The 64915-nt window shown below is 43.7% G+C and overlaps 5 protein-coding genes across 8 annotated transcripts; 2 read left to right on the forward strand and 3 right to left on the reverse strand.

Annotated features, from left to right (window-relative positions):
* The first annotated feature begins 1045 nt into the window (after positions 1 to 1045).
* Positions 1046 to 5109, forward strand: LOC308332750 (membrane-spanning 4-domains subfamily A member 4D-like). Of its 2 annotated transcripts, XM_080788799.1 has the most exons (6): positions 1046 to 1178; positions 1408 to 1518; positions 2069 to 2125; positions 2299 to 2439; positions 3318 to 3437; positions 4621 to 5103. In XM_080788799.1, the coding sequence occupies exons 1-6, from the start codon at positions 1056 to 1058 to the stop codon at positions 4672 to 4674; spliced, it is 606 nt and encodes a 201-aa protein (XP_080644925.1). In that variant the 5' UTR covers positions 1046 to 1055; the 3' UTR covers positions 4675 to 5103. The 2 variants fall into 2 exon arrangements, with proteins under 2 accessions (XP_080644925.1, XP_080644926.1); XM_080788800.1 differs by lacking the exon at positions 2299 to 2439 and having other exon boundaries at positions 4621 to 5109.
* Positions 5110 to 6536: 1427 nt separating this feature from the next.
* Positions 6537 to 7268, reverse strand: LOC308333667 (CD81 antigen-like; the record flags this gene model as incomplete). The annotated part of the gene is made up of 1 exon (XM_080790123.1): positions 6537 to 7268. The coding sequence occupies one exon, from the start codon at positions 7266 to 7268 to the stop codon at positions 6537 to 6539; it is 732 nt and encodes a 243-aa protein (XP_080646249.1).
* Positions 7269 to 7615: 347 nt separating this feature from the next.
* Positions 7616 to 10538, reverse strand: LOC308332751 (uncharacterized protein). The gene is made up of 4 exons (XM_080788801.1): positions 10027 to 10538; positions 9034 to 9248; positions 8768 to 8876; positions 7616 to 8628 (listed from the first exon to the last, which is right to left on the reverse strand). Exons 1-4 carry the CDS (start codon positions 10534 to 10536, stop codon positions 8464 to 8466), a joined length of 999 nt encoding a protein of 332 aa, XP_080644927.1. The 5' UTR covers positions 10537 to 10538; the 3' UTR covers positions 7616 to 8463.
* A 9308-nt stretch (positions 10539 to 19846) lies between these two features.
* cUnh10orf88 (chromosome Un C10orf88 homolog) lies at positions 19847 to 35890 on the reverse strand. Of its 3 annotated transcripts, none has more exons than XM_080788797.1 (8): positions 35802 to 35890; positions 35062 to 35205; positions 32729 to 32905; positions 31639 to 31711; positions 29911 to 30132; positions 28063 to 28273; positions 26578 to 26758; positions 19847 to 21106 (listed from the first exon to the last, which is right to left on the reverse strand). In XM_080788797.1, exons 2-8 carry the CDS (start codon positions 35190 to 35192, stop codon positions 20902 to 20904), a joined length of 1200 nt encoding a protein of 399 aa, XP_080644923.1. In that variant the 5' UTR covers positions 35193 to 35205; positions 35802 to 35890; the 3' UTR covers positions 19847 to 20901. The 3 variants fall into 3 exon arrangements, with proteins under 3 accessions (XP_080644923.1, XP_080644922.1, XP_080644924.1); XM_080788796.1 differs by having other exon boundaries at positions 35784 to 35886; XM_080788798.1 differs by having other exon boundaries at positions 35789 to 35853.
* Positions 35891 to 36809: 919 nt separating this feature from the next.
* Positions 36810 to 38801, forward strand: LOC308333668 (HBS1-like protein; the record flags this gene model as incomplete). Its single annotated transcript, XM_080790124.1, has 1 exon — positions 36810 to 38801. The coding sequence occupies one exon, from the start codon at positions 36810 to 36812 to the stop codon at positions 38799 to 38801; it is 1992 nt and encodes a 663-aa protein (XP_080646250.1).
* Positions 38802 to 64915: the final 26114 nt, after the last annotated feature.

Raw genomic sequence — 64915 nt, forward strand, 5'->3', positions numbered from 1 at the left:
CAATCAATCAATCAACCAAATACCAATCAATCAATCAATCAATCAATCAATCAAATCAATAAGCACTCAGACAGGCCATCCAGTGACCTTCACCTTTCCTGTCAATGGACTATCGGACCACGGAACCTGAAAATCACTCAGTACTCCATGGGTATTTAGTAACAGCGTCTCGTCTCTGCCATATATGACGGCTGCCAAATAGCAGAGACGGTACAATACTTTGCCAACCTTCTTTCCTTCTGTTTGGGCATCCCAAGTGGTTGAAACAATTAACCAGCCTGTGGGTATAACATCTAGGCTGCCAAATATAAAAACAAATAATCTGCACCTATAACCTAGCACATTCAGAACATACAGTCACACAGTAGATGAAAGCGAGCTATGATTCTGAGACAAGGCCTCGCTGTGATCTTTGGCGCTCCCCCAAGGGAGGCCCGCGGACCCGGGTTTGGGAACCACTAAGCCACACAGCTGACACTTCATCATAATGAGAACCAGACTTCCTGTCCTCGGCTGTCAGCATGCGTTTCTCAGTTGTCATTTCAAAGTGAACATTCCAAACTTGAGCCTACATGTGATATTGCAGAAGCAAGTTTGTGAACTAACATGTTAGCAAACTTAACGTGTTGTTGTTTTGCGATGGGTTCAATATTCATCACACAAACAAAGTATACTTGCCCAGTTGCCCCTCCTTTTTATGGAGGGAAAAAAAGGAAGAAAATCTCAAATTTCCTTTCCCTCTCCCTCTCCCACACCCACACAAGTCCCCTGCTCTCCCACTCACACAATTGCTCTTTTCTCTACGCAGTCCTCCTGACCACTACATGAAAAGGGTGGGTCTCTTCATGTTTTCTCTAGAACAGCTTTATTTTGCAAACACATTTAAACTATTTTCTCCTGCATGAAATGTTACGCCACAAATGCTCGGTTTCCTTAAACTGCCAGAGATTCATATTTTCTTTTACATACAGTATATGCTGTGGTTGATGCATTCTTTCTTGTCTACTTCTCAGGACTAAAACCACTGACCAGTGGCCTTTTTTGGTTTTTTTACAATGGAGAATACCGAGACCCCAACAAGAGTGAGCAGAGAGAATCATAAGACAGACCCCAACATGGTCATTGGTAGCATTAAGCCTTTACATCGATTCATCAGAGGAGAGCCTCGGTCTCTCGGGGTAAGACTTTGACTTGTCAGAGGAGATCAAAGACCAATCTAACCTTCTGTGTATGTATGTATGCATGCATGTACATTACTGTTGTGGTGAAAATACTGTATATACGATATTCTATCTCCCAAATAAGATTTTTCTTCATAGAGAAATGGTGTACAGTACAGCACATTATCCTGTTTACTTCAGTCCCATGCAGTCGGACCGCCCTCAACCCTCCATGTCTCCTCCCCAGATTGTTGTCATGATCTGTGGCTTTGCAGAGGTCTTGATGGGGTTTCAGTTGGCGAGAGACCCTTCCGAAAACTCTACCAGCCTCTACATTCCCTTCTGGCAGGGGGCTCTGGTAATAAACGTTTACTATAGCTTTGCCTATTTATTGTTTATCGTCCCTATACGTATCTTTAAAGTGATGTACTCTCAAACATTTCTGAAGATAATTGATTGATTGAATATACTTTATCAGTCAGAAATGTAAACAGCACAAGGTACAGTCAGACACACAGTCAGTGTTGCCATTGTGGTCCCATGTAATTCAATTCAATAAACACGTAAAACTTGGAAAGTTCAATGTCAAGTTCAATGAGTTGACGTAGTTGGAGGACAATGTTTTGTGATTGTATGAAACTAAAAAAACAACGTGTGGCATGTGAATCGTGCAACAAAGCATAAAATAACGCTTAAGTATAGTTTATCAAATTGTTGAAACATAGTATCAGTATAGTCTACATGTTTTCTTACATTAAAACGAGGTGTTGTTTAGCACTGCAGTTTTAAAATCCAATAGTAAAACGGTTTCCACCGAACAACAATAACAACAACAACTCTATGCTGTGTAGGCTATTTGTTCAGTGTCAGTGAGTGATGTCAAATAAACTGGTGTGTCTTCTTTCAAGTTTCTAGTCTGTGGAAACCTCTCTCTCTACACGGGAGCTCATCCCTCCAAGAAAATGGTGGGTCAAATACTTCTGTTTTTATATCAATAATAATGATGTGACCCCTGTGCTTTATCACTTTATCATTCAACACTCTGAACACCACATTTCTGTTATTATTAGAATTATTATGTTATTATATATATATATATATATATATATATATATATATATCTTTTTATCTTTGCCAGGTCACGGTGTGCTTCGCCATGTATCTGGTATCACTCTTGGGAATCATCGTGTCTCTGAGCAACAGAATTGTCTACATGCACGAGTTTGGCAACTTATTCCATTATTCGTTTCATGAGCAAGAGTGGGCCGTCTTCAGGATTGTGAGATATTTGATTTATTTGATTTGTACAACAGTTATAATATAATTAGTCATATGAGCATATATAATGCAGTGGTTCTCAAAGTGAGGAGGGGTCCTTGAGGGAGGCCAATGAATTAATCAGCTAAAATAATTAATATAGCATCACAATCAGTTTGACCATTTTAACCCTATTTTAGCGCCTATTCAAAGAAATAGAATAGAAGAAAAATAAAACGTTTCAGACAAGGGTTTAGAGGCCAAATCCATATGAATTCGGGGTCCTTGACATGCAAACTTTTGAGAATCACTGATAATATATCTCTTAACTCCACAATGTTGAAATTTTCAGGAAATGAAGAAAACCTTATCTATTTTGAAAACAAAGCAATACTGCCTCATCGAAGTTGATGTTGTGACTTTATATATTGTCAATTACTTCCGTGAGAGCGGGAGAGGTGGTGGAGTTGGTTGTTTTAGCAGACATTTTGAGGGTCCAATGGAGTTAAGACTAGGTTTTGTCCCAAGCGCCTTTTACTACTTTTCATTGGTTCAATATTTTCGAAACAACACACAGACGTAAAGTGTGTTCAATAGCACCGATTCATGCAAAAGAAAGTCAAAAACCTCGTCGCGGCGGAGGGTTCTAGTTCTTAGCTAGCCCGTCAGCCTTTGCCGCATGTCTTCCTCCCCCATCCTACCCCCCCTCCTTTCCTGTCCAAACATTACTGTACCCTATCAATAAAGGCAAAAAAAAATATCTTAAAAATAATAATGAAAAACCTCAAAAATGGAGTTAGAGTTAGGTGGTTTCCTCCCGACAGCAACGATAATGATAAGCATTTTCAAGTAATTAGAGAACAACAACAATGAAGGTCCGTCTCTCCGTCTCTTTTCCAGGCACAACTCTTGAGCGTTGAGCTCATATTGACCATCTCTTCTTTGTTCGTGTCAGCGCTTCTTATCTTCCTGTCTGTGATGGCGCGTTTAGCGCTGAAGTCCACAAACACTCACACACAGGTAAAGTACATCACCAAGCCAGTGGTGGAAAGCAGCCTATAACAGGCTCATTCATAGTCTGGATCTTCGGTGGCGAGGTGACCACCAATAGATATTCCACTGTTCTTAGCTTACGTATGATTAATGATTGATAAACAAATGCCATCTGGGACAAGGAATAGGAGATACAGGCGATTGAAAGAAACGGATAGAATGGATTATTATGGCGAGGACGATCTAAGATGGGCGACACATTGTCATGACAACCCAATGCTAACGCAAGAAGCATTATGGCTTGATCGATCGAAAGGGCTATATAAAAGCGCAATTGCCATTGATCTACGCCAATGGCGGTAAGCGTAGTATTAAATAATAGGCTTCAATTGACCTAGATCTATGCCAATGGTGTGAAGGTTGTTAAGTACTTAAAGGACAACTTCATCACTTTTCAACCTATCTTCATATAATAGGTCCTCACTAATAATCATGATAAAGTGTCACGATTTTTCTCTACTCAGTCTGTGTCTCATATAGGAGGGCTGTGGGCAGTTTAGAAACAGTCCTCCAGTGTCATCATCATTAGGCAGACATATTTTTACAAAAATGTTTAGATTTTTATTATCGTGAGAACGATATGGCTTCCATTTTTGCATTGCAACTTTTCAGGACTAGAAAGCCCATGCAGTTTCTATTAGCTTGTATTCCCCATCGATGATGTCACTGGAGCGGTGGCCGAGTGGATTGCGGAGCGGTCTAGATACCGGAAGGTCGCCAGTTCGAATCAGCGATCCGACACGTTAAAATTACCACCGTTGAAGTGCCCTTGGACAAGGCATTGAACCTCTACCATGAAATGCTCCATGTGGGCCTGGCTGTAAACAAGTATCTGATGCTTAGTCCAGTTACCCTTGGTAAACTTGATTTACCAGAACGCATTTCTTCTTCTTCTTCTTCTGGAGGACGGTTTCTGAACTGCCCACAGCCCTCCTATGAGACACAAAAAAAAATTGCGCCATTGTTTTCATGACTATTACTTAGTGAGGACCTATTATATGAAGATAGGTGGAAAAGTGGTGAAGTGGTCCTTTAATGCTAGAACTGGAGGTCTAGAACTTGGGGTCAAAAACTGTCAGCATTTAGAAGACTCATGGACCTCAGTCCTAAATGGTTTCATGTCCTCCACGGTCTCCATTGTCTTCAACAGGTGGTCATCCAGCAGGTCCTGTCATCACTGAGTGGACCCACGTCGTCAACCTGATGAGCTGCACCTGATCGTCTCCATGGCCATTCTTCTGCCCAAGACTCTTTCCATTAGCCCAATAATGGAAGATGCATGTTATTTCTTTCATCATTTGTGTTGTTTCTTTTAATATATCACAACAAATCAATGCAAAACATATAATTCTAATACATCTTTTTTTTTTTATATAATCGACTATGAATGAGTATGATTAATAATAATAACCACTTAAGCCCTGTTATACTTTGTTGCACAAAAATAGCTGACAACGTGAGCTTGTCGATCAGATATTTTCTGTATTTTAAAAGAAACTGAAGGGGGGGGGGTGAAATTTCAATTTGTCAAAGCAAATCATTGTGATTAAAATGGATTATTGATTACGTTTTAACCGTCTCTAAATCGCTTAGTTTGATTAACTGAATCAATTAAGCATTCATGCAGACCAGCCCACACCAACATGGGAACTCCTGGATCGCCTGCACCCTCCACTCCCTCTTATATGCTCTCTGATTGATCGAGTGGTCGATTGATTGAATATATATTGAATATTGAAGTAGATTACATTTGACCTTACTTTCGTCTGAGATATTTGGCAATGTCTGTTTTGGACAAATTTGACCCATCATAGGCACTAGGACATGGCATCTCACAATAGAGATAGCAACTGTAATAGTGGAATAGTGAAATACAATAAGTCTAATTTTGTAATAGTGTAATATTAGTAATAGTGATTGATGGCAGAAACACAAAGCATTTTTTTCTTTCATCATTAGAAATTAATTCCGTCCATAAGGGGTTAAGACAGTGTTTGTGTTTACAAAACCCTGAAAGCTGGACATAGGAGGGCCGGGCTAGCGCCCCTCAAACAACGCACATTCATTCGTTTCTTGGTCTTGAGCGAAACCTTAAAACAGAATCACTGGTGGGGGCTCACTGTCACACTTCACTTTTGAATGCTCCAAAAAAATTGTTTTGCGACAAACAGAAGATATAGTACACGACCCTTCTGTCTTTTCATGTTTATACTTGAAAAGGCTGCATACACCCGGTAGGTAATTTGGAGCAGGTGCGATGATGACGAGGCATACAATATAGAAAGGGACACCCGCACACCGCCACTTGCTATAGGTTCAGAGCATTTATTATTAAGAAGCAACGTTTCGGTCTTGCGACCTTCCTCAGGCTTGTTTATACTTGAAAAAGTATACAATTGAAACCTCATGCCGAGCGTCACCTATATGGTAACCACAGTGACAGACCTACTGGACCAGTAGGATACCACTGTACATATAGTACAATACAGTAAAAAAAGAAAGAAAATCATGCTTTTAATTTTAAATCACTGTCTTAAGTCATTTGCCATTGACTTGGAAAATGAGGGAATTATTCCGTAGAAAGCCACGACTTAGGCACCCACCTAAGTCATTTACTATTGACTTGGCCTTGAAGGTTTGTATACGGAATACATTATTCCGTAAAAAAAGTCCATAGACTTGCGCGTGAGGCGGCTTGATGTACAAGTACACCCCCTGGACATGACGCTAGTATGTCACAGGGACATACAGTACCCCCAATCCAACCCTGATGCTGAGCGTCAAGCAGGGAGGCACTGGGTCCCAGTTTTCAGAGTCTTTGCCAAAGACTCTTTGGTATGACTCAGCCGTGGATCGAACCTCGACCTCCCAGTCTCAGGGGGACACTGGTTGGAGGGGCTATATAGTGCACAGTGACACGTATACAACACTATAGTAAGTTAGGCCATTACTGTCACTGTCATACATCACCCCAGACAACATACCTAATTTTAACCCTTTTGTCCAATCTAAAGGACCCCAGAACAGATTATAACCGTCAGTTTTCCGAACCAATCGGTGGAACTTTCAAACGTTAGCCGCGGTGGTGGGCCTGGGCCCGGGCCCGGGAACATCCCCACGTTGTCTGAGCCGTGGCTGCACCTCCTTCGCGTACAACACGCACAGGCCCATCGCGCAGCTCATCGCAAAGGCCGTGACGCCGAGCACGACCGAGAAACGGGACGCGAAATAAATTGGACGGCGGACGAGGTCTTTGACGCGCTCGTGGCAGCTCGTCACGACGACGTGCTGGCTCTCCGTCCGAGGGCAGACGTCGTCGCGGCGGGTCCGATTATTGGCGGCCGGAGTCGTCGTGCCGCCGCAGCAGTCCAGCGTCCCGTGGAAAACCCGGAGCACGCCGGAGGCGACCGAGCTCCGGCCCTCTGCCAGGTCGTCGTACAGAGAGTCGTAGAAGGCCTTCATCTCCTTGGTCAGGGTCGGTCCGTTGTGACAGACCCAACCGCTGGCGGACAGCTCGCACGTGAACAGGACGAGCAGGCAGGCGATGTAAGCCAGCAGTAGACCTTCCGACTCGCAGACGGAGCCGAAACACCCCAGGCCCCCCACGAACACCATCGCCCCGCCGACGGCCGTCAGAACGACGAGGACCGAGCCGGGACCGCTCACTATGCCCAGGTGGCCCTCGAGAGCGAGCAAACCCATGACTGAAGCCAGGATAAGTCCCGACACACACAGGAGTAAGTTGAAGGAAGAAACTGTGTGCTTGAGGAGTTTGGGGCCAACGCCGTTGAGGGCCATGATGGCTCAAATATTTCAGGTCTCCGGGTGTACCCTTCCTCTCTTTCTCTCACTTCTTTATCTTTCTTCCTTTTGCTCTCTGTCTGTCTCTCTCTCCCTCTCTCTCTGTCTTCCAATTCTTAGCTTCTCGTCAATGTGTGAGAGCATATTATACCGGTGAACTTACAAATAGACTCTGTTTGTGATGTAACGTGATGACGACATCAGCCAATGGCGTGTGAGCCCCTGGCTTAGGCTGGTGTCAACTAGACTTGGGAGCACACGTTCTAGCATAATAATAAATAAATAAAAATCTAAATGACAGTAATGGCGGTTTATTTTAATTTAATTTAATTGTATGTCACTTATAGTGGAAAAATAATATATATTGTTTTGGCATGTATATGAACAGTTGAACACAAGTAGAGTAATACATGTTGAGTAATACATTCGTTGACGAAATGTTGCCTACATAAAGATCAAAAGAGACTATTAAAATGGTTAAAATGGTTACTGTTCTTTCAATATTTGAAGTGCTTTGTAGAACAAACATTCCAGACCTAGTACAAACATATAATTTTACATGAGATTCCTAATAATTGAGGATTTGACTATAGCCTACTAGCTGAGGGAAAAGCTTGTGAAAGCTATGGTTACTCTCATAGCTTGTGAGGTTGTAGTAGATTTGGCTATTTACTTAATATCCTATTAAAGTACAAAATAGGGTTAAAATTATTAAAGACACTGCTGTTAATAGTATTTGTAGTTTTCATGGAAGATTTGGCCATAGTTGAAGAGCACAATGTGTAATACAATGTAAATATGTCACGCTTGAGTAGTGGACAGCTCAACATTTCATGAATATATAATAAATATAATGATCATACGAAAGGTGCGTTAAAAATCTACCAAAACAATCATATATGTAATATTATATATCAAATTTTAAGAAAGTATTGCATAGATGTGAAGTAATAGTATAAAAGCAATTGAGGAGTCAGTTGCCCTTAAGGCAAAGTGCAGAGAAAAACAATTTTTTGGTTATGTGTGTATCCTAAAGGTCAAATTTGCCTTCGTGATTTTGGGGTCGGATAAACAATTACCTCAAGAACAGATATACAATTAGTGTAATATCACTTATATGCCAATATCTCATTTGGCTGACCAGTTGAAATACTTTTAAACCCACATTTATGAGCTAAATAGAAATCTTTGATTACTGCTGCACATTGGAGAATGGTCCGTGGTTAGGCCAGCATTCCTCAACCAGCTTCTTAGCCTCTTCAAAATCATGAAATTCTTCGTCCTTTGAGACTCTGGGAAATCCAGGATCACAGAATTTCAAGTTGCATCTCATACGATCTGTGTTAATCTTCAGCGTCTAATACACAAAAGAACAAAATATGGGATGAAATAGGATAGGTCAAAACAGAGTTTTCCAGCTGTTACTACAGCAAATAAAATCGCTATATACCATGTGTGTGTGTGTGTGTGTGTGTGTGTGTGTGTGTGTGTCATACCTGTGCTTCTGGCAAGTGGAAGGCTAAAGCCACATGGTCCCATACATAGTACTCCCAACAACAACTTTCAGCCACCAATTGCTTCTCTGGCGTACGAACCAGCCTGAAACTGTTTGAGACAATAGTGAGAGAGGAACGTGTAACATTCATCTTTTATGTATCTTTTGTTTCTCTCACGCTGACTCTCAAACACACAGACGGTTCACAATTTCTATACAAGTATATCAAGTTGTAACAACACACTATAATCCACACCCATACAGTACCTGTGTGTCCCACACATAGCCTCAGGTCTCCAGATGATTTGGCCATCCACGTAGGCACACACTGCATCTGGGCTGTCATCCAATAGTGGGTACTCCTTAAAGACATCATTGTATTTTTCGCTATGGACCAACACAGAGTACAGCACCTCCTGACTGTAGATGACAGTTTTGTAGACACGCAGAACTGGTTCTGAGCCCTCACCACCCTCACACACCTGGGAAGGAAAATGTTAAAAGAAATTAATCACTTAATCAGCTGAGACACACACCGATCTACAGTATGTGCATGTGTCTGACAAAGCATCAATATGACACCAATGTCTTTCTTTTAAGCCAATGGTTAACATAGGACCTGATCAGATACTGTAGTAAAGAAAAGATTGTTTGCATAGTATGCTGTATATTTTGTGGCCACTAGCCTGTACACTACTACTACGTCATTAAATGATTCGATTAATTGAATATGAAGGACCCCAATGGAAACAAGCCATAGCCTGGTTTCTTGCGTTTTAAATTCTCTTCACAGACCGCATTATATTTTATATGTACACTCATCTACTTTTTTATTCAATCAATTTGCAGTCAATCAAAAGGGTTACTGATCTCTCAAACACTATCAGACACATCAGAATGTAGTGCTTTAACCTTTTAACAAAACAAACGTTTTGTTTTAAATTAAATATCACGTTAGGTCTACCCTGCCTTTAACCCATTCTGACCTGAGATCAGATTCATACGAGGTTTCCACTGGACACACACTGGTCTGATTAACCCATTCTGACCCGAGATCAGATTCTAAAAATGTCAGTCGTTCTTCGATTTTTCAAAAAATAGCAGACCTACAAGGTCTCGTAGCGCGCCACTCGGTGGCGCGCTATGAGCTTGTAGATCTGCTGTTTTTCAATAGCTAAAGCATAACATGATGCTGACACCAAAAGGGGTTCCCGTTCAGAATGGGTTAACTTTGATAAGAGGCAGCTGTGCGTTGCTTACCTGCTTTCTGTACTCCCCCAGCAGCTCCTGCAGGGGTAGAGTTAAGCGAAAAGAGCCGTATCTCGATGTGTCCAGGAAAGCAGGCGAGGTGGCAAACTGCTGCAGGAGGGGCTCCTGTCCGGCAGCCTGTTCATCCGTCCTGTCTGGAAAGGTGCGATCCAGAAAACCCTTCTCAGCCGATTGCATGTCCTCTGGTTGCACAGAGAGGCTCCACCAGAGGAGGTCGAGGTCCTCTTCAGGATCCCGTTCTCCAGCGCGGAATCCTCCTTTGTCAATTTGCACTATAGCATTAGTGTCATGGATCAGATGAGAGACATGGAACTCCGGCCGGGGGTAAGGTGGGACGGTGTAACCGCCCCGCCTTATTCCGGGTTCAAGCATGTTTTCTTTAGTTATGTACCTGTTGCCTGTGCCTATGAGAGAGAGCTCCTCTTTCAGCTCTGTCAACTTTAAATGTTTGCCTCTGATGAAGACCTCCCTATGTCCTCTGTTGTTCCAACGTCTTTCCATGTCTGAAGCTTGACAGAGAAAGACACCGGACAAGACATTAGCTTCAGTTTCACTTCCACTTCCAGAAAATCTAGGTTTCGAAATGTGAAGAATCGAAACAAAGAATGTTCTGGAACCTGACCTCTTTAGTTTAGACTCTATGCACCACCTTGTGGTTGGTTTGTGTTCTTTCTTCCTCTTGTGTGAATGGTACTGTATGTTCCAGGTGATGGTATAGTCCAGTTTAGGTTTGTCAGGGGAAATTGAAGCAATTTAGTTCATTCCCTCATGGCATATGAGAAGCAAGCATGCTGCAGAGTGTTCTCCACAGCTCTCCAACATTTGTGTTTTGGTGTAGATATGTCTGTAAGTAAAACTGAATGCAACTGTTAAAGAAAATGTTTGAGTTGAGAGAATATTTGTTGTAGCTTAAACTGTTATTAGTGTAGTAGCTCATTTGTTTGTATCTCATGTTTTCAAAAGCACAGAGCATACCCCGCAAAGTCCCACACCTACTCTCTCTATCCGCCAGAGACTGATGACCTAGCAAAACACATGATACGTAGAGAGGTTGTTAGTTCTGGGTTACTGACATTTGATGATTGTCCTGAGAATTACTGGGCGTGGAAGTTCTCTTTCCAAAGTGTTATGAGTGATCTTAATTTATCAGACAGAGAAGAGCTAGATCTGCTCACAAAGTGGCTCGGCCCAGAGTCATCTCAGCTGGCCAAGAGACTCAGGTCAGTGCACATTAACAATCCAGCCGCAGGGGTCAAGATGATTTGGAAGAGATTAGAGGAAAGTTATGGTTGCCCAGAGGTGATAGAGAATGCCCTGTTGAAAAAAACTAGATGACTTCCCTAGAATCTCAGACACGGACAACAGCTAGGTATAAGTAATGTATCAGTTAAAAGGACTGAAGTGTCAGCTACAACAGCAGACTCTCAGGAACCAGACATTCAGTGTCCAATCCACAACAAGCCACATCCACTGTCCAAGTGCCGGGAGTTCAGAAGTAAAGCACATAGATGAGCGTAAGGCTTACCTGAAAGAAAAGTGGATTTGCTTTAAATGTTGTGCATCCACTAAGCACATTGCAAAATACTGTGATGTCAATGTCAAATGCAAAGAATGCAACAGTGATAGGCACACCTCAGCTCTGCATCCTGGTCCAGCTCCCTGGATGGAAGGGGAACCTACAACTGTGAGGGAGCAAGGCGGGGAGTCAGAGGAGACTGCCTCATCTGCTTCAGTCACATCGATGTGCACAGAGATATGTGAAATAGCATCAAAACCCAGATCATGCTCCAAAATCTGTTTAGTGTCTGTTTTTCCCTCTGGCTGTCCTGACAAAGCAAAGAAAATGTATGCAGTGTTGGATGACCAAAGTAATCGGTCATTAGTGAAATCTGAATTCTTTGATCTTTTTGGCTTTAGCGGTGACTCAACCCCTTACACTCTGAGAACATGCTCAGGCATTATGGAGACAACAGGGAGGAGTATCCAATTTCACTGTCCAGTCCATTGATGGGAAAACGCAGGTAAAACTTCCCACTCTAATTGAATGCGACATGATGCCGGATGACAAATCAGAAATTCCTACACCTGACATTGCCCAATATTTCCCCCACCTGAAACAAGCAGCAAACCAGATCCCAGCACTAGACCCTAGTGCTGAAATCATCCTTCTCTTAGGCAGAGATATTTTAAGTGTACACAAGGTACGTGACCAGTTTAATGGGCCTCACAACACACCTTATGCACAACGGCTAGATTTGGGTTGGGTTATAGTAGGAGAAGTATGCTTGGGTGGAGCTCACACACCAGCAGATGTAAGCATCTTCAAAACAAATGTGCTACATGACAGACGCACATCTTTGCTCAGTCCTTGCAAGAACAGAATTCAAGTAAAGGAGAGATTCAGTCCCGACACACCACAGCCGCACAAAACGTCCCAGTGCTGTCTAGAGACTGTCACCCCTAACACAGACAGCTTGGGAGATGGTGTGTTTGTTAGGACTCCAGATGAAGAGGAACCCGCTCTGTCCATGGAGGATAGCATGTTCCTGGATATGGACAGAGAAGTGCACATGGATGATGGACATGCCTCTGTATCTATGGAAGCTGAAGCAGTCAGCCTGTTGCAGAGAACCGAACAGATGTTATCAGCCAGCAATCTCAAGCTACACAAGTTTGCATCCAACAGTAGCTCAGTCATGGAAGCTCATCTACAGCAGACTAACTGGTTCTCAGGCCCAACATGTCTGCACCTGGAGGATATAGGGGAAAATATAGAGACAAAATCCTTCGACCCGGGTCCAGACTGTTATGGCAAACCCAACATTCAGGAGTTTGTCCTTCTGAAAGACTGTCAGGTATAGCAAAATGAGTGGCCAGTAGAGGGCTCATTAGGCCAGTAATGACAAGAGTGTTTACAAGGTTCATGTTAAAATAGTTAAACAAGCGAAGTGTACCTTCAACCTGTGTCCGAAATGATTGTTCTGTTGTCAGGTGAAAAGTAATGTTACTTACTCTGTTTAGTCTGTTAAAGTAATAGTGGTATACAAATTATTATACCAGGCGGGGAGTGTTCTGGAACCTGACCTCTTTAGTTTAGACTCTATGCACCACCTTGTGGTTGGTTTGTGTTATTTCTTCCTCTTGTGTGAATGGTACTGCATGTTCCAGGTGATGGTATAGTCCAGTTTAGGTTTGTCAGGGGAAATTGAAGCAATTTAGTTCATTCCCTCATGGCATATGAGAAGCAAGCATGCTGCAGAGTGTTCTCCACAGCTCTCCAATGTTTGTGTTTTGGTGTAGATATGTCTGTAAGTAAAACTGAATGCAAAACTGTTAAAGAAAATGTTTGAGTTGAGAGAATATTTGTTGTAGCTTAAACTGTTATTAGTGTAGTAGCTCATTTGTTTGTATCTCATGTTTTCATTTGAGTGTGTTTCTGAAATCCTTGTATTTGTGTGTTTGTTTTACAAAAATCTACAGTAAAAATGACTCTTTCCAAGAAACATCCTTATTATTGGAGTTGTACACTATCTGTCTAGCCCTGCACAGACACGCAAGTGTGAGGACAGAATAAAGAATGAATGAGTGGTAGAGGGCGCGGCCATTTGAATTCTAGTTTCAACTGGACAAATACGGTACAAGGTTCAAAACTTGAACCTTGAACATACAGTAAATTAGAATAATCTGCTGTTATTATAGGTTTGTTGTCATTATGGCTTGTTAACAGTGGGTGAAACACCTGCTGGTGGATCAGATGCGTGTGTGCGTGCGTGCGTGCAACTTTATTTGTCCTTTCGGAAATTTGTATTGTGCACAGCAGTCATCAGGTCCTGATGACTGCTGTGCACAAAACAACACAAACACAGATCGTACATTGACAATAAAGAAACAATGCCAACAGAAGGCTACCTGCAGTCATAGTTCCAAGAGGAACGTCACACTTTATGCACGGAACTGAGACGGGCCTGCTTGTTCATAAGTCCTATACTTATAGAACTGAGACGGGCCTGCTTGTTCATAAGTCCTATACTTATAGAACTGAGACGGGCCTGCTTGTTCATAAGTCCTATACTTATAGAACTGAGACGGGCCTGCTTGTTCATAAGTCCTATACAGTGTTGATTTTGTCGACTAAGACTACAGACTAAGTCGACTAAGGTTTTTGAATGTGTTTTTATTTTAGTTATAGAGGGCATTGGGGGCAAGTATAATGTTTTAACCCATTCTGACCGGGCACCCATTTTGGTGTTGGCATCATGTTATGCTTTAGCTATTGAAAAATAGCAGATCTACAAGCTCATATCGCGCCACCGAGTGGCGCGATACGAGCTTGTAGGTCTGCTATTTTTGAAAAATTCGAAGAACGACTGACATTTTTAGAATCTGATCTCAGGTCAGAATGGGTTAATCAGACCAGTGTGTGTCCCGTGGAAACCTCGTATGAATCTGATCTCAGGTCAGAATGGGTTAAAGCATATTTGTCTTATTAGCCAGGGTTCCTTTTAACAAAAAGAGTGACAACATATACTGTAAACTAAAAGCCGCATCAATCCTAATTATTGTGGGGAAAAGCCAGATAAAACGATGGAGAGTACAATTTTCATTCAGCTGAGATTTCGATTGACTTCCAAACACATTTTGAGCAAGGAATTCATAACCTTTTGATATGGCTTTGTGACGACAATAATCGGTGGACATCTTTTATGGATGCCATTTAAACATATTCCTGCAATTTCTCTTACTTATAGAGGCAATTCAGGTGCGATGGTACCAAGGCATACAACAAAGGAGAAAGAGGAAGGTCGCAAGACCCAAACGTTGCTCTCTGCCCTTTAAAAATAAATGCTCTTGAACCTGGCAAGTGGCGATGTGCGGGTGTCCCTTCTTTCTCATATGCAGCTTTCTTACTAACATTGGAAATAACCTGAATACTCACTTGCTCACAGCTAGAATGTCCTGGGTTCGATTCCCACTGGGGACACTTATGTGGGCGCTGGGGGGCGTGTTCTCTCCTCCGTGTCATCAGTCAGTGCCCATAGGTGGTGTTGGCAAAGCAGCCTTTGTTTGGAGTTCTCCCCGTGACCCTAGGGTAGCTATAGCCTCACAAAAAACATGCCTGATGGAGGGGAAAGGAACTGGTTGGAATAACGTGTTCCTTCCACACGCTATGTACGACCAGGGAATCTCCCCCCCCCCCCCCCGTCAGGTAAAAAGGAGATGCAAGCAAACGGTTACATTACAACATCAAACATTCTTCCTTGTTGTCATGTCAGAGTTCGGATGAATTTGAAAAGGATTGCACTCAACAGCAGTGTGACGCCAATCTTTCCGTTTTCTCAAGTGGAGACTTTATAAAGAGCTATTATATGCTTGAGTGTATAGTTTGGTACCAGGTTTTTTTACAGCATACTTTTCGGGAATAGGTATCAATTAATGCCCGTCAGCCCTACTTAATTTGGTGACACAGCCGGAAGTAATTATTTTGAGGCCTAAAAAAGGACTTCCTAGACATATCCGCACAAGAAAGTTAATGAATATAAAACACACATTTATAATTATGAACTAATTGACACAAGTTTAGTACAGTATTATAAATATATTTTATTGTCAGACTTTGTTAAACAGTGCAGGTGTTAAAAACATCTAATTTACACACCACAGGAGGAGGAAGAAAAGTCCAACAAAACAGTAGGTAGAGATTATTTTAAAACATTAATGTAAACAGCTTTAACCCATTTAGACCCTTTACAATAACGTACGCTGTTATAGCTTCAAGCTGGGAACGCCTGTGTCATTTTAGTCTTTGTTTACTAATAAATGGCTGTTGTCAGGTCTTGTCGATCTGCTGTTTTTGACCTATGAGGTTTCCACCCGACAGACGATAGCAAGTAGCAACATAATATTTTTCATAAGGATTTAGAAGGCATTTCTTTTCTCTCTTTTTAAAGGTAGAGTAAGTGATTTCACTCAAAAAACCTTAGGTTTCGTTTTTGGCTGTGGGACCTAAGCCTTCGTCCAATCAGGATAGAGAGTCAAAAACGAAACCTAAGGTTTTTTGACCCCCAGGGGTTATCTGGGGACAGGGAGGAACTCCTTATATGGTCAGCACACTCTATAGTAGAGAGGATTATCACAACAAAAATAAGTGATATTTGAATTAAGTGAAATCACTTACTCTACCTTTAAATCGGCCGCAGGTCTAAATGGGTTAACCGCTCAACTGAACTCATGCTATAACACATTTCATACACGGTCTCAGCCATACAGTATAAACATACTGTATATAAATTATGCAATTGTATATTTGTATAGCATTGTTCTCGTCTTAGGCTGAATCCAAGGTTTAGCTATAGTTCCTTGGTTGGGGACACACCCCATCTTGGTCAGTATAAGCATCTAGTCCACTGGTTCTCAAAGTGGGGTCCGGGGGAACCCCAAGGATTCCAGGGGGGTCCCCACCCCAGCAAAAATCAGTTTTAACCACTTATATACAGTACTTTAAAAAAAAAAAAGGGGGGGGGGGGGGTAATTTACAAACTCACAACGGTACGCATTTGTAAGTTTAAAGAGCTGCTATTTTTTTGGAGTGGTGCAACCACTCCAAGGAACAGCAATGTCCGTGTTCACCTATACCAACCTATGTGTTCACCTATGTGACATTAACCTATACTATGTGACTATATGAGCAGCAGTATGACTATGAGCACCAGTAGGGGGCGCTGTTGTAACAGAAACAGAGAGAGAGAGAGATAGTGCTGCAATGTTGCCTGCTAATATGAGAGAGAGAGAGAGAGAGAAGAGGAGCGGGGGGGAGAGAGATGGGAGTTGCACCAACTCAGTTCACACGGGTGTGATTTTTACATTGTTTAGACATGTTCTCTAATGGTGGTCCCTGGCACCACGTCTTTTCAGTTTGGGGTCCCTACAGCCAAATACAGTAACAATGAGTACACATAATCAATTGGGGGTCCTTGACATGAAATGTCTCTCCAACCGACACTGAGGATTATACAGTGTAGATAGGGGGTCCCAGAGATGGGGGGGGGGGGGGGTCCTAGAGATGGCATCAAATTCCTTGGGGGTCGGGACCCCCAAAAGATTTGTCTCACTCAACAGTATACAAACCAACATACAGTATAATATAATATATATATATATATAAGGGCGTCTACACTTTTCTAAAGTGACAATCTTTCTAATGCTGCATGGGGTAAAATAAAAAAGTCCAATTACGGTGTCAAAAGAAATCTACTCACTGTAATATATATATATATATATATATTATTTTTTTTGCAAATGGTGACTGGTCAAACACTGGCCAAAATTGTAAAACAATTATGAAACGCCTCGCATCACGAGGTGATGGGAGACTGTAGATCAGCTATTTTCATAATTGGTGTAGACAGTAGACACCATGGGCCTGATTCACAACGGCGTTTACGGTGATAACATGACGTGAAGCTAGCGGAAAGGCATTTACGTGGATTTCCCACATTAATTTGGAATTCATGGAAATGGCCGTGAACTTGACGCTCACGTACGTTGGTCGGAAACTCCGTCAATTCCCACGGGACGTCTTTAGGTGGCGGAGACGGCCCAGACGGGAGACATTTGCGGAAGCATACACGTGAGATTTATTCAGAAGGCTTTAGTCTTCATGCTGAATCAATAAATTGTTCCCAAATCTCAGATAAAATATGTAGGCATGTGACATATAGACATATTGGTCGATCAGCACAAAATAAATGATAGCCTATATAATAAAAGCTGAGTGCACTTGTATGCCTAAATGCATGCATTTCCCCATACAGAAACTGCCCCTGCAAGCCCGACACCTTTTTATTTATTCATTAGGATATTACTATAGCATGCGCGATTGCGCTTCTCACTTGACAGCTTTCTACTCGCAGTGCAACGGTTGTGAGCTTGTAGATCGGCTCTCGTGCATGTTAAAAAACAAACTCACAATTATAATAAGAACACATAGGCTTATCTGCATTCTGCACTACGAATCCAACATTGTTTAGTGTAGTAATGCCTGCAGTAGGCGGCAGGCCTATTGAAATTGTTTTGTTACGGAGCTCCTTGAGTCAGTTGACTGTCGGTCGGTGTGTGTGTGTGTGTGTGTGTGTGTGTGTGTGTGTGTGTGTGTGTGTGTGTGTGGGGTGGGCAGAGAGCAGCGTGCTGCCGATCCGATTCACATTGGAAAATGAATGGGCTATATAGCCCTGTATAAAAAATAGAAGACCACATTAGCCTGGGAGGCGGCCTTTTTTCCGACAGCATTCTAGCCGACGGGGCAACGGTCCGCTCCGCAGCTCCACATGCGCTGCTCCCGTGCTTGCAAATATGAAGGACAGACTTTATAATCATGTATTGATATTGATCACATGCATGGATGCCACACACAGAATAGTTTAACTCACTGGCTAAACTCACTGGATTATAATTTCCTAAATTCTTCAGACAAGAGGATCCCAATTATTCACTTATGAATGTATAGGTTTGTAGCCTACTGTTCTTTATCGCGCAAGCCATGCCCCCCTCCCTCTCTCCTCTCTCTCTCTCTCTCTCTCTCTCTCTCTCTCTCTCAAAAGACGACTTTTGCATTGACATATATCCGATATTTTAAATATCGGATAGGATAGCCTATGTTTTACCTCTGACTGCAAAGTGCAAAGGTATGAGTGCAGCACCCGCCTTGGTCCCGAACTTAATTAAATAAATTATAATTATATTGTTTCAGCAGCGGAGCACGCACCGTTGTGGACATATTAATAGAGTGCGGGCTATATTCATGCATTGACCGCGGCTGTGAAGCCGCTGCGGCTGCAAAGCCTTTTTTCTTTTTTTGACAGACCAAACTGCTGTCTGCTGAGTCATGCTTGAAGCCTTTTATGGTGCGATATGGGGCGTGGATCAATGCAAATGAGGTTGTCGGGTGCTTTTCCGATCACTTTGCACCCACTGCATTCAGTATGACATACACCTGCGATACGCCAGCGCACCTGTGGTACACACCGCTCTCTGAATAACACGTCATCTCAACGTAGCTTGATCGGACGGATAAATACGATATCTGTTTCCACCACAGTGTAACGGTGGCGTATTTCATTTTAATGAATCAGGCCCCATGAGGGTATAACAGTAAACATCTACTTACTGCCCATCCGGGACGACATCGCTGTCCCTGCTGTGCTGTACGACTTGGGATTCAGAAAAGGTTCTCACAACCTAGTTTGGGCCCTGCTTATGGCATAGTACAGTACAGTACAGTACAGTACAGTACAGTACTTACCCTGATTTCTGGGAACTCATAGGAAGATCCCACATCTACTGCAAAATTAATGCACATTATGAGCTTAGATATAGGAACCAAACGTACCCTTACGTGTCTGGAACTCTGGGGAGCGTTACAAATGGAACAAAAAAATTGGGGTATACCCGAGATTACAAAAAAATGAATTGTATCAAAAGGGCGTCTGTGGTCTAGAACTGTAACGCATTATGAAACTGGAGGTCCTTGACATTACAATGTTTGAGAATCCCTGCTGTTGGGGGCCCATAACATGAAAAGGTTAGAGAACCAAATGGCATATATACAGTATACCTCGCCCAATCAGGGGTGGCTGTGGTTATTACTATGGAAACGTAAACAAAAGAAAGTTCCACGTTATGGAAGGTTCTGGGTTACCCTGCGTATGGGCGTGAACAGCCAAAAGACGCTCACACCCTCCTCCTCCTCCTCCTCCTCCTCCTCCTCCTCCTCCTCCTCCTCCTCCTCCTCCTCCTCCTTCTCCTTCCTGGCTGATGATGAAGCTGCTTGTCCCGTGGTCACCTACTCTCCTCACTTGTAAACTTCCTAGGGTTAGCTTAAAATCCATTCTGGGCAGGAAAGGAACCCCTTTTGGTGTCTTAAAGGATTATGTTCTACTTTAGCTATTGCAAAATAGCAGATCTACAAGCTCATAGCGCGGCACTCTACGAGCTCGTATAGGTCTGCTATTTTCCAAAGATCGTGAAAATGTGGCGCAAATCTTTGAATATAATATATTCTTTCAGAGCGAACGTTTTTAAACTCAAATCTTTGTTTCTGGGAGGTCTCTGACGGTCTGGAACTACATATTTTCAGATGGGGGGGGGGTGGGGGGGTCCAGGACCAATTACATATAGCTCTGGGGCTCCTTGAACCACTGAAACATATGGTGTTTCAGAAAACCGTCAGGACTTAGAAGTACATTTTGTTAGAATCGAGCTTCGGTCTAAATGGGTTATAAGGTGCCTGTGGTCAGTCATCAGAGAGATGTTAAGGCGTGATTTGTATTTGTTTGCCAGCGTTGTCGTGCAACCAATAAAAAACAGTCGATGTACACAAGCTCGTCGCCCGTCACAGCGCTTCTAGGTAGGTATAGGTTGCAGCCATTGCTTGGTTGAGTGACACCTGCCCGCGACACAGGGTGTATAATAGCTCATAGACATAAAAAGGTAAGATGCCTCTTCTGGCTCTGGTGGGGGGGGGGGGGGGGGCGCGTGTCAAAATTGAAGGCACAATTTTCCCCAGAGGTTCCTTTGCGAAGCTTGAGGTGGAAGCTTGACAAGTAAAGCTTCCGTTGTGTGAGTCACAGAAAGTCCCGGGAGAAGTCGCGCTGTGATTGGCCAGCATAGACACTTTGAAGTGGCAGGCAGCGAGAGACACATGGAGGAGTCGCGTGAGTGCCGCCTTCAGCAAAACGCCTTCAGCACTTCCAGCTTGACTCTCCTGCCTTCAATGGAGACACGCGGTCGCTCCAATGAACTGCAGCGGCCAATGAGGCATCTATTATTATTATTTTTTTAAATATATCTATGGTGTAGCCCGTGGCTTTTTTATGAGTGGGAGGTGGGGTTGTTCTTCTGCGGGCTGGTGGTGTTGACGCCCCCCCCTGCTGGGGGGTTGAGGGACAGCAGCGGCAGGGCTGCCTGCAGGGCCCTGTCCAGTTTCTCCTCCAGGGCGTCTAGGCGTCGGTCCATGTGCTCCTTCAGCCTCTGCTCCATCTCCTCCAAACGACGCTCCATGATGTCACCCAGGTCCCTGCAGGGAGGGAGGGGAGGGAGAGGAGGAGAGAAGAGACAGGGAGAAAACAAAGAGGGAGAGATGGAATCAAACAGAATTCATTTATTCTAATCCAGACCATTTTGGCCGCGGGAACCTCTTTTGGTGTTCTAAAAAGCATTATGTTATACTTGAGATATTGGAAAAATAGCAGATCTACAAGCTCATAGCAAAGTCGTGAAAATGAGGCGCAGATCTTTGGATATTTATTTCAGAGCGAACATTTTTAACTACAATATTGGCTTCTAGTAGTCCCTGGAACTACATATTTTGAGACATGAAAAAGGTTGAGCACCACTGACATATAGAAACACTAGAATTTCGCCCGGCTTCGCCGGGCTCATCCCAGTGTCGTTGCAGCGCAATATGGGAAGAAGGAATTTTCAGGAGTTGACAGAGTCCACTTCATGTTTCAGCTGTGTTTTTAAACTCAGTAGTGTGCCCTGCACACAGCGCACACTCGCAATTGCAGCTGGAGGGCGACGCGACACACACACACACACACACACACACACACACACACACACACACACAGAGAGCGATGTGTGGATAAATCAGAGATTTGGGAAATGTGTTCTGAATGGGCCAGAAGATATGTGTGTAGGCAGCAACAATGATTTCATAAAGTGTAGTTTAGTTTTGAACAGGCAACTAATGTAGTGATACACACACACACACACACACACACACACACACACACAGAGCGATGTGTGGATAAATGACTGAGATTTGGGAAATGCGCACGCAAGCACATAATGCACGGCGTTACAGGATTATGTAGGTCACGTGACACACACGGCTTCCACATGTCGCTTCATACTGGGTGAAAGTGTCCTTCCAAAAATTATGTTTTTGCTCGAAATTCTTATTCACAATGACATTGAGTTGAGGTGTTGTTTTTTGGGTAATTGTTGCATAAGCGCTATATCTCACAGGAGTCCCGTGAGGCGGGCAATCTCCCTCCCCTCCCCTGTGTCTGAAGCAGCTAGCATGGAAGCTATATGGAACCTTTCCCTCCGAGTGCACACAACCATGCCGTTATCCACGCGTCCATCCGATAGCTTTTAATGTAAATGTCCCATCCACTGAGCAAAAGCGATATAAGCGCCTTATTCATTCACACACACACACACACACACACACATGCACGCACGCACACACACGGTCGCCTGCAGACCCAGCTCCCAGCGAGTGCTGCTGCTGCAAGCAGTGAGTGTAACAGAGCTGGTGACGTAAGAGGCAGGCAGTGTTGCCAGGTTTGCGAATTGTAAGCGAGTTGTAGTGTATGTAAGTAGCGTGGTTTAAAGGGCTTGTTTGTGGGCTGGTTGGGCTTGTTTCTGACCGTGTTGGGGCAGCAGTGATTCCGTGTTCCGTGTAGGAATGTTTCATAAAAGTATTATTTGCAGAGTAATTAAGACACTTGAAGGGCTAAAAAATAGCCTATGTCAGTTCGGGGAGCGTGCCGAATTTATTTTGCATATAGAGATGTGTGGTGAAAGTGTGGTTCGGTCGGAGATAGAGCACAAAGAATGAGTATGGGTACCACTTCTCACTTGTATATATAGATGGGTTTTGCAGTGGATTTTGAAGCCTTTACTTTAATCTAGCTAGAGCAGTGATTCTCAACCTGTGGGCTGTGCCGATATTGCAGTAGGTTTCCCAATTTGTGTTTTAAATTAAATTACTCTTCCAGGGGGGTCCTCATTCTTTTCCAAAATAATTATTAAAAATAAATGAAAACAGACACATGACAAAACAACAGCCCCCTCCCGTATTAGAAGGACAATATCAGTGACCAGAAAAGAAAAAAAAAAGACGGGTGGTTTTTGATGACTCCATCATGGTTAAAATGGAGGTTGAAGTTACAGTACAATGGGTTAGTATAGGAAGGGGGCGGGGCAGCTAAAATGAATATCGAATATCTAAATACTGAATCAAGCAACTTAAAAACTGTCTGGGTTGTTCACATATAAGCCTGAGTAGACGATAAAATGAGTGAAATATCCCTTAACCCATTTAGGCCCGACGTCGAAATAAAAAAAAAGGTTCGCTCTGAAAGAATATATACCTATTCAAAGATGTGTGCGGCATTTTTACGATTTTTCAAAAATAGCAGAGCTACAAGTTCAAAGCTCATAGCGCGCCACAGAGTGGCGCGCTATGAGCTTGTAGATCTGCTATTTTTCAATAGCTAAAGTATAACAGACTGCTTGAAACACCAAAAGGGGTAGGGTAAGTTTCTGTGTGGAAAAGCTCTATATTCTGATAGCAATCATTGCTATATAGTGTTTTGTTCAGTGCCAGGGGTCTCTTCTGTTTGTATATTAGAGTCTAATACAAACAGAAAATACATTTTCACTGGTTGGTTGCCAATTTCAGCCAATCAGGAAGAGTACCCATTTATCAGCTTAAATTGTGTCAACTAATGTCTTTGTAAAGCCATTTCCAAATAGTGGAAACGGCAGGTGAACAAACTCACAACACTGTTTGTACAGATTAATGGAACATATTATGCAAAAAATCTGAAATAATTGGCTTCAGTCGATTATGCAATAATTGTGACAAGCATAGCACCGCTTAATTTTGTAGCGCCAATTCATTTCTCATATCCCTCACATTATTATTAACCCAGATCGAATTATTTTAACCCATTTAGACCCAACACTAGATTCTACAAAATGTCTGACAGTTATCTGAAAAACCTAGAAATGTATGTAACTGAAAATATGTTGTCCCAGGGACAAAGCAAATATTTGAGTTAAAAACGTCTGATATGAAAGAATATATGAATTCAAAGATTTGCACCACATTTTCAGGATCTTTCAAAAGATAGCAGATCTACAAGCACTTGTAGATCTGCTATATTTCAACAGCTAAAGTTTAAAATAATAGTTAAAGTGGCTAAAAGCTACGAGGTGACACAGATGCGTCCTCGGGCCTAGTTATTAAAAAGCATGCGATAACTTTAACAGCTTTCTCTCGGTGACGAGAGACCTACCGGTTTGTCGGCGTCTTAAACGTCCCGTCTCTCTCTCTCTCTCTGTCTCTCTGGATGCGAACAGAGACACGACTGTACTCTGTACACCGTCTACTCTGCGCCTACATGTGACCGTCAGCTTCTGACAATAGGCCTCATTGAAAACCCAACGCTGCTACACCAACACAGCAGTGCATCATGCACAATCCTTCCATCCACGTGGGTAGAATATCTCAGTTGTAACAATCGCCCCACACACACACACACACACACACACACACACACACACACACAGGACAGGCATCATCAAGGCTTCAAAATAATTCCGGACGCCGTGTTCAAGTTACTGGATGGGTTTACGACATTACGCGATGTGTGTGTTGATAGCGTCTTCTTGACCGTCTTCCATGACACTCAACCCAGAGTTAGCGTCGAAGTGTCCTTGAGCAATACTCTGAACCCCTAATTGCTCCCGATGTGCCCTCACCAAAAAACGCCGGGACAACAACGCTCCACACGTCCCAAACTCTTCTCCCTTCTGGCTCCAAAACTGTGGAATGCACTTCCCATTGCAGTCAGAACTGCAGCATCACTCCCAATCTTCCGCCGTAGTCTGAAAACCCACCTTTTCAGACTCCCTCATGGCCCATAGCACTTACCCTATACCCATTAGATAGCATTTCTGTAGACTTCGATAGCATTCGATACAGACTTATAGCATGTTACGTAGACAGCACTATAATTGCATTGTATGTAGTCATATGTATAGCATAGTAGTATATATGTATAGTTTATATGTATAGTTTCATTATATAGATATTCCACTGTTACTTTCTTAGCTTACGCATGTTTCATGATAAATGCTTTTTATGTGATGTATTCCCATGCTTTTTTGTTTTTTGTGCTTAACCCATTCTGACCGGGCACCCATTTTGGTGTTGGCATCATGTTATGCTTTAGCTATTGAAAAATAGCAGATCTACAAGCTCATATCGCGCCACCGAGTGGCGCGATACGAGCTTGTAGGTCTGATATTTTTGAAAAATTCGAAGAACGACTGACATTTTTAGAATCTGATCTCAGGTCAGAATGGGTTCATCAGACCAGTGTGTGTCCAGTGGAAAACCTCGTATGAATCTGATCTCAGGTCAGAATGGGTTAATGTAAGTCGCTCTGGATTAAGAGCGCCTGCTAAATGCCTAAATTGTAAATTGATGTGCAGGTTGGTGCCTTGCATGGTTTCCTCCTCCGGCATCGGTGTATGTCTGTATGAATGTGTGTGTATGTGGGTGAATGTAATGCACAATCTACGTAATTGGATAAAGGCGCTACTGTATATAAATGCACCATTTACACGCATGCGAGTGAACGATCGCAGTACAAACTTGGACCCCGATGTTAACAAGCCAGAGTGCTTTCTTAGGTGTTTAATCTCATTACAGTAACAGTAGCAGACCCTGTATACTTTGAACTTTTGAGCTCGTCTTTGCAAACCGTTAATAAAGTAATCGACGGTTGCAAGTTGCAACACGTTAACATAGAAAGTACATACTGGGCTTAACCCCCTTTGTGTTTTAAGCATCATGTTACACTTTAGCTATTGAAAAATAGCAGATCTACAAGCTCATAGCGTGGCACCGAGTGGCGCGCTACAAGCTTGTGAAAAAAGAAAAAGAAAAAAAAGAAAGCGTGAAAATGTGGCCCAAATGTTTGAATATATTCTTTCAGAGCGAACATTTTTTTTATTTATTTTTGCGGCTTACGCCTTTTATTGGTTTTTTTTGAAGGGACAGACAGTAGGCTGACAGGAAACGGGAGAGAGATGGGGGATGACATGCAGTAAAGGCTGTGTCGGGCTCGGGAGTCGAACCCGCGGCACACTGCGACTGGATTACCAGTCGGGTGCCCAGACGGTTACGCCACCGCCTGGGCCAGAGCGAACATTTTTAACTCAAATATTTGCTTCGGGGGGGGGGGGGTCCCTAGCTGGAACAATATATTTTCAGATGGGTCGGAGGCCTGTTACATATATTTCTGCGGGTCCTTGACATGAAAATGTTTGAGAACTGACATAGAAACATGGGTTTTTCAGAAAACGGTCAGGATTCTTTTTTTGTCCTCAGGTTGAAATAGGTTAAGTGCAAACATATACAGCCTGGTTGAACTGGATAACTCCCAGTGGTCAGTTGGTCACCAGGGCTCGAGCGTTTATTATCATTTAATAATAATAATTTTGGGGTGTTTGTTTTTAGTCACTGTACATTTTTGCACATACGCGAAAGGTATCCTCTGCACATTACCCTTCCTATAGGAGCAGTGAGCAGCCATGGTTGGTTGTAGCGCTCGGGGCTCAGCGGCACTTGGACCACCTCGCCCTCACCTGGAATCAGACATGGGACCTTTGGCCTCTCTACTGCGCCCCCCCCCCCCCCCCCAACAGTAGAATATACCGTACTGCTGCGGTTGTACTCACCTAGCCCTGGCTGCGGCGTTTGCGTCGAGCCTGCACTGGGTCACCTGACCGCACACGTCCTGGAGCATGGGCAGAAGGTCAGGGGTGGAGCTTAAAACCTGGCCACACCCCTGGCCCGACGCCTGGGCGTTGAGGAACTGGGACATCATCTCTGCCATTTGGGCCGAGGTTCTCCTGGGTGCTGGAAGGAAGGGAAATGGGTTTGCTTTAGAACACGCCACCTTCGAGACTAGGCTTCGACGTTGCTCCGGGCCCACTTTTCGACCGTCGCCCGTTCGCCTGCTGTCGCCGGTAGTAGTCGCCGGGGTCCCATAATAGACAAATAATGCACTTCCTGGAAAATTCGCCTGGCTGTCGCCCCGGTGTTTAAACGTTCTGTAAGGCACATATTTTCTCCACTGAAGTTATTTTTGAAAAGTGGTGGTGCTTAAAACGTAAAAAGAATAATTTGAAGATAATATGGGTTATTATTACGAGAGAAAAAAAATGTACCACTTAAAAGTGAGGGGCACTCTTTATCATCGTATGTCACATTTCATGCTCAACCAAAAACAAAATCACAAATGTAATTCCGGCCAGCAGGGGGCGTGCAACAGGTGGCGCTAGAGGAAAAAAACCCTGGATGGAGTCTACACAAGAATGCTATAGGAATGGCAGTAGGTGTCACGTGGACGGACCGCATCGGAAATGTGGACCTCTATGGGGACCTGCCACGGGTCACGGGACCAAGTCAGAGAGAGAAGGATGAGGCTGGCATGAGGGCACTGCGTCAGGCACCCAGAACTTTAAGTTTAAGTTAAGCAAGTAAATTGACCCTATGGGAGCCAACCACAGGGCAAAGCCAGGAGGGGAAAGAAGCGTACCACCTAATGTAGCACTTACCCCACCCCCTTAGATAGCATTTCTGTAGACTTAGATAGCATTTGATACAGACTTATAGCATGTTATGTAGACCGCATAAGTGCATTGTATGTAGTCATAGCACGTCATAGTACATAATGTATATCATAGTAGTATAGGTGTATAGTTTATATGTAGTTTCATTATATAGATATTCCACTGTTACTTTCTTAGCTTACGCATGTTTCATGATAAATGTTTTTATGTGAGGTATTCCCATGCTTTTTTGTTCTTGCTTAATGTAAGCTAAATTGCCTAAATTGTAATGTAGACGTGCTGCGGTGCGACAGCTTGGCTGACAACACTGCAGAGCTCAAGAACCTGATGTTGGATATAGGAAATTGTGGAGGGCAGCGATCCAGGAATCCCCCGAGTTGGTGTTGCCTAGACCTCACTCTCGCAGAAACTAACTAACGAGTGCTAGAGCACCTGCCCTTTTGCCTTCTGGACAGCAATGTGCCCTTTTGAAAGTTAGTTGTTTGTTTGCGTTTACACAAACACGGAAAGCTGGGCACAGGAGGGGCTATAGCACCTCAAAAAAATGGCAAATCTAAAAAAATATATATATATATATATATATATTACTTCTTCCACCACTGTTCAGCGGCGGGGGCGGTGACTCGTCTGAGCGCAGGTCTCCGTTCTGCACTGCTGAAGCGGAGTCCACACAGTCTGGAGGATTCCTTACTGTAGAAGGGGGTCCGTGGTGGTGGTGGGCTCCTCCTGCCAGGGCAGACAGGGTCCCACCTCCCATCAGGAGCGGCAGCAGGCTCCCCAGACCACTGGCTGTCTGGTTCTGCAGGAAAAACGCAAGACATGGCCAGTTACACACATGCGCACGCACGCACGCACGCAAATGTATGTCAGGAGAATTACTAAAAGGTAGAACGGTCTCCTTCAAAACCGCCACCAAGACCCACCTCTTCAACATTGCCTTCCCTAGCTAACCCTTTTCACTGTTTGTTTTTTTATGTATTTTTTTTTTTTCGAATAAAGTTGTTTTTATTTTGTTGTTACCACATGTAAAGCGTTTTTGGGTACTCAGAAAAGTTTGAGATATTATTATTATTATTAACATATTAAGGGACAATTTCAGATGCATACTAGTCCATACTGTGTCTAGAGCAGTGGTTCTCAAAGTGGGGTCTGAACTCACAGGGGGTCCTTGAGGGGGGGGGGGTTCCAGGGGGTACCTCAGCTAAATGCATTGATAGTTAGGAACCAAACAGTCTCTGAAGCCAGACAACTGAATGAATCCTCCATAAAGTCTGTAACTCTGCGCAAACGGAAGCGGTCATCCGTTTGTCATGTCGTTGAATTTCCAATTTGTTTCCTATGCAGCAAGCTATATGTTTATATGCTTTTAATCATTCGATACCCGTGTGCCAATCGAGCCAACTATTTTGTCTTTGACAGAGCATGAGAAACAAAAGGTTTGGTAATAGACAGAGGTTCTTCACTCTGAGAATACACACGTACTAATCTCATCTTCACTCAGTAACTGTGAACATCAATTGTGGGCCAGCCTGATGAATGAAGCCTCTCCACCTGCTTCTACCATATAATAGAGCCCTACTTCTGCACACATGTTCACGCACGCACGCACGCACCAACACATTCAACTGCACAAGGTACTTAAGGGTCTTATGTTCGATTACCATGTTTAACTTACTACTTGTATATTATGTTAGGTGAGAACCTTGTATAATAAGCGTCTACATAGGTTTCCACTTACCGGTATGTGTCTTTTAATAATGTTAAAAAGAAGAATAGAGTGCACACTGGCGATGCTGAAAACGTTGAACTTTTATTGCACGTCAACATTTCGATCTTATTCGATCTTCATCAGGACATGTATACGAAGATCAAATAAGATTGAAACGTTGCAACGAGCAAGAACACTTCAGAGGAGCCTTTTGCAGCATCACCAGTGAAGCCGACTAAATACTTCTTTTAGATATTTCCGTTTGTCTTAAGTTGCACCTGGGCCGAGGATCTGCGTGCACTACCATCTTCATCTTTTAATGTTACCCTTGCTCCGTTTTTTTTATTGTGCAAATAAATTCAACAAAATAAAACAAAGATAATTTACAATTTAGGCATTTAGCAGACACTATTAATCCAGAGTGATTTACAATAAGCAAGAACAAAAAAAGCATGGCAATACATCACATACATAAAAAGTAGTTTATGAAACATGCGTAAGCTAAGAACGTAACAGTGGAATATCTATATAATGAAAACTATACATATAAACTATACTATACTATACTATACTATACTAATACATATATACTATAAAGTGCTATGACTACATAAAAATGCAATTCTAGTGCCGTCTACGTAACATGCTATAAGTCTGTATAAAATGCTATCGAAGTCTACATAAACTTCTATCTAAGGGGATAAAAAAACCACGGTAGAACTCCTTACCCTCTGCTGGAAGTTGACCATCTCCATGAGGCTCTGGGCTCCGGGGGACAGGCTGGCGCCCATCTCCTCCACCAGACTCTGGACATGCTGCATGTCGAAGCTGGGACACGGCAGGCCGGGGGTCGGGGCGGCGGCGGCGGCGGTGGGGCAGCGGGCCACGGGACGCAAGCCCACCACGATCCCACCCACAGCCACACTGCTGCGCCCGCCCAGTGAGAGGAGCTGGTGTGTGTGTGTGTGTGGGGGGTGGGGGGGACAGGGAGGACGAAAGAGACCAGAGTTGACTTTAGATTCTAAAACGGGTAGTCCCAATACTTGGCTGGTTATACCGTCACGTGACCGGTGTAAATTCCACCGATAACCCACTTCTTCAATCACTTCATATCATTCGCAGGTGATTCCAGCTGTACTGGGGAAGGGGAGCGCTTGATTGCTTTTGCAAACACATGCCGTGCGGGCGTGTAAGCACCGCCCGGCTCATATGACTGTGCATGTGTGGCTCCAGGCAGCCCCGTAAAGACATCAAGCGCTATTCTACCGTCACATAGCCTACTTGCCGAGCACAACAAGGAAGTTATGTGGCTCGCTCTGGTGGGCGCAAAGCGTAGCTACTTTTGTGAATTCAATAGTTTTATTAGGTTAATATTGCTATATTGCTATAATTTTAGTTTTAGTCATAGTCTCTGGAATAGTTTACATTTAGTTTCAGTCACATTGTACCTGGAATGTTTTAATGTCAGTCTAGTTTTAGTCGACTAATTATCATAAGATTTTAGTCGACTAAATCTACAGTTGACTTTAGTCGACTACAATACATTTTTAATGACCGATTTTACACTTGCTGAAAATAGCCGATTTACAAGCTCACAACCATAGACTGTAAAAAATATGGACAAAGCGTTCTCCGGGTCTAACATGAACGTAAAATGAAGCCTGTCAGTCCTTGTATTGTAAGTCGCCATCTTTCTAGATCCGTTTTGGCCCAGCTAGCCATTGGCTGGCCCAGACAACGAGGCAGGACTTCCCCCCTTCTTCTCCGTTGGTTTTTATTTTGACTCGAGTGGGAGGGGAATCACGATCTTAGAATGTAACGGTAGCCACGCCCCTCAGAACATACGCGACTTTATGGTAATTCTTTTAATAAATGGGACCATCATTTTCCAAAAAGAATATTATGACGTTAGAAATGAGACTTTAAACTAGTGACTGGAAGCAGAAAGTATTCATGACCATGTTTATTAAGGTAATACAGTCTAGGTGGGGCCAAAATACATGGACTTCTATGGGGCTATGGGCTTTTCTGGGTCCAATGACAGCGCCACAACAGGCCATTATATGAACTTTCAGGAAATCCCGATTTCCTCAGTGGCTTCACAAAATATCTGTCTGACTGCCCTCCTGCTCACAACGCGTCGCTAGATCTGCTATTTTCAGCATGCAAACAGGTGAAAAATGACTTGTACTGTATCTCTTGTCCACTAGTTCCTTCCTAACATTTTAGTCTAGTTTTAATTTGTTGACGAAATGGTCAATATATTTAGTCATCATAGCTCAGTCTTTTTTAGTTTCCCATTTAGTTTTCGTCGGTGAAAAAGGGTAGTCGCCGAACAGTTTTTTGTTGTAGTATTAGTCGACGAAATCAACACCACAACTGACGGAACGGAGCACAGACCAGAACAACTGACAGAGAGAAGAGAGCGACCGAGGGAACGTGAGGGAACACCATACCTTCACTTGACACGTCGTGGATGGATTGTCCAGGTTCAGTTGTGCTGCGTAGAAGGGCCCCGTGTCTGCAACGCTAAGCAGAAAACATAAGGAGGTGACACGTCAAAGGGTGGTTGTAAAAGGAACCCAAGATGGGTCGTGACGTGAGATCATTGTCTCTTCACGTAGCTTTTAAAGCAGAAATCTTAGTAGAAAAAACAATGCACATTTTCTAAATACTTTTTAAAGGTGTAATATAAAGGCTAGTTCATCTTTGAACAATTATTAAAAACAAGGCGATATGTTTCAGCCTAATGTTGGCTTGTTTTATAAGTGTTCAAAGATTAACTAGCCGCTATACTAAAGCTTTTTAAACTTGTTTTGGAAGCTGTGCTATGGATTTTTTCAAGTTATTTGACTCTGAAGGCTCCCCCCCCCCCTTTTTCTATAACCAAAAAGCAGCATCCTACAATGCATTTATTTTTTTACAGACTTTTAAGAACGGTACAGCAGCCCCTCCTCTACTGCCCATCTTGATCTGTCGTTTTCACTGTTTGACACCATCATATGACTAAGTATAAAAATTGGGCTTAATTAAACCATTAAGACCGATTCTACAAATGCCTTAAATTAGTAGTTCTCCCACAAAATGAAATGTTAATACACGTGAAATGGATTTGGTCGTGGACACCCCCCAACTGAAAACACGTTCAAGAATTTTGAGAACTACCGTTCTAAATGCTAAGATTTTATTTATTTATTTATTTATATGTTTAATTATGTTGCTATATACTGTACATATATAGCTAAAAATCCAAAATGACACACGCTTTCCTGGTTTTAATGGGCGTTAATTTCAGCGCCACCAGTTTAGGCTTTGAGTGCCAATTCTCCCATTATAAAAAAAAGAAATAAATTGTAATTCTATTCTGCATGTAATGTGCATGTCATCACCTGTACACCAGATTAGAGGAATTTTCTAAATATGGACTAAAACAATGAGAATTTGTTTTTCCCCCCAAGGGAGCACGTCTTGTCGTCCGTGGCATCTGGTCCATAATTGGCAATTAGACGTCTTGTCGTTTATGATTATGACTCTTAAACAGCCTACCCGTCTGTCTGGACACCGCGGCAGGTACCCCAGTAGTCTCCGGTGGGGGAGTAGAGCTCAGTGGTTCTGGCCTGGCTGGTGATCAGCAGGCTGCTGATGACGGTCTGGGCCTCGCAGCTCAGCGTCACCACGCAGGGCTCGCCCGCCGTCTCCTGTTCCAGCAACACTGGAGCACAGCTGGGGGAGGAGGAGGAGGAGGAGGAGGGAGAGGAGGAGGAGGAGGAGGAGGAGGAGGAGGAGGAGGAGGAGGGAGAGGAGGAGGAGGGAGAGGAGGAGGAGGAGGAGGAGGGAGAGGAGGACGAGGAGGAGGAGGACGAGGAGGAGGAGGGAGAGGAGGAGGTGGAGAGAGGGGACAAGAGGAGGATGCAACAGTGAACGATATGAATGAAAGAGGGAAGAAAACATGGAGAGAGAGAGAGGGAGATATCGAGAGAGAGAAATGAGGGAGGGGAATGCAAGAGAAAGAGACGGACGGACAGACAGACAGACAGACAGACAGACAGACAGACAGACAGACAGACAGACAGACAGACAGGCAGACAGACAGACAGACAGACAGACAGCCTTCATCATCTGTTTAAAAGACAGCCAGGGATACCAGCGAGACCAACTGCAGACATATAATCACAGTGTGTGGAGGATATAAATAGGGCTGCAGCAGTTAATAATTTAAGCCATTATAAAAGAATAATTGATTAACCCAGTTGATTCTAAAAAAAACAAGCGCTACGAGCTTGTAGGTCTGCTATTTTTGAAAAATCGTGAAAATGTGGCACAAATCTTTGAATATATATTCTTTCAACACAAACGTTTTCAACTCAAATCTTTGCTTCTGTGGGTGGGGGGTCCCTGGAACAACATATGTTCAGACTGATATAGAAAAAATCTGAAAACTGTCATGATTTAGAAGACATTTTGTAGAATCGTCCTCAGGTCTAAATGGGTTAACCGAATAATACGTTTGTTTAAAAATTAAAGAAAAAACACACCCGTGTGAAGTGAGGGTCTGATTGATGTATGATGATATTAAAGACATCATCATACATCACATTCCGTGCTCAACCAATCGAATCATCACAAATGTCATTCCGGCCAATCAACTTTTGGCGTCGTCACTTTTCTGCCCTCACTTCAAAATGTGTACTTTCAGCTCAGCCAATCAAATCATCGCTATGGCCAATGGTCAATCATCCCCTTCAGCCAATCACAAGCCAATGTTTGTGTTTACACACAACACCGGAAAGCTGGGCATAGGAGGGGGCTTGCGCCACCTCAAGAAATATGTTTAACCCATTCTGACCGGGAACCCATTTTGGTGTCAGCATCATGTTATGCTTTAGCTATTGAAAAATAGCAGACCTACAAGCTCTTGTAGGTCTGCTATTTTTGGAAAAATCGAACGACTGACATTTTTAGAATCTGATCTCAGGTCAGAAGTGGGTTGATCAGACCAGTGTGTGTCCAGTGGAAACCTTGTATGAATCTGATCTCAGGTCAGAATGGGTTATAAAGATGTTGCATGAATCATGCGTGGAAGAATCAACACTTTGTTGTACAGCAGTGTTGTGAAGTAACCGTGAGCTACTTTGACTAGTCTTAAAAAAAAAAAAGAAAAAAAAGCATTTTTTTCCCACTTTTTGCGTGTATGGCAATCCCAAAACAGGGATAGATTATGAATCAAAGAAGCAAATCACTAGAACCAGTAAGACGCGCAAACGCGGGAAGCGAACGCAGCTGAGACCCTGCAGATCATGTCTGTCTGTCTGTCTGTCTGTCTGTCTGTGTGTCTGTCCCGCTGTTACTGTATATGTGGACCTGGCCCCTTTTGTGCCCATATATGGAGCTGAGTGATTGCTGATGCAACACACTCCATATTTGGATAGCGGGACAGACACACGGACACACGAACACACAGACAGACAGACAGACATGATCTGCTAGGTCTCATTGCGAACGCAGTGAGCACTTACTATGAGACCTAGCAGATCATGTCTGTGTGTGTGTGTCTGTCTGTCTGTCCGTCCGTGTGTCTGTCCCGCTATCCAAATATGGAGTGTGTTGCATCAGCAATCACTCAGCTCCATATATGGGCACAAAAGGGGCCAGGTCCACTCAGCTCCATATATGGGCACAAAAGGGGCACCATATAAAGAGTCCCCAAAGCAGCTATATGTCCAAAACCCAAATATGTACGAGCTGCGTTCGCTTCCCGCGTTTGCGCGTCTTACTCGTAGTAAGTGCTCACTGCATTCGCAATAATGGCTGAGAAAATGATGCCTATAGTTGCAGCCCTAGACCTATATAGACTATGGAGGCACATCCTCTCTCCATACTCGTTACGTGCAGCCGTCTCCAGCTGCTCCGTTCCGTCCGGGAGGAGAACCGACAGCAGAACGTCACTGAGCTGAGCCGTGGCGGTCCAGCTCGACTGACAGCTCACAACAGGTCCGCTGGCACCCTCCATTAATAGTCCACTTCTGCTCCAGTACAGTTCAGGACCATGCAGGACCAGAGAGGGAGGGAAACAAAGAGACAATGTATTGTGATAATGCTCATGCAGTTAAACAACTGGGGCTGAGACAACGATTGGCGAAATCAAAATTTTAAATATATATATTGTACTGTGACACAACAACATTAAACTTGTTAATACATTATAATATATTCATGTTCCCAAAACAGGGCTTATTGATATCCATCACACAGCTAGCCTTGGTTAGAATGGCTGTGATTACATACATCATGTATGTGGAATAGACATGAAATGTGTGTAAACTAAAACAAAACTATAGCTACCATCACACAGCCAGCATTGACAATATAAACTAAATCACTGCACACATAAACCACACACTCTTAGACTCTCGTAGATGTATTTATCGACTGATGAATATAAATACATCTACGAGTGTAAATCTTAGGCTACCATGCACTCACTGACACTATACATTGGATGTACAAAAGAAACTATACAAGCTAACGTTTCACTGACATAGACGAACGTTCGCCATTGACTATAAGCATTGACAATAAATACATAAATAGATGCTCTTACGGTACGCGCCGCACACACCAGTGATGTTCTGGACCAGACAGTGCTCATGCAGTGCTGTACAGTACACTGACTCAAGAAACCATGGTGGTGCAGTGGTTGGGTTGTTGTTGACGACGACATGACGTCATATCGAAGGGACTCGAGGTGCGTCGGACGTCAGGACCCCTATATATAGGTGTCCTCTTTTATTCCTTCCCTACTGTTTTATTTTTTACGTTATTTATTTTGTTCATTATACTCTATAATTCTCTCTCTCTATCTCTCTCTCTCTCTCTCTCTCTCTCTCTCTCACACACACACACACACACACACACACACACACACACACACACACACACACACACACACACACACACACACACACACACAGTGTCTGACGCACGCGCGCGCGCGCGCGCACACACACACACACACACACACACACACACACACACACACACACACACACACGTGTTGTGGTTACAGTAGATCGCCGTCTTGTGGAACAAAGTCACACTGCACTATAGTGACATTGAACCATTTGAGAGAACTGTAGTTTTTTAAATTCTCTCCTTTTCTCTCGTTGTCACACACTAGTACACTACCTATAAAATAGGGCTGTTATTTATGCAAGCCTTAGTTACCAGCCAGGTTTTCTAATTCTCAAAAAAAAGGCAGGGGGTGGAAACAGATTTCTAAATAGATAATTTGGTAATAAAAACTCTTAAAACTGGACCCACAGTTAACCAAACGGGGTCTAACAATGGCACTGTCTTCCATTGTGTGGAATGTCTGACAGTGACATATCATGTTGATATGTCTATGATGTCGTCTATGATGACGTATGTATGTATGACCCCATATTTGTGCCCTCTGTGGCTAATTGTCACCGTCCAATCAAAGAATATTGTAAAGGAGCGTCATCACACATTGACCTATAGTCGTCACGTCATTGGCTCATAAGGATGCGTATGCTGCAGTGAGACACACACGTAAAGACTTAAATATGTTTGCTTAGCAGAGAGAGAAGGCACCGAAGACAAAGACATGCCTCGACGCAGAAATGTAGGGGGTTTCAGCTGCGACGATTACTTTGACGATGAGGGCGACGGCGACGACGACGACGACGATTACTACGATGATGATGACGGCTCCATCTCACCAACGACGGCAGCTCAATTCATCTACTCGAAGCATCACGGGGGGCAAGCGGAGGAGCTCATGGCCCCCGCTACGCCTGGTACGTCGTACTTTTCCGAGGAGGACAAGTACGTCGCTAACGTCGACCCAATCGATCAGGCCAAGCTGTCCTCGTGTCTGGACCAGATGCGGATCGTACTGGGCAATGCGGTGCCGGACTCGGTCCTGACCCGGGCGGCCTTCCAGAGTGGTTATGACCCGCAGAAGGCACTCGACGCAGTCCTGTCTGAGGACGCGGATGCCAGAACCTGCACCGACCCAGAGATGACGGCACTGCCACGAAGATCTAACCAGGAAAGGAAGAAAGCGCTTCCGCAAAGAGGAGCGTCAGAGGTGCTACCCAGGGTGGCCCGCATGACTGTCTCTGGCCGAGGCGGAAGCCCTGTGACGGCTGCTTCCGTAGCCCCCACCAAACGTCACAAGACTCCGTCTAAACAGGCCGGAGGAGGAGGGGCAGATGGGCTCGCCTCGGCTTCTGTCCCGGGACGTGTCCCCGGGAAGCCCAGGCAGCAGATCGACGTCAAGGCAGAGCTGGAGAAGAGACAGGGGGGCAAAGCCCCGTTGAACTTAGTCGTCGTGGGCCACGTGGACGCGGGCAAAAGCACTCTGATGGGGCACGTGCTGTACCTGCTGGGCGACGTCAACAAGCGCACCATGCACAAGTACGAGCAAGAGTCCAAGAAGGCGGGCAAGGGCTCGTTCGCCTTCGCCTGGGTCCTGGACGAGACGGGCGAGGAGAGGGACCGAGGCGTCACCATGGACGTGGGCGTGACCAAGTTCCAGACGGCCTCTAAGACGGTGACCCTGATGGACGCGCCGGGACACAAAGACTTCATCCCCAACATGATCACGGGAGCAGCGCAGGCCGACGTGGCGGTACTGGTGGTGGACGCCGGCCGGGGGGAGTTTGAGGCGGGCTTCGAGGCCGGGGGTCAGACCAGAGAGCACGGCCTGCTGGTCCGATCCCTGGGCGTCACGCAGCTGGCCGTGGCCGTCAACAAGATGGACCAAGTGGACTGGCAGCAGGAGCGCTTCCGGGACATCCTCTCCAAACTGGGCCATTTCCTCAGGCAGGCGGGCTTCAAGGAGTCCGACGTGTTCTACGTTCCCACCAGCGGCCTGTCGGGGGAGAACCTCACCGCCAGGAGTTCCATTCCAGCGCTCACCTCCTGGTACTCTGGGCCCTGCCTGCTGGAACGGATCGACGCCTTCGGACCTCCTCAGAGGTCTACGGACAGGCCTTTCCGGCTGTGCGTCTCGGACGTCTTCAAAGACCAGGGATCGGGCTTCTGCGTGGCGGGGAAGATCGAGGCCGGCTACGTTCACACCGGAGACAGAGTCCTGGCGGTGCCTCCCAACGAGACCTGCGCCGTCAAGGGCATCGCTCTGCACGACGAGGCGCTGGACTGGGCGGCGGCGGGGGACCACGTCACCCTCACGGTCACCGGACTGGACATGCTCACGGTCAACGCGGGATGCGTGCTCTGCCACCCCGGGGAGCCCGTCGGACTATGCTCGCGTTTCAGGGCCCGGATCCTCCTCTTCGACACCCTCGAGATCCCCGTCACGCAGGGCTTCCCCGTCCTGCTGCACTACCAGAGCGTCAGCGAGCCCGCCACCGTGCGGAAGCTGATCAGCGTTCTGCACAAGGGCAGCGGCGAGGTGCTCAAGGCGAAGCCGAAGTGCCTGGGGAAAGGCATGACCGCCGTGGTGGAGATCCAGACCCAGCGGCCCGTGCCACTGGAGCTGTACAAGGACTGCAAGGAGCTGGGTCGGTTCATGCTGCGTTACGTGGGGTCCACCATCGCCGCTGGGGTGGTCACTGAGATCAAGGGATGATGAACTAGAAGCATGCATCCGGATGATTGCATGTAGGTGCAAACTAATAAGTGTAGTCGCTTCTAGGGACTTTTCGTTCATGGACCCTACAGGTTAATAATACACATGATCCATCTGTTTCCCCATCCACGTGTGCAGGGGAAAGAACATGGGAGAAAAAGTGAACGTGGCGTTTTCACAACCAAATGCATTCTATAGAGTCCTGGATTGCTATTTTTCGTCACTATACCTCACCGTGCCGGGAGTGGGACATTTGAGCGTAGTCACGCAAAGGATCTCGAGGTTAAAGAGGAGGACTACCAGGTTGATCCTGCCAGTAGCATATTATGCTTGTCTCAAAGATTAAGCCATGCCATGTCCAAGTCACTGTATATAACATACAGTATATGACAAAATATGCGGATGGATTTATGCATAACTTTGTGTGAGTTTGTTATAGGTTAAGGAAGAACTGATTGACTTGATTAAGCCAAATAGGTCAAAGTCACTAAATAACTTCTAAACAAATTCACACAGCACCACAAAAGAACTTGGCCCGAATTGGTCACGGGACAATAATGGTGGTGGGCATGGCACTGCAACATTTTGTGAACAGGCTGCATTCCTTATGGATGTCTCTGTGCTTCTAGGTTGTAAGTCATTATAATAACTCAATATATTTTTTTCTTTTTTTTAAGGTTTTTGGCCTTTCTGCCTTTATTGATAGATACAAGAGAAGATTGACAGGAAAGAGGGGGAGAGAGAGACAGGGGGAGACATGCAGCAAAGGTCGTCATGAACGGGACTCGAACATGTGACACACTGTCAGGCCAGAGCCTATATATGTGGCATGCGCCTGGACCACTAGGCCAACGCAATATCTTATCATAACCACTCATTTGACGATCGCAGTTATCTGAAATTGACGGAACACAAAGCTTGTTTATGCATAGAAAGGCAACTTTAGAGGAGTCATGATCAATTATCTCTCTCTCTCTCTCTCTCTCTCTCTCTCTCTCTTTGAGAGGAGAGATAGTTACAACCATGCCTTGCAGCCTCACAAACTATTAGTTAACATTTTGCTAACTTTGCAACTTTAGAATAACGACCCAATAACATTTATAACAAATGCTTTACTAGCAATTAGTGATTTACTAATGATTTACTAACACAATGCTTCATATAATGCACATATAACATACATGTATAACTTCATAACGCACATATAATGCTTCATAACACTCGTCGTAACTAAGTTAAGGTAACCTATAATGTGCTGTTCCACTGCGACCCTATATGTCCGGGATACTCAAATAGATTTACCTGTGGGCCACATTACAAAAATGGCAAGGGGCCAGTAGATAAAATTACGACATTAATGATACTTGATAACTTCTTTCAATTGCTTTATTTTCGCAAAATGTATCAAAGTACAATGTGCATGCACACAATATGTAAATAAATAAATGTCTGTGTTACATTTTCTTGCATAAACACAAAGAGCTGTTTCCATAACTGCACAAATTATTGCACATAACATGAGTAGCTGTTATAATAACATAATAACATAACATGAGTAGCTCTTTGCCTGCCTGCCTGCCTGCCTGCCTGCCTGTCTGTCCATGAGTAGTTATTTGTCTGTCTGTCAATGAGTAGCTGTCTTACTGTCTGCCTGTCTATGAGTAGCTGTCTGCCTGCCTGTCTATGAGTAGCTGTCTGTCTGTGTAAGAATGACCGTGTTAGTGGCTGGAGAAACAGTACAGAGGCATTGATAACGGTTAACCAATGATAGGTTTATTCGCCAAATGAGCATTACAAACCGGCAGGAATACAAGAAGTTCTCTACTCCCAGCACAGACTTTTTGTTCACCTGCAAAATGGCCACCTTTTATACCCAGCTGGAGATAATGAGAATGGACTATACTATACCATTTACAGGGGTGTCTTCAAATGAGAATATACCATAAATAAGCATACAATAAATACATATAAATAAATAACCTTAAACCATACAAATGTTACACATTTCTGTGAACTACATGAACTATACAACTTATATAATAAGTCCTTCACATTACAACATAAATAAGCAATCACATCTTAACCCCCCCCCCCCTGCTATCCTGACATGGTCCAGCACAATCCTTACTGAAACACATCACAGGCACACATTATTAGGCATTCAATCAAACCTCAACAATAGAACTCCACATTATTGCACTTCCCAAACATATTGAATCTAAAACCCACATTGCACTTGCCCCTCATGTTTGTTAATCACCAAGCATTTCCCCAGGTGGAACTCGTTGGCTGAGTGGCCATCTCAGCTAAACAGGAAACGGTATTCAACAATAAAATCATGACTGCAAAATACAACTGTGCAAGTTAATAAAGTGCCAATATGCTGTGCAGAATAAGTAACAGAGGACCACTCTGTTACATTACCCTCCTCCTCTCCAAGCCCCTCAATCCTCTGGGTACTTGGAACCGGACTCTTCTTCACAACATTTCACCCCTCCCCTCTAAGGTCCTCAATCTTCTGGCACCTGGTAGCGGCTACTGGGGACTCCTCGCAACATTTCACCCCTCCTCTCCAAGGTCCTCAATCTTCTGGCACCTGGTAGCGGCTACTGGGGACTCCTCGCAACATTTCACCCCTCCTCTCCAAGTTCCTCAATCTTCTGGCACTTGGTAGAGGCTACTTGTAGGGGACTCCTCGCACACACACACTGTTGTAGTTCTCATTCACTGTAGTTCATTTAGTTGTAGTTCATTGTATTCACTTTGTAGTTCATAGTTATTCATGTCGATTAAAACACATGGAGACAGTTGGAGCAGCTTGTGGATCACTCTGGGGTCTGCTCACCCTGGCCTCCCCGTCAGTCTTTGCCGGTGGTGCTGCTGGAGCTGGTGCTGCCAACATGAGAGCTCTTCTTCCCTGGGCTGGTCTCTGGCTGGCTCTTTCTCCATGAGCTGGTCTTTGGCTGCCTGTGTCCGGATAACAGACCTCCACCTCTCAGCACGCTCCTCCAGCCTTCCCTCTGAATTCAACATTGCCATGGCCCCTGGGTCAGCTAATGACCTACTCCGGCCTCTGGTAGCACCTGCTCGTCTTTCTTCCTTGCAACTCTTTCCTTGGCCTCTGTACTGTGCATGGGATCCCACCACTGCCACCAATTGTAAGAATGACCGTGTTAGTGGCTGGAGAAACAGTACAGAGGCATTGATAACGGTTAACCAATGATAGGTTTATTCGCCAAATGAGCATTACAAACCGGCAGGAATACAATAAGTTCTCTACTCCCAGCACAGACTTTTTGTTCACCTGCAAAATGGCCACCTTTTATACCCAGCTGGAGATAATAAATGGTAAATGGTAAATGGTGCATTTATATAGCGCCTTTATCCAAGGCGCTTTACATAGATTGTGCATTACATTCACCCATTCACACACCGATGGCAGCGGAAACCATGCAAGGCACCAACTAGCACATCGGGAGCAATTAATGAGAATGGACTATACTATACCATTTACAGGGGTGTCTTCAAATGAGAATATACCATAAATAAGCATACAATAAATACATATAAATAAATAACCTTAAACCATACAAATGTTACACATTTCTGTGAACTACATGAACTATACGACTTATATAATAAGTCCTTCACATTACAACATAAATAAGCAATCACATCTTAACCCCCCCCCCCCCTGCTATCCTGACATGGTCCAGCACAATCCTTACTGAAACACATCACAGGCACACATTATTAGGCATTCAATCAAACCTCAACAATAGAACTCCACATTATTGCACTTCCCAAACATATTGAATCTAAAACCCACATTGCACTTGCCCCTCATGTTTGTTAATCACCAAGCATTTCCCCAGGTGGAACTCGTTGGCTGAGTGGCCATCTCAGCTAAACAGGAAACGGTATTCAACAATAAAATCATGACTGCAAAATACAACTGTGCAAGTTAATAAAGTGCCAATATGCTGTGCAGAATAAGTAACAGAGGACCACTCTGTTACATTACCCTCCTCCTCTCCAAGCCCCTCAATCCTCTGGGTACTTGGAACCGGACTCTTCTTCACAACATTTCACCCCTCCCCTCTAAGGTCCTCAATCTTCTGGCACCTGGTAGCGGCTACTGGGGACTCCTCGCAACATTTCACCCCTCCTCTCCAAGGTCCTCAATCTTCTGGCACCTGGTAGCGGCTACTGGGGACTCCTCGCAACATTTCACCCCTCCTCTCCAAGTTCCTCAATCTTCTGGCACTTGGTAGAGGCTACTTGTAGGGGACTCCTCGCACACACACACTGTTGTAGTTCTCATTCACTGTAGTTCATTTAGTTGTAGTTCATTGTATTCACTTTGTAGTTCATAGTTATTCATGTCGATTAAAACACATGGAGACAGTTGGAGCAGCTTGTGGATCACTCTGGGGTCTGCTCACCCTGGCCTCCCCGTCAGTCTTTGCCGGTGGTGCTGCTGGAGCTGGTGCTGCCAACATGAGAGCTCTTCTTCCCTGGGCTGGTCTCTGGCTGGCTCTTTCTCCATGAGCTGGTCTTTGGCTGCCTGTGTCCGGATAACAGACCTCCACCTCTCAGCACGCTCCTCCAGCCTTCCCTCTGAATTCAACATTGCCATGGCCCCTGGGTCAGCTAATGACCTACTCCGGCCTCTGGTAGCACCTGCTCGTCTTTCTTCCTTGCAACTCTTTCCTTGGCCTCTGTACTGTGCATGGGATCCCACCACTGCCACCAATTGTAAGAATGACCGTGTTAGTGGCTGGAGAAACAGTACAGAGGCATTGATAACGGTTAACCAATGATAGGTTTATTCGCCAAATGAGCATTACAAACCGGCAGGAATACAATAAGTTCTCTACTCCCAGCACAGACTTTTTGTTCACCTGCAAAATGGCCACCTTTTATACCCAGCTGGAGATAATAAATGGTAAATGGTAAATGGTGCATTTATATAGCGCCTTTATCCAAGGCGCTTTACATAGATTGTGCATTACATTCACCCATTCACACACCGATGGCAGCGGAAACCATGCAAGGCACCAACTAGCACATCGGGAGCAATTAATGAGAATGGACTATACTATACCATTTACAGGGGTGTCTTCAAATGAGAATATACCATAAATAAGCATACAATAAATACATATAAATAAATAACCTTAAACCATACAAATGTTACACATTTCTGTGAACTACATGAACTATACGACTTATATAATAAGTCCTTCACATTACAACATAAATAAGCAATCACATCTTAACCCCCCCCCCCCCCTGCTATCCTGACATGGTCCAGCACAATCCTTACTGAAACACATCACAGGCACACATTATTAGGCATTCAATCAAACCTCAACAATAGAACTCCACATTATTGCACTTCCCAAACATATTGAATCTAAAACCCACATTGCACTTGCCCCTCATGTTTGTTAATCACCAAGCATTTCCCCAGGTGGAACTCGTTGGCTGAGTGGCCATCTCAGCTAAACAGGAAACGGTATTCAACAATAAAATCATGACTGCAAAATACAACTGTGCAAGTTAATAAAGTGCCAATATGCTGTGCAGAATAAGTAACAGAGGACCACTCTGTTACATTACCCTCCTCCTCTCCAAGCCCCTCAATCCTCTGGGTACTTGGAACCGGACTCTTCTTCACAACATTTCACCCCTCCCCTCTAAGGTCCTCAATCTTCTGGCACCTGGTAGCGGCTACTGGGGACTCCTCGCAACATTTCACCCCTCCTCTCCAAGGTCCTCAATCTTCTGGCACCTGGTAGCGGCTACTGGGGACTCCTCGCAACATTTCACCCCTCCTCTCCAAGTTCCTCAATCTTCTGGCACTTGGTAGAGGCTACTTGTAGGGGACTCCTCGCACACACACACTGTTGTAGTTCTCATTCACTGTAGTTCATTTAGTTGTAGTTCATTGTATTCACTTTGTAGTTCATAGTTATTCATGTCGATTAAAACACATGGAGACAGTTGGAGCAGCTTGTGGATCACTCTGGGGTCTGCTCACCCTGGCCTCCCCGTCAGTCTTTGCCGGTGGTGCTGCTGGAGCTGGTGCTGCCAACATGAGAGCTCTTCTTCCCTGGGCTGGTCTCTGGCTGGCTCTTTCTCCATGAGCTGGTCTTTGGCTGCCTGTGTCCGGATAACAGACCTCCACCTCTCAGCACGCTCCTCCAGCCTTCCCTCTGAATTCAACATTGCCATGGCCCCTGGGTCAGCTAATGACCTACTCCGGCCTCTGGTAGCACCTGCTCGTCTTTCTTCCTTGCAACTCTTTCCTTGGCCTCTGTACTGTGCATGGGATCCCACCACTGCCACCAATTGTAAGAATGACCGTGTTAGTGGCTGGAGAAACAGTACAGAGGCATTGATAACGGTTAACCAATGATAGGTTTATTCGCCAAATGAGCATTACAAACCGGCAGGAATACAATAAGTTCTCTACTCCCAGCACAGACTTTTTGTTCACCTGCAAAATGGCCACCTTTTATACCCAGCTGGAGATAATAAATGGTAAATGGTAAATGGTGCATTTATATAGCGCCTTTATCCAAGGCGCTTTACATAGATTGTGCATTACATTCACCCATTCACACACCGATGGCAGCGGAAACCATGCAAGGCACCAACTAGCACATCGGGAGCAATTAATGAGAATGGACTATACTATACCATTTACAGGGGTGTCTTCAAATGAGAATATACCATAAATAAGCATACAATAAATACATATAAATAAATAACCTTAAACCATACAAATGTTACACATTTCTGTGAACTACATGAACTATACGACTTATATAATAAGTCCTTCACATTACAACATAAATAAGCAATCACATCTTAACCCCCCCCCCCCCCTGCTATCCTGACATGGTCCAGCACAATCCTTACTGAAACACATCACAGGCACACATTATTAGGCATTCAATCAAACCTCAACAATAGAACTCCACATTATTGCACTTCCCAAACATATTGAATCTAAAACCCACATTGCACTTGCCCCTCATGTTTGTTAATCACCAAGCATTTCCCCAGGTGGAACTCGTTGGCTGAGTGGCCATCTCAGCTAAACAGGAAACGGTATTCAACAATAAAATCATGACTGCAAAATACAACTGTGCAAGTTAATAAAGTGCCAATATGCTGTGCAGAATAAGTAACAGAGGACCACTCTGTTACAGTCTGCCTGCCTGCCTGTCCAATTGTCCATGAGTAGCTGTCTGTCTGCCTGTCTGAGTAGCTGTCTGCCTGCCTGCCTAATTGTCCATGAGTAGCTGTCTGTCTGCCTGTCTATGAGTAGCTGTCTGCCTGCCTGCCTAATTGTCCATGAGTAGCTGTCTGTCTGCCTGTCTATGAGTAGCCATGTCTGCCTTCCTGCCTGTCCAATTGTCCATGAGTAGCTGTCTGTCTGTCTATGAGTAGCTGTCTGCCTGCCTGCCCAATTGTCTATGAGTAGCTGTCTGTCTGTCTGTCTGTCTATGAGTAGCTGTCTGCCTTCCTGCCTGTCCAATTGTCCATGAGTAGCTGTCTGTCTGTCTATGAGTAGCTGTCTGCCTTCCTGCCTGTCCAATTGTCCATGAGTAGCTGTCTGCCTGCCTGTCCAATTCTCCATGAGTAGCTGTCTGTCTGTCTGCCTGTCTATGAGTAGCTGTCTGCCTGCCTGCCAGCCAGCAAGTTGGTTAACAGAAAATAAATTGTTATGGCTGAGTAAAATAAAATACAATAAACACAATTTGCCTGAAAATAGATTACCCAGCTATGACCTTTTTCATGAAAAAAAATGAGTAGTGATATGGCTGACTGAGTAAAATAAAACAATCTACCTGAAAATAGATAGCTATAACTGAAGAGCAATTTCCGCAATTTCCGCAATTACCATTTCCGCAATTTCCATTTCCGCAATTTCCTCAATTTCCATTTCCGCAATTTCCATTTCCACCATTTCCGCAATTTCCGCAATTACCATTTCCGCAATTTCCATTTCCGCATTTCCATTTCCACCATTTCCACAATTACAATTTCCGCAATTTCCATTTCCGCAATTTCCACAATTTCCGCAATTTCCATTTCCATTTCCATTTCCAACTATTAATGGCAGCTGGGTTTCATCATTCAAATAAAATAGAATTCTGTCCGTTTAGCTATAAAATTATGTCAGGGAATAGGGATACACAGTATATGTCTTTCATTTGCATTGCATCTCCCCCCCCCCCCCCCCCCCCAAGCTTTTATTTTCGTTCGAGTAATAGTACAACTCTAATAGTATTACTTATAATAATGTAATTGAAGATAACTTCATTCAGATTTATTTATTTTAATTTCATTTTCCAGATTTTTTTTTCTTCTTTTTTTTAGATTTTCATTGGTGGGCCAGTCATAATGGTCCCGCGGGCCTGATGTGGCCCGCGGGCCTGAGGTTGAGTATCACTGCTATATGTAATGCATTATTACTGGCACTTATAATGCGTTATAAACCTTGTTTTAAGTTGCCATACATGATCATAATGAGTGTCATAATGCCTTACAAGCACATTATAATATATTATAAATGTTGTATCAGGTGAACCCAACAGCACATTATCTAAGGGCCATATGTGACACTGATGATGAGGGAACATAGGGTTGAGGGAACATAGGGTTGAGGGAACATGTAGTTAGGGAACATATTGGCACGACCCCATTTCGTATTGTGCAAACTCTATTGTGTTGTTTCTCCAAGGAATCAGACTTGTGTGCCACTAATAACAGGGATTTATTCATACAAAATATTGTGCCACAGGCTACAAATAAAACATATTCAAAAATAAAATACAAGACTCAAACTAGAAATGCACTGTCGAGCTGCCAACTTACATAGTTACATCATCAGCCAATCCCTGATTGGCCGAGCGACGCCACCAACATAACGGAGCCAATCCAATTGGCCGAGGGGGCCACCGAACATATGCAGCAAGCTGCAAACGTGCGCTCTGATTGGGCCAAGCGAAGCCACCAAGAATACACAATCCCTGATTGCTCTGCTCGCGCAAGTAATAACTACAGGGCTTACAAAATCGACTACAAATGACCATAAAACAGCTACAAACGGTTGCCAAAGCAGGAGTTGGGACTATAAACTTATATAAAATGTCGCTCTCAATCATCAAATATAATTTAGTCAAAAAGTTTAGTCAAAACACCGGAATTAGAATGTCAGCGTTGAACCACATTATATAGCCTCAAAACGGTGAGAATTGAATACGAGAGCATATAACCTGTTAAAAAAGTTAAAGCGTAGAAAAAGTCACAACCAGATCCCGTTCTTCCCCGATGCCGTGCCAACCCTCAGCAGTGCTGTCTCCCATTGTCCTTTAACCCATTCTGACCTGAGATCAGATTCATACGAGGTTTCCACTGGACACACACTGGTCTGATTAACCCATTCTGACCTGAGATCAGATTCTGAAAAATGTCAGTCGTTCTTTCGATTTAAAAAAAATAGCAGACCCTATACAAGCTCATAGCGCGCCACTCGGTGGCGCGCTATGAGCTTGTAGATCTGCTATTTTTCAATAGATAAAGCATAACACGATGCTAACACCAGAATGGGTTCCCGTTCAGAATGGGTTAAAGCCTTTTGTCTTAAAGGACAACTTTAGTTTTTTTCAACCAAGGTTCATGTTTTAGGTTATTATTAGAGAAAGTTATTTTTTTTTCTCCATTTGCTGCTTTCTTTCGTTTTAGGGATTTTATAGCTGTTTTGTGCAGGGGGGCGGGGGCATTCGAGCATGGTGCTAAATATGTGTTTTTTTACAAAATATTATGGAGATTAATTTTATTATTATTTACTATAGCCCTGATAAACCCCAGGAAATGACATCTGGCCACAAATAAATCACATGGATCTATACTGAATGTGAAGGAGGCCTACTGGGGGGGCAAGCCACACTGTGGGCTGTATTTTGCGTGTCTTAAGTACCAGGTCTTATTATACCTAACTTGAGTAAACTAAAGACCTGGAGGCGTGGTCAATGCCATTTGGCTATTCTGAGTGGCCAAAGCAACACAACAACTTAGCCAACACACCAACTTAGCCAACGCAAAATGTATGGTATTGCTCGTCAACAACAGATAAATATCGGCTTCGGGTTTTATTTGCCGATATTGACCGATAAGGGCAAATATCGGCCGATGTGTGGCCGATATATCGGTGCATCCCTAATATTAACCAATGGCCTATACAGTGATATTGCCTGGTAGTCAGAATAATATACCGGCGGTATTACCGGTAATATACTTTAATATATGTATTCTCTCCTGCCCCGTTATATATAGATTCTTCCCTGGTTCTGGTCTCTCCTGTCCCCCTATAGTTTCTCTCCTGGTACTGGTATATGGTATCTCCATATAGAGAAGTGCTCGTTCCTCTTCCTGCTGCCTGACTGATGGAGAATCATCAACCATGTATCATGTGCCCAAACGGATCATTTCAGTGTGTGAGCGATTCGGTTCACGCCAACTAACGGCAATGATCCGATTCACTGAATCGGTTCACGGTTCAGTGGCACTTCCGGAGTCCCTGCAGCGCGCACTGTGACTGACTGACTGACTGTACTAGTGTCTGTAGCACAACTCAATACAAAAAGACTGTACAACTGTGAGTGGACGACCAATAAAGCCTTATACTATTATATTATACTATATACTAGTATATATATTATATTATAAAAGCGTCCAACTTGTTCAATTCATCATAACATTTAGAGACATATACAAATATAGACTTATATATAGCCAGCCCAAAAGCAGGAACTCATCATCATAAAGGAGGTAAAAAGGGGAAAGCAAGTAGTGTAGTGTACACTTCCATTTGTATAAAAATTTGTGGTTTTATTTTTTGCACTAGTAGGCTTACTACTAACATGTAAACGTTGGATGACACACAGCCACTCGACTTGGCATACCAAGTGATCAATTGCAGCATTCGAGGCTACAGCAGTATTATTTATTTATATTTGCATCTCGGTAGGCTAGCTATTCATTCAGTTTCTCAGAAGAAACGTGTCAGCTCAGCTGAGCTCCCGATCGACGATATCCGCTGTGTGTATGTGTGTGTGCGTGCTGGGGGGTGGGGGGGGGGGGCGTGACCGTGAACCGACTCATTGCAAGACGTGAGCACAACACTGAATAAAGAAGTCTGTAGACGCCCTGGCCCTCCTGCGGCCCCTGGGAGTCCTTCAGCTCAAATGTGTCGCTGTGAAGGGGAACGAGGGACGACGGAGACAGGAGGTGAACCACCGACGACACGGAGCTCCTGAAGGCCGACGTCCTGGCCGTGAACAGGACGAATATCTGAAAGCCCTAGAGAGACAGAGAGAGAGAGAGAGAGAGAGAGAGAGAGACAGAGACAATTTACAATTACAATTTAGGCATTTAGCAGACGCTCTTAATCCAGAGCGATTTACATTAAGCAAGAACTAAAAAGCATGGCAATACATCATACATACATAAAAAGTAGTTGTCATGCGTAAGCTATAAGAACGTAACGAGAAAGAGAGAGAGAGAGATATTAAGTGATTGATTGGTTGAATACTTCATTAATCATTGGTAATACTGAAATCAGTATGGAAGTACAGTTAACAAAGCTATATATGCTAAAAGGATAACACACAAGCCTATGAAGTGTGATGTTTTGTATTTAGGAAACTTGATGGGGGGTAAGATTCGAGGAGAGGATAGATATTTGGTAAACATTTTATTGGCGGCAGCAAAGAAAGCTATCAGAAGAAAATGGGGACAGATGGAACCTCCAACACAGGGACAATGGGAGGACTTGATCCAGGAGATTCATTTTATGGAGAAACTAACACACCGTCTGAGGCTACAAGAAGAAAAAATGGAGGAGAAATGGTATAAATGGACAATATTTAAGGGTATAGGGGAATGAGAGACAATTGTAAATTCCTAGAAAAATGTATGTAACGTTTTGAAACGCAATGTCGATGCCTGTTTTTATTTTTTGTACGTCTGTGATGTTATATGTATTGTAAGTTTGTTTCTTCTGTCTTGTCTTGAAAACCAATACAATTTTAAGTTATAAAAAAAATAAAAGGATAACATACTGTTGTACTGTACTCAATTCATCATCAAGACATGCAATAACATTACATATTAGCACTGAAATGCACTGCTAGTGCTAGATATATTCACTGAAAAGAATGGGGTGCGGTCGGACCTTCGCTTTTTTTGTTGTTGATTTTTTTTTAATTTAGCACAGTATAAAAACAATACTGTGTAGTATACCTGTGTTGTTGTAAAGACACAGAAGAGGATGTTGAAGATGAGGTGAGCGGTTCCCGTGGTAACCAGCATCAGGTATCCCAGTATCCAGGATATTCCCAATAAGATAGCCAGAGACAAGCTACTCAGAAGCTTCTTCTTCACGGGGTTACTCCTTGTACTGCAACACACGCAGACAGACATAACATTACCACTGGTGGAAAAAGTATACTCAATTGTTTTACTTAGGTAAAAGTACCAATACTACAATTTAGAACTACTCTGTTACAAGTAAAAGTACGGAATTGAAATGGTGCTTTTTTATTTATTTTTTGTATAATTTTTATCCCACGATTTTGCAGCCCATTTTTTTTCACCCAGTGTCAATTATCTAATATAATTCTGGCCACTACACTTCCTCTCCCAACCTGGGGGGGGGGGCAGCGGACTGGACTCGTGCTTCCTTCTATGCATGAGGAGTCCAAAGCTGCTTCTTTTCACCTGACAGGGGGGAGTTTCCCCGGCCGGACGTATAGCGCGTGGAAGGAACACGTTATTCCGACCAGTTCCTTTCCCTCCATCAGGCGCCCCGGCTGGCCATAGGGGGAGGTATAGTTTAGAGACGGATTACTGCATGTTTTTGTGAGGGGACAACATGCAAACTCCACACAGAAAGGCCCTTTCGCTAACACCGCCTCGGGTATGGGCACTGGAGGTGACGCGGAGGAGAGAACACGTGCCCCCATAGCGCCCACAGCGGGAATCGAACCCGGGAACCTTCTGTGCCACCGTGCCTTTTGATTTGTCTTAGTTTTAGTCGACGAAATCGACACTGACCTGGTGAGGTTGGGCTGTCTCTTACAGGTGGTGTACATGAAGTACAGGAAGACCGCCGTGTTGTACACCAGCACCACGCCCACAGGGAGGAGAAAGCCCCAGAACATGGGCTTCCCAAAGTCAAAGCTCCCCGTGGTGCCATCCGTTGCAGCGAGCCAACAACTAGAAGGAGAGGAGGAGGAGGAGGAAGAGGAGGAGGAAGAGGAGGAAGAGGAGGAAGAGGAAGAGGAAGAGGAGGAGGAAGAGGAGGAAGTGGAAGAGGAGGAAGTGGAAGAGGAGGAAGAGGAAGAGGAAAAGGAGGAAGAGGAGGAGGAGGAGGAAGAGGAAGAGGAAGAGGAAGAGGAAGAGGAAGAGGAGGAAGTGGAAGTGGAAGAGGAAGAGGAGGAGGAAGAGGAAGAGGAAGAGGAAGAGGAAGAGGAAGAGGAAGAGGAAGAGGAAGAGGAAGAGGAAGAAGAAGAAGGATAAGAAGAAGGAGAAGAAGAAGAAGAAGAAGCGATGAAAGGGGGGAGGAAGGAGGTATAGAGAGGACCGTCAGAAACAGTATTTTCTTTGTATTTGATTGTAAACATGATCTCATTAGAATGAACGAAAGAGAATTGACCTACAAGTCCTCTCGCCTGAATCCTAGGGGGTTGCTGGGTCTGTAGCACACAGCTAGAGAGAGAGACACCATGACAGCAGGGATACCTGCGCACGCACACGCAGTCACAGTCAAGTAATAAATAAGGTACACTAACATACAGTTATGTATAGTACGTATGGCCGTGTGTATGGGTGTGTGGGTGTGTGTTTGTGTGTGTGCGTGCGTGCGCATTGTACCCCAGCCAGTGACGACAGACATTGCAGTGGAGTGCGGCGGCAGGCTGGTCTGATGCATGGCGATGAGGACGAGGAGTTGCGTGGCGTAGACCGAGTTCCAGACGAAGGTGGCCAGCAGGAAGTACTGCAGCAGCGCCGTCACGGCCGTGCACGAGCCGTGGTCGCGCTCCACGTGCACGTCTGACCCCATGACGTGGTTATGCTTGATGTCGCTCGCCTTCACCTGGAGAAAAAAATAAATAAATAATATATATATATATATATATATATATCCAGCTTTACATTAAAGGAGAATTCCATGCTAGAAGGCTTTCTTCTTACCTTTATTTGTAGTTGTTACGTCCCCACCAAAGAGGTCCAGGTGTTATTTTGTGCAAAAGTGCATTATTGGCTATTTCCCCTAATATAAGCCCTCAATGGTTGGGTTTTTGTGCTAATTTGCTTATTTCCATCTAAATAAGTAGTAAAGTGTGCCGCTTGGGATACTATTTACATTATGAAGAGAGGATATATACAAAAATAATAATAATTGAGTGATGGAAATAAGCACCCCATAGCCCCATTCAATTCAATGCAATTCATTGAGGGCTTATGGTATAGCGGAAATAGCCAATAATGCGCTTTTGCACAAAATAACACCTGGACCTCTTTGGTGGGGACGTAACGACTACAAATAAAGGTAAGAAAGCCTTCTAGTATGGAATTCTCCTTTAACTGAGAAAAAGAGTACTGCCGAAGCAGACAACCCACAGCACACATGAAGAAAATGCCAGCACTCATTATGTCCTTTTCACATGATTTTATTTACCTCTGACGAGAGTGGACAACGTAAGCGTTTCGGCCTGGTTGGGACAAGCTGGAGTTTGAAATAAATTGTTTTCAACGAGGGCTGTAGTGCCCAAATCCTAAATTTGTGGCACTACTGGTTGCCGACAGTGGGGTTATAGTTAAGACGTGTGCTCCAGGAAGTGATGTCCAAACATGTGCGTAGAGTTGGTATAATGACGATTTATTATCTGTTTCTGCAGGCCTAGTCACTACAGCATACATATAAATAAATGCAATAAACATAAATGATACAAACAGCCTCCTAAACACAGTCTGAAAACTGTTTGCCTCTTGTCAGCAACACCTGCTGCTTGATTGAGATCAGATTAAATACCCTGCCAACCTTCACATTGACCACACCCCTCAGTGGACATCATTGGCCACAGTTAGGTGACTCAAATGGCGCTTACAAGGGCGTTGTGACAACGCTGAGGAAGGCCAACCAGGCCCAAACGCGTACTTTGTCCACTCTCGTCAGGGGGTAAATAAATTCATGTGAAAAGGCTGGCATTTTCTTCTTTACATCTTTACATTATCAAAAATAAACCGTTTTATGAACAAGTGTTTCGTCAGTACGGAGTAGTAATAGTAAATACTAAAGCAAATAAGATTAACAGTAGGGCTAGTGTCACTAATGATAGTAGCAGTATAGTATAAATAATGGTGGTAGTGTGTAGAGTAGTACTAGTAGTATAGGATTTTAGTTTGATTTGACCCCGAAGGCCAAAGGTTTCTAAATAGTTAAACAGTACTGCAAGTATATAAGGCTGAACAATACATCATCATCATCATCATCATCATACTATAATTCAGCCAATGTCTGAGTGTGTGTGTGTCTGTGTGTGTGTCTGTCTGAATGTCAGAAACAGCGCGTTATCTCATCATTGCCTGTACCAATCACTCCCACTTTTCACACAGGCATTGACCATATGAATATGGAGGTCTTTTTTCGAATTGACACATTAATGATTAATAATGAATTTATTAGTGAATTAAAACGCACACGGGCACAGTACCCCCCATGGCCACAAGGGGGGGGGGGGGGGGGGGGCAAATATCTCACAACGGGTAAGGGCTAGTATTACATAATTATACTGAAAATCTATCATCATCGCTCTTTCTTCTTTCCATCATTCCTCTTTTTTCAGAGTGTGCATACTTTAGGCTTTTCATTGTCATGGGTTCTTCTACTGTATGTTAGCAGGGAACCTAAAGGCAGAATTATAATCTTTTTTTTTTAACTAAATTTTTATCCCACGATTTTGTAACCCAGTTTTCTTTTCACCCAGTGCCAATTATCTAATGTAATCCTGGGCGCTACACTTCCTCTGCCAACCTGGGGAGGCAGCGGACTGACCTCATGCCTCCTTCTATGCATGAGGAGTCCAAGCTGCTTCTTTTCACCTGACAGAGGGGAATTTCCCCGGCCGGACGTAGCGCGTGGAAGGGACACGTTATTCCGACCAGTTCCTTTCCCCTCCATCAGGCGCCCCGGCTGGCCAGGGGGAGGTAGTTTTAGAGACCAGGATTACTGCATGTTTTTGTGAGGGTATCTACCCTAGGGGACACGGGGAGAACATGCAAACTCCACACAGAAAGGCCCTTTCGCCAACCCCCGCCTCGGGTATGGGCACTGATGACGCGGAGGAGGGAACACGCCGCCAGTGCCCACAGCGTCCCCAGCGGGAATCGAACCCAGGACCTTCTAGCTGTGAGGCAGAATTATAATCCAACTGTAGCCTACACTTCAATATTTGTTTAATATTGATGAGATATAAGTCATTGCATATATTGCTGAAATAATTTCCACTAATACGTTTCATCGGTTGCGAGTTGCAAATAGTTTCTACCTTACGTTTTGTGCGTGCGTGCGTGCGTGCGTGCGTTGTACCGGCAGGTCGTTTTGTCTGCCGTTGTTGTTGACTCCAGTGAGGAAGACGATGACGAAGATGAGCATGCTGACACAAATGCTCACCATGCAAACGGTGCTCCTGCTCCTTTTACTTTTCCTAACAGACACAGTTAATGACACGTTATTTTACAGGAAAAAATACAAAATAAATCGGATCAGTCTAATTTGCGTGACATAAAAAATGTTACGCAATAGAGTATCATTCCATTTGGGCTGTGGTGGTGGGTGCTTAGTGTCTGATTCAACATTAACTTCTCCCAATAAATCATGATATATATATGCTATTTCTTACTATTTGTGAAGTAATATTAGGCCAATCTCTAAATCGAATCATAAAAGAAAGAGGAAAAAAAAACATCGACTAAAGAGATTGGTACTAGTCGACTATATAAGACTCCCTCGATCGATTAGTCGACCAATCGGTCAGCTCTAATAATTATTTAACAATATTTTTCCCTTTTCAAAACTCAAATTAAAACATAATCACCGAGAACGTCACATGTTTTGAGTGAAATATGCAGGATTTAAGAACACTACAATGTTAAAACCTGCAGCTGCTTGGTTTTTAATAATGAGAATAATAATAAAAATCACACCCGTGTGAACTGAGTGGTGCAATTCCCCCCCATCTCTCTGAGAGAGAGAGAGAGAGAGAGAGAGAGAGAGGGGGCTCTCTCTCTCTCTCTCATTAGCAGGCAGCAGGCACAGCACTATCCCCCTCTCTGTTTCTGGCACCCCCTACTGGTACTAATAAGTCATATACTCGTGCTCAGATACACATTGCTGGTTGTAGGAGTGGTTGCACCACTCAAAAATGAGAATAATGTAATAAAACCAGCAGTTGTGTCATAGGATGTGCAGCTGAGGTTTTACCTGTTGTGAATCTGATGAACGACTGTTATAGATAAGCCAGCGATGGAGAAAGCCAGACCCAGGTAGGTGAGGTAGGTCAGAGCGTCTGCATATTTATGCTTCGTCCTGTAGGACTGTTGAGAAGATCACAAACATATAGGATTTATTCACCAACATAAAGAACTCATTTAGATACAGTTACTTCAACCGCTTATCCGTAGTCGGGTCACGGGGGCAACGGCTCCACCAGATTTCCCTCTCCAGAGCAACATTAGCAACTTCCTCCCGGGGGGGATCCCGAGGCGTTCCAAGGCCAGGGAGTCGATGTAATCCCTACATCTCATCCGTGGTCTGCCCGGGGGTCTCTTCCCAGTGGGACGTGCCTCGAGGACCTCCCTATAGGGAGACATGCACTCGAGAGGCATCCCCATGCACCAGATGCCTGAACCACCTAAGCTGGCTCCTTTCCAGGCGAAGAAGCATGCAGCGACTCTACTCTGAGGCACAGATGATATTTTACATATTTACTTTTTATCGAGAGATGAACACTCTCTCGATCCATTGATATGGTTACCGGGAGCTCGAATAATTGTTTTTATTAAGCTCCGAACATCGTACTGCATCCCATTATGAGCCCTAAAGTCATTCAAGGATGAGGATTTGGGATAACTTTTCAGAAAAGAATCATCCTCCTAGTATAATCATAGTACCCGATGATCATGTTTTAGGAGGGGGGGGGGGGAGGGGGGCATCACGGCACTCCATCATTAAAACAGTTTAAGAGCCATAAATGTCAACACTCTCTTTGGCTGGTTGGTTTAGAACGGTGGTTCTCAAATGTTCAATTAGTATTATTTGTATTGCAATGATGACCCCCGTTAACTTGTGTGTACAAAATGGAACCAAATTGACCAGTTAGGGTCCATTTGGTTCCATTTGTACACTTTCAGAGTTACAGAACTGTGTACAGGTCCATTTGGAACCCCCTCAAGAAACCCTGGCGGTTTTGAGAACCACTGGTTTAGAATGACTGCATGAGTGACATTATTTAAGCCGAGTTTTCTTAATGAAATAATTAAGCATTCCATGTCCTCTCAAAAAAGCTGAATTTTGTTGTTAAGCTTTCACTTGCAGGTCAAATACTAATTTTCATTTTTCACATGTCTACTATATTACCCAGTAGAGGGCTATTGTCATTTCCCAATCTTTGATAGCATAATGAAGATAGATTGTAATTTCATGAAACTTATCTCTAGCTTTTGCTTAGAGCTTTCTCCCAGAGTTCTATACTGTATCTATGCCATGCATGGGCAACTGGCGGCCCGGGGGCCACATGCGGCCCTCACCTTCACTTAATGTGGCCCTCAGGTTAATATCAGAATACTGATATATTATTGATTTCAGCTGTTGCAATTCCAAACATGCAAACATGACCCGCTTTAATTACTTCAGTCTATATAGCTTAATGACTAGTATTATAATTCATTTTTTATGTCCAATGTATTTGTATTTAGTTGATAAAGTTAACATAAGTATAACTAAATGCATTTTAAATTAAATTAAATGGTTACTTTTCCAATTTAAAAAATAGCTAAAATAAATTCAGGAGTTCAATTCTACTATAGCAAAAATATCAGTACAACAATAACAGTACAGTATATGCATGCTATATGTGATAAACAGCCTTGCCGATTGTCCCTTTTCGCATAGTATAGTTTCAGGGCATAGTATTTGACAATAAACAAATAGGTCAAATGAAATGGAGATAAAACAACGGATGAACAAATCATAAGGAGTGTGACGCCAGCGTTATACCATGAGAATAGCGAAGTTGGTGGTGTGATTGCAGACACACCTGAGCAGACCGTCTTCTGTTTGGTTCTTAGAACAACCATAGGTGCTCCAGTCGTCGGCGGAATAATCCCAGGACACACACGCATAGTCATAGAGAGAATACAGAGAGGGGTCTGGATGGACCTATGAAACAGAGCACGCACAGAGCACGCACGCACACACACACACACACACACTCACACACACACACACACACACACACACACACACACACACACACACTCTGACGAAGGCATTTTGTGCCGAAACATTGGTCATCTTAAAATAAAAGTTTTGCATCGTGACCACGAGTTGTGCGATCTTTCTCCTTCCTTTTTCCAAGACAAAAAAAAACTATGACGAAAAATGTCCATCCTTTTTTCCCCCCCAGACGAAAACTAAATAAAAACGTAAGATATAATGACTAACAATATTATGATTAAATATACTGACAATTTAGTCAACAAATAAAAACTATTACAGACGAAAATGTTAGGGAGGGACTACTGGAGAAGAGAGGTTATTTTATGCTCGGAGCTTGTAGTGCCGCCGATCTACAAGCTCACAGCTCGTTGCCGACAGCTACCATTTTCTTCAAATGAGAACCTTCTTTAATAGAAAAGCAATAGTGGTCCACATTTGTATTATGAATTTGCTATTAGTATAGTTTACTTCACCTTCCCATTCAGTCGACTGGTGTTTCTGATGAGCACCTGGACCTGTTCAGCGAGGGGACTGACCGAGGCAGACACGACCCGGACTGGGCTGGACAGATTCTTCAGGGTTCTGTACTGGGCAGACCTGAAGAAGTGGTCGTTCTGGTACAGGACGATGCCTACAGAGGAATTCTGCTGAGAACGGCCCTCTAAGACAGAGAGAGAGAGAGAGAGAGTAGAATGATCATCAGGGCCCAGATTTAAGACTCTCGACGTAGCAAATCTGATCAACCAGATGTTGATCAGGCCCCTCCACGGAGCCCACCCTGTCTATCTCTCTTCTATTCTTTCTTCCTATTCCCCCTCTACCCCCCCCCCCCCCCCCCCCCCCTCTCCCCCGACATGCATGGTCGAGGCAGATGGAAGTGTCTTGAGACAACTTGTTGTGATTTGACACTTTAATAAAATTGAATTGAATTGAATCAAGGCCTGATCCTGACCTATAGGCTAGAATCAACATGTGTAAAATAATCATTTTATAATTAAGAAAGAAAGCAACAAATGTAAATAAACACTCATCTTTTACTTTCTCTAATAACAATCTAAAACATGATCCTTGGTTAAAAAAAAAAGCTAAAGTTGTCCTTTAAAGATCTTTGGATGCAAACGATTTGCATCCAATGATCCTTAAAGGACCACTTTTAACCTATCTTCATATAATAGGTCCTCACTAATAATAATGAAAAGATGGCGCAATTCTTTTCTACTCTGTTGATGTCTCATAGGAGGGCTGTTGGCAGTTCAGAAACCGTCTTCCAGTGACATCATCGATGGGGAATACAACCTAATGGAAACTGCAGGCTTTCTAGTCCTGAAAAGTTGCAATGCGAAAATGGAAGCCATCGTTCTCACGATAATGAAAATCTAAAAGAAATTGCAAAAAAATCTTGTTAAAAAAAGATCTGCCTAATGATGATGTCACTGGAAGACGGTTTCTAAACTGCCCACAGCCCTCCTATGAGACACAGACTGAGTAGAAAACAATCGTGCCATTTAATCATGATTATTAGTGAGGACCTATTATATGAAGATAGGTTGAAAAGTGGTGAAATGGTCCTTTAACACTTTGAACACCGGTTACCATAGGGGGCGGTGCCAGTGAAATGCATAGGGTAGGCAGATAAGAAGAGCTTTCCTTGTTATTTTGAACCGGAAGTGTTAATCACCCATGTTCTTCTAAGCGTCACGGCCGTATACTAGCGAGTGATCCATTGATATGGTTACCGGGAGCTTGAATAATTGTTTTATTAGTACCCGATGAACATGTTTTAGGAGGGGGGGCATCACGGCACTCCATCATTAAAACAGTTTAAGAGCCATAAATGTCAAGACGTCTAATTGCCAATTATGTACTGGATGCCGCGGACGACAAGACGTGATCCCTTGGGAATTCAAGTTTAATTTTTTTATCCATATTTTGAAGATTCCTCTAATCTGGTGTACAAGGTGATGACATGCACATTACATGCAGAATAGAATTACAATTTATTTATTTCTTTATAATGGGAGAATTGGCACTCAAAAGCCTAAACTGGTGACCACCAGGTGGCGCTTAAAGAGTTTTTAACATTTGTATCTGTTCGTCAACTTCAATGCTGGCCTATAGTCTCACACGCCGCCGTTTCTAGCTTTGATAAACCTAAAACCTTGAGTTTACATTTAGAGCGAAAACCTTTCTACCTTATTATTTTTTATAATATAATTATCATATTAAGCAGAGTTAGTCCTGCAGGAATGAACAGGGCAGTGACCTTTGTTGTCTGGAAACAAAAAAAAAGGCACATTTTCTGAGTTCCTACCAGGACGACGAAACTTCAGGAACAGGATGAGGTCGGACGCTCCGGTTAAATTAAGGGGGACGTCTGATGCGCTGGTGTTCAGCTGTACTCTGGCAGCCACAAAACTGTCTGTAGTGCCTACAGTACACGCACGCACACGCGCACAGACACACACACACACACACACACACAACATAATGCATGTTAAAATAAATTGTTACGGCCAGCATGTATACTGTTGTCTGTACGTCTGTCTGTGTGTGGGTATACATGTGACTCTGTGTGTGTGTGTGTGTGTGTGTGTGTGTGTGTGTGTGTGTGTGTGTGTGTGTGTGTGTGTGTGTGTGTGTGTGTGTGTTGCTAACCTGCCAGTGACGTGAACTGGACTGCATGTACGTGTGTGGGCAGCTGAGCAGACTGCAGGACCAGGTTTGGTTGAACAATGTTCAGCCCTGAACTCAAAGAGAACTGCTCCAGGGTCTGTGTTAGACTGACGCACGCACACAGTCACACACACACACACACACACACACACACACACACACATATATATATATATATATATATATTTTTTTTATTTATTTTTTCTATTTTAGGAACTTCAACTTTCCTGGAACAGAAAGACTGCAGTTTGTAGCTTAGACGGTATTTGTTTTGTTTTACGTTTTGTTTAATGCACGGACAATAGCTTAATTGAAGCTATTGTCTTCTTTTCTTCCTGGAAAGATATCACACTGAATAGAAGCTATTAGCTTCTATTCAGTGTGCTATCTTTCCAGCAAGAAAGTATATATTAATATTTTTTTTCTCCCTTTTTACTTTTTCTTAATGCCAAAATAATAGCTTCTATATCAGCATGTTATCTTTCCATGCAGGAAGATTATTAAAGGCTGTTGTTTATTTTAGCTTGGAATGCCCACAGATTAACGTCAATGGTAGGCAGGGTTCTAATAATAATAATGGATTGCATTTTTTAGAGCGCTTTTCTATGCACTACGTGCTTATACTCAAAGCGCTTACAATGGTCCATTCATTCATACATTGGGAGCGTCCTCACTTCCCACATTCACACACCAATGGTGGCGACCACTGGAGGCAATGCAGGGTTCAGTGTCTCGCCCAAGGATGAAATAATTAGTGGATCATGGTAAATTCAATATCGTATCGGCTATTTTGCCACTTCTGTGTTACACTGTAGTACAAGTAAAGGCATTACATAACACATAAACACATATAACACATAAAACAATAAGACGTTTAAAAATGGTGATGCAAGGTTTCTGCCTGACAGCAACGATATTATACAATTTTACTAGTATTACTGGGTGGGTATAGTATGTACTACTATATATTATGAGTATACTATAGATTGTACTTCAGTATTATTGTATTGTGTGCATACCTTTGTGTAGCGTTTGCATCGACTCCTCTGTCTGGAATACTAGAATTCAGCAAGTGGCTGATGGTTGCTGCTGCCGCCACGGCTATACTCTGACAGACAGAGAAATGGAGTCATTTACAAAATGGTGAATGCATGGTGCATTTATTAACAGAGATTGTGCATTACATTCATTCACCCATTCACACACCGATGCCGGTGGGAAACCGTGCAAGGCACCAACCTGCACATCGGGAGCAATTAGGGGTTCGGTGTCTTGCTCAAGGACACTTCGACACCAACTCTGGGGGAGCCCACAGGGTTCGAACTGGGAACCTTTCCGTTTCCATCCGTCACTCTACCCCTGAGTGCACAAAGTGCAAGCTTGGGGGACCAAAGTGCAAGGCAGATCGCACAAAATGAATGAACCTGTTGAGTAGACCCGTTTGTTGGCACCACTGTCGTGTTGGGAGACTGCAGCAGAGACTGCAGCAGTCTGTTGGCAATGTTGGCAGCGGTCGTAATGTTGTCGGGGCTCAGCTGCTCTGGTCGGGAGGTGAGGATCTGAACGTTGCCCGCCAGGATCAGCAAGTCATCCTGATTGGTCACCTATACCACCACGTAAACACAATAGATTACTAACTGATATTGTATAATAAAAAAATCACTGAAAAAAAAATCAATGAACCGAGTGGTGCAACTCCCCTCTCTCTCTCTCTCCCCGCCCCACCCCCCCCTCCTCCTCCCTCCCTCCCTCTCTCTCTCTCTCATTAGCAGGCAACAGCGCCCCTACTGGTACTCATATGATGCTCATACATACATAGGTGAACACATAGGATAGGTGAACGTCACATACATAGGTGAACACGGACAAAGCTGTTCCTTGGAGTGGTTGCACCACTCAAAAAAGGCACCACACAATGTGTACACACTGCACAATATGGACAACTTTATTTAGGCAATGTTTCGGGCAACAGGCATCTGCCTGAATAACTTGATATTATGAAATTACTAGAGATGTCCCGATACTGTATCGGTGAAGTATCGGATCGGCCATTATTTGGTCATATCGGTTCATATCGGTATCGGCAAATATGCCAGTCTAACCACAGATCCGACACCGCTATAGGGGTAAGGGGTTGACACTATAGCAGGTAAATAAAATGTTGGGGCATGTGGAGTTTGCTTTGGAGTTGCCCAAACGGCAAGTGCACATTTGAATGAGGAGTCTGCTATAAACGTAACACGAGGTGTATAGCTAGATAGCTATAAAACACTATTCCCGGGTCGGTGGACTTCAAAATAAGATCATTTTCTTTTTTTTATAAATATTATTCTCTGGTATCTGTATTCGGTATCGGCTAACACAGAAATCGGGATCGTATCGGGACATCTCTAGAAATTGGATCATTTGGAATGGGTGGAGTGAGTGTGTGTGTGTTACATTTTGCATCAAGGTCGCATCAAGGTCGTCCAGAGTGGTGTCACACTGCAGGATCTGCGGTCGCTCAAACGTTGGAATTCCAGTTTGATTGCGGGAACAAAGGACTGACGCCTCGGGGGTACCAGCTGCACACACACACACACACACACACGGTGACACACCACAATGCGATATTAATATGTATGTGAATACGTGATTATAGGACTGTGAGACAGTTACTAAATTGAATTATATTGTGTGGTTCACTGTAAAAGTCATGTAGAGGAACATACCATTGACAGATGTCTCATTGCAAGATTTGTCAGAATATGAGAACCAGCCCACCGTGGTGTTTGGGAATTTGAATGTGCCAATCTTTGTTTCTCGGCAGAAGTTTGCTGTCAGCAACAGAGAAGAAAAATACGTTTTTTTTTAAGGGACCACTTTTAAACCTATCTTCATATAATCGGTCCACACTAATGATCATGATAAAATAGCACCATTCTTTTCTACTCAGCCTGTGTCTCATAGGAGGGCTGTGGGCAGTTCAGAAACCCATCCACCAGTGACATCATTGATGGGAATCCACGCTAATAGAAAGCTTTCTATATTCCTGAAAATGGGGAAAATGGAAGCAATCGTTCTCGCGATAATACAAATCTAAATATATACTGTATATATATATTTTAAAAAATATTTTGTTTTAAAAAGAAATCACAGACTTGTGGTATTTTATCATGGACATTAGTGAGTAGTAGGACCAGTTAACTGAAAGATGAAACGTGGTCCCCATAAGACAGTCCTATTGGCTGCAGCCATAGCTGGCCGCTACACTATGTATGTGTCTTTGTTATCGCAGATCGACACGCTCGCAGCGAGCTTGATCGGCTCTTTTCAGCGAAAGCCTTCCCCACAATGACAGAAAACATAAAATACACACAGGCACGCTCTATGCCTGAGCAGTGTTGGAAAAGTTACTCAAATACGGTCAGTTACTTAAAAAATAAGTAATATAATTACTTTACATATTACTCCCTGACAAAAGTAACTACTGTAGTTACTTATTACTTTACTTTTTTTTTCTCGCCCCCAGTAGGCTAATTGCATCTTTTGTCCCCAAAAGTGTCACACTAATATTTCTAATAAACACTCATGCCCACAGTACCACCAAGGCTCGTGAAAATAGTAACAAGTTACTTTTGGAAAATAGTAACATATTAGCAATATTATTACTCAAATCCTAAAGTAATTAGTTACAGTTACTGGGGGGAAAAAGTAATACTATTACTTTAAGTAATAAGTTACGTTACTTTAGCCAACACTGGCCCTGCCCTGAGGGACTCGGTTCAACCGTGCAATGTTTAGGCGGTTCAGTGTGAGAGGATCCAGGGTTTGGAAACTTTGGATATCTCTCTCCTTTGTCGTCTGTCAATTGAGT

The sequence above is a fragment of the Protomyctophum bolini genome, assembly GCF_963924005.1.
Source record: "Protomyctophum bolini genome assembly, chromosome: 18".
In the NCBI taxonomy this organism is placed as follows: Eukaryota; Metazoa; Chordata; class Actinopteri; order Myctophiformes; family Myctophidae; genus Protomyctophum; species Protomyctophum bolini.

Coding starts and splice junctions, on each gene's coding strand:
- cUnh10orf88 (XM_080788797.1), bottom strand. CDS start 35,192: ATGGAGGGTGCCAGCGGACCTGTTGTGAGCTGTCAGTCGAGCTGGACC. Junction 30,133..31,638: donor CCACGACGTGTCAAGTGAAG/GTATGGTGTTCC, acceptor CACACACACCAG/CTCCTCTCACTGGGCGGGCG. Junction 28,274..29,910: donor TGGTCAACTTCCAGCAGAGG/GTAAGGAGTTCT, acceptor TTTTTCCTGCAG/AACCAGACAGCCAGTGGTCT.
- LOC308332751 (XM_080788801.1), bottom strand. CDS start 10,536: ATGGAAAGACGTTGGAACAACAGAGGACATAGGGAGGTCTTCATCAGA. Junction 8,877..9,033: donor GCTATGTGTGGGACACACAG/GTACTGTATGGG, acceptor TGTCTCAAACAG/TTTCAGGCTGGTTCGTACGC. Junction 8,629..8,767: donor TCCACTTGCCAGAAGCACAG/GTATGACACACA, acceptor TTTGTGTATTAG/ACGCTGAAGATTAACACAGA.
- LOC308332750 (XM_080788799.1), top strand. CDS start 1,056: ATGGAGAATACCGAGACCCCAACAAGAGTGAGCAGAGAGAATCATAAG. Junction 1,179..1,407: donor GAGAGCCTCGGTCTCTCGGG/GTAAGACTTTGA, acceptor TCTCCTCCCCAG/ATTGTTGTCATGATCTGTGG. Junction 1,519..2,068: donor CCTTCTGGCAGGGGGCTCTG/GTAATAAACGTT, acceptor TCTTCTTTCAAG/TTTCTAGTCTGTGGAAACCT.